This window comes from Pocillopora damicornis, chromosome 14, assembly GCF_964200805.1.
Source record: "Pocillopora damicornis chromosome 14, jaPocDami1.2, whole genome shotgun sequence".
Lineage (NCBI taxonomy): Eukaryota > Metazoa > Cnidaria > Anthozoa > Scleractinia > Pocilloporidae > Pocillopora > Pocillopora damicornis.
Genome location: NC_142683.1, coordinates 15,277,640 through 15,349,728, shown reverse-complemented (window position 1 = coordinate 15,349,728; position 72,089 = coordinate 15,277,640). Strand labels below are relative to the sequence as shown.

The window sequence follows — 72,089 nt, the reverse complement described above, 5'->3', positions numbered from 1 at the left end:
TTGGGATGTTGGGCAATAACCCCCGAAAAAATCGAGCACGGGCTTAATGGAAGAAAACAAATCGTGCAATTGGCAAAAGACCCCCCCCCCCCCACCCCGCATCAAAAATCTAATGGTCCGTCAATAAGGTACTTTTTACATTATTCCAAAATGGGTTTCATTCCGGAATGAAATGAATTTCATGCCACGTTGACATGCAAGATAATCATAAATAAACTAGGTAAGACTGTTAAGTTAGATTTTTTTTCAAATTGTAGCGATTTATGCCTCCATATGCCAATAAAAGGTGGCGACAAATAGACACACCATGTATATTTCATAGTCGCTAACAAATAAATTTTGCCGGACTTTGAGTTCGTCTCACGATAGAACAACACAATTACACAAGAAAATTTTTATAGTAACCTTATAACCATCCTTTTTTTATTTTAAAAGCTAGAAGCTCAGTAGATTCTGTCTTATTGGTCATTGTTAAAACTGTCTTTGTTTTGATGCTACTTTTCGACATAGAAAAAGTATGTCGGACAAAAATATTCACCAAAAAATAAGTATTTTTGTGCCAGCCTCAATAATGTCAGGGGATTAAGTTTAGATGATAAAACAAAGGATTGTGTCAACAGAAATACCGGAGGTCAAGTAAATTCGTTACATGAGGTCACACAACTCGGGTAAGTGAAAATTTGCATATTTGAGCGGTCGAACGAAAAAAAGTCATTTCTCAAAAACTAAAATATATTTTCACAAAAAACCTACACCACAATTATCGGGACATATTGGGCTACAAAATATAAAAGTAGGAGAGAAAACGAATTTGGGCGACTTGCCGCTGTTTGTCTGATGCATGTTGACATTAGCTCTTAATTGGCTTCTGGTTTTGTGTCTATGTATCCCTCCCATTCTCAGAAGGGAAATAATATTTATTTTGCTACTGGGTAATATGTTGAACTGATGTTTACAACCATTTTCAATCACTTTTTTTTCAGGCCAGGATGACCTAAAAGAACAACTTTTTAAGAATCATCAGTCTTCTTACAGTTGCTATGGCTACAGGAAGAAGTTCAATTAAAGTTCCATGTGAAAACGAAGACTTACCCGACAGAGAAAATGCACCAGATTTTGACGAGGACACTTTACGAGGTGAGCTAGGTTCAACTTCGGCTTCAGTTATTGTTAGAGCAATTTCTATTCGATCAGTTTCAAGAATGCCAGCAGATGTGGAAAAGGATACATACACTGTATGACCACTTTAAAGGATATTTGGCCAGTCATGACTCTCTTCTATGATTACAATATGCTGTTCATTGAGGAGATCTATGACACAGAAACTTTTGCTATTTTCTTTTCTAACAGTTCAAAGCAATAACACAAAGTTATAATAAGTTAAGACTTTATTTGATCATCATATAACATCCATTGTAAGTTTGCACCATAGGTACCATCATCATCATCACCATCATCTTTCTATTTTAATGAATGATAATCACTTTGAAACCTTCAACATTCCCTCCTTTCTCCTCGAGCAACTCACAGGCATTTGATCTTCATCCAAGCCAAAGAGGGCGGGGAGGGGGGGAGGGGGTTTAACCCTGCCTGACTGGCGTTAGGGAATTTGAATAAAAACTGTCACATCTAATTTCCAGTAGAGTACAAGTGTTAATTATCATTTAATATGGAGGTGTTTAAGGCAGATAGTGCACTTTCACTAACAAATGTCTCAGAAGAAATAAGGCTTCAAGGTCTAGGTTTTAAAGCTTGGTCAATTAGTTTTTAAAGCTTGATCAATTAGTTGAAAGTGAAATTGCTAATTATTTCGCCTTTTACATAAGATTGTGTGGGGCATTTGAACATTTTATTAATTTTGCCCAGGGAATAGGAATTTTAGGAAACCTATCTCCAAGATCTCTCATCTCCAGGGGTTTGCCTCAAGTTGAGTGATGCTTGTAATTCTCATCATTATTCTTACCCATGTTGTCACCTACATTGTTAGCATCATCATAATTATTGAAAATCTGCAGATTTGAAATCTCCAGATCTTGGCAGCTCTGACTATACACGAATAGTTATTAACTACGACCATAGACTTTGACACTCATTTTTAAATTTTTTTTGGAATTATTTTATTTTTTCTTTGCAGCCACAGCTGATGTTTATAGGAATGAGGGTAATGAGGCCTTCAAGAAAGGAGATTTCATCAATGCTATTCATTTTTACACCAAAGGAATTAAAATGAGCTGCAATGACAAAGAACTGAAGGCCAAACTGCACAACAACAGGGCAATCGCACATTCTAAACTTAATAAGATGATGAGAGCTTTAATATGCATTTTTTTACTATTTTGAAGCTATTGAGTTGTCAGTAGTAGTTTTCTGAAAAAGGTGATAATTTTGAATGCATGCCCGGAAAAATTTACATCTTATCTTGGCCTCTCAAATATACAAAGAAGTAACTTCTTACCCCAGATATCAATGAGCATCAGAAGTTTTTCCCAAAATTATAGTAATGGTAGTTGGTTTGCAACATGTATGGTTAATCAGAGATATTTATTTCAATAACAGGAAATGACCAGGATTCACTAAGGGATGCAGAAGCAGCCATTGAGTTAAATCCAACTTTCCTTAAGGCAATTGTGAGAGGTTAGATATGGTAGCTGTACTATAATAATAATAATAAAAAAAGAACTCAACACTCTAAGGTTAAATGAGGTTAAATGGAGTTCAATCTTGTCTCAATGGACTTTAATTAAGAGGTCGAGACCACCCTGATGTACGTTTGAATCTTGCTCTTGACTGCTACGCCATTACTTCCATTAATCATGATGAGAATATTATTTTGAACGGGATGAAGAACTCAATGCGGAATGCAAAGCAAAATTTCAGCATGAATATTTTAGTTCCTTAAGTTCAATGAGTCACAGGTGTCAGATATGTTAAGAGAGTGTCCACGAGAGCACCGGGCAGTCGTGCTACATGCCATCTCACCGATTTCAATGAAACTTTGCCAGTTTAAAGGGTCTACCCCAAAACTCAAAAAGACAAACTGGTTTCTGTTTTGGTTTTTTTTCCGGGGGGAGATAGACCACCCCCCCGGTTTTTCTTGGTTTTCACCAAGGAAATCGCTTCAAATAGGTATAATGTATGAAGCTCTCACCGCGATGGTATTCAGCTGATTACTTTGAGGATTTGCACACATATTTTTTATATCCTTTGTTAATGTCTGCTGGGAGTATCAGTCAGTTTGATTGATGACTTGTCAATCAACAGAGGCAAATATACGACAGTGTTTTTAGACTTTTCGATTTATCCAAATATTTGACAACTTTGAGGTCAAATATTTCCCATTGCCAGAAAGCTACAACACTAATCTTAATTACCCTTTATAACCCATCATTTCATCTCTGAAAATCATCAAAAAACTATTTGGGTACTACCGTATTTTTGTTTTGGATGCCTTTTAAAATCTGCGACTGTGACAAGTTTCTCTTAACTACACCTGTCACGCAATTCTTGCTCTAGGCGGTTACTTGACAAAATAAACCTACATTTTTTAGCTCTTTATACAAGATGATTGATCAAGAAAGGTTAAAAATGTTAAAAACTTTCGAGATTTTTTGTAGGAATGGAAAATTTGATAATTTGACGAGTAACCTTCCTGCAAATTTCCCTTGATGAAATCCCAAGACATAGCCAGTTGTTTTCGTGAGCAAAGACAATAAATATGAAAGAAAAGTGAGATGCAAATGCCTTTTTTTTTTTTAGCTTAATAGCAGCTGTACCCTCTCCTGCAGTCTTCGTCTAAATTTTGAAAGGTCCCTCCTTATCTTCTGCCTTGTTCGATCAATTTCGAATTCTGAAGCTAGATCATCGGCATCGGCCTCTCCGTCCTCATTCATATTTACAGAGGGGTACCTCATCAATAAACCTCTTTTTGTTACGGCAGATAACCTGCTGAAGTATCGAGCGATTTGCTGCTGTATCAACCGGTGAGCATCACTGCACGAACTGAGAAAGTAAAAATTGTATTTATCTCCCACGCGTTTCGTCTTACAATAGTAGACTTCATCAAGGATTTTTTCAAGTAGGGTAAATAAGCTTGCTCATATACAAATAGTAAATAAGTTGTCTCTTTGCTATTGAAGCCAGTGGATAGAATTCGCCAGGTGCGCCTACGGTGTTATACATGCGTGACATTTTCCAGACCTTACATGTACGAGTACGTGATCCGTTTGAGGGTCACAGACTTAGGGTAAATATTTCACTCCTCAACATCACGCAATGTCTCTAGTTTATAGAGGTCTTAGAACGTTTCATTATATGGAGTTGCCTTCTGCGGGTAGAAGGCTACAAGCGAATTTCTCAGGCGTAATTGCCTTTGATTTCTTAATTGATGTTGTCGCAAACCTAGTTTTTGGGAGTCACGAGACAAAAAAACTTATCAGGACCTAGTTTCGTGTTCTAATGGAAATAAATAGCAAATAAAAACACATTTTCTTGAGAAATAAAGTCACCAATGACGGGGGTTCTCTGAAACAAATAGTGATAGAAAAGGGTTTCAGTTCTGGTCAATATTGACTTTTCCCGGCCTACTTCCAAGTCTGAGGGAACGCACTGAGGGAATAAAAAAACATAAATGTGTGGTAATGCAAGCAAGAGAATAAAAATCCAAATGAAGAAAAAGGAGAAAACATAGGAACCCGTGTTGCAGCGTGCAGATATCTTTCGCGCCAGACCTACACACCTAAGCTCGACACCACCCAGAGAAACTCGAAAGAATCCTGTATATGAACTAGCTCGCACGTGCACACAGGAAAGGCCATGACAATCAGCGAAAATAATAGCAAATGCAAATGATATTTGCAGTCAAAAAACAGAAAAATAAGATAACAGAAGGATTAAGAACTTTTTAGAAGTATCTTCTTGAAAAAAAAAAGATGAACAATTTTTACTTCTCATGAAAAGCCACGCAGTAACCCTACAAATACTATTTCTATACGTGGAATTTCTTGATGGTGGAAAGTGGAAAAAACATTTTCCAGTCTTATTTTCTGGAAACATGGCGTAGTTAATGAATTTATGGGGCTATTGATATTTCCTATGAAATAAGGGGGGCAGAGTTTCCCGTCATGCGCGGTATGGAAAAGCCGAAGTTGTTACGCTCGGGAACTTGTACGTCAACAAGCAGGCGACATGTGACTTTAAAATCTCCTCTCCTGTTACAGTTTCCTTATTGTAAATTGTGCGATAATGATAATAGACGATCAAAGTATAGGCTAATGAATGTTTTGTTCTGTACCCTATGTCCTGATTTTAGCAAATCTTGAAAGTAATAAACGACTGAAGAAAGAAACGCAACGATTTTCCCATTGATTTTTCGTGAACATGCATCTCTCTAAACGTGAAGTTTTCCATTCCTACAAAAAATCTCGAAAGTTTTTAACATTTTTAACATTTCTTGATCAATCATCTTGTATAAAGAACTAAAAAATATAGGTTTATTTTGTCAAGTGACCGCCTAGAGCAAGAAGTGCGTGACAGGTGTAGTTGAGAGAAACTTGTCACAGTCGCAGATTTTAGAAGGTATCCAAGACAAAAATACGGTAGTGCCCAAAGATTTTTTTGATGATTTTCAGAGATGAAATGATGGGTTATAAAGGGTAATTAAGATTAGTCTTGTAGCTTTCTGGCAATGGGAGATATTTGACCTCAAAGTTGTAAAATATTTAGATGAATCGAAAAGTCTAAAAATACAGTCGTATATTTGCCTCTGTTGATTGACAAACCGTCAATCAAACTGACTGATGTTCGTGGCGGCCATTAACTAAGGATGTAAAAATATGTGTGCAAATCCTCAAAGTAATCAGTTAAATACCATCGCAGTGAGAGCTTCATATATTTTACCTATTTGAAGCGATTTCAGTAGTGAAACCCAAGAAAAACCAGGGGGTGGTCTATCTCCCCACGGAAAAAACCAAAACAGAAACCAGTCTGTTTTTTTTTAGTTTTGGGGTAGAGCCTTTAAACTGACAAAGTTTCGTTGAGATCGGTGAGATGGCATGTAGCACGACCGCCCGGTGCTCTCGTGGACACGCTCTTAAGTCACTATCTAGCTGTTTTAGAAAAAACGATCAGGACTTATCTAACTCTTAGTGTTTTTGTGGGAGTTGTTGATCCCAATTTAAGTGTTCTTAGAAGTTTCAGTTGTCTGTAGAGCTAAATAAATCTAACTGAAACCTAATAGGGCCTGTTTATTCTTTACCGTTTAGTTTCTTTGTTTTGTTTTGTTTTGTCTTTTTTTTTTCTTCTGGTCTGTAATGATTTCAATGGTTTCAGGTTCTTTTCTCAGAATTGAGCTACAGTAATAGTATGCTTCTTTGTGTTGTTGCCTACAGGAGGCGCTGCTTGTGTTGAACTGAAGAGATTTGAAGAAGCAATCACTTGGTGTGATAAGGGACTAGCTGTATCTTTTGAAAGAATCGTTCATTTTTAACCGTGGGTATAAAAAAAAAAAAGTTTCCATAATTTGATGTTTCAAGGGAGAAAATACAAAGAAGGGTGTTAATTATGATGGGAACTTGTCAGCCCATATACTTTAAGTTTGTGTGATTAATAATATAGGAGACGTTATAACCTCATGACTTATTAATGAAATTACTCCTTTTAGCCAATTTGACTTAGTTCTACTATCCATGCCAATAACTGTTACATTAGTTTAAATCACCCTTCAATTTCCAGACCAAATTTGTCTAGAAACGATAATAACAAAGTAGTTTGCATTTAAAAAGCAGCAATGTTTTTATCATAACAAGGTCACCCTTTATCATCCCTCTTGTTCAGAGGCTTGGGAACCAAGCACGTAAATGTTAAAATGGACTATTACATATCAATATGATCAGAAACATAATCTTTTTTGTTTTTTCCACATTTTTTACCCTTAACATAAAAAAGATTGACAAAAACCATAGGATCTTGTTGTCATTAAGACTTCAGTCTGTCAGTGAAGTGGGAGATAAGTCCATGGAGGAAAAAGATCCTATTAGTCATGACCACGGTAGTGCAAGTTCAGGTGATGTCAAGAAAGTCATAGATCTCTATAATCGGGGAGAAGAAGCCATAGAGTACCTCAACCTATATCTTAAAAAAGCTAAAGAAGTAGGAGACAAGCATGGGGAGGGTAACGCTTATGGCAGTCTTGGCAATGCTTATCACCGTCTGGGTGATTTCAAAAAAGCCATAGAGTACCACAACCTACATCTTAAAATAGCTAAAGATATAGGAGACAAGCATGAGGAGGGTGGTGCTTATGGCAATCTTGGCAATGCTTATGACAGTCTGGGTGATTTCAAAAAAGCCATAGAGTACCACAACCTACATCTTAAAATAGCTAAAGATATAGGAGACAAGCATGGGGAGGGTGGTGCTTATGGCAATCTTGGCAATGCTTATCGCCGTCTGGGTGATTTCAAAAAAGCCATAGAGTACCACAACCTACATCTTAAAATAGCTAAAGAAGTAGGAGACAAGCATGGGGAGGGTGCTGCTTATGGCAATCTTGGCAATGCTTATATTAGTCTGGGTGATTTCAAAAAAGCCAAAGAGTACCACAACCTGCATCTTAAAATAGCTAAAGAAGTAGGAGACAAGCATGGGGAGGGTGCTGCTTATGGCAATCTTGGCAATGCTTGTATTAGTCTGGGTGATTTCAAAAAAGCCATAGAGTACCACAACCTGCATCTTAAAATAGCTAAAGAAGTAGGAGACAAGCATGGGGAGGGTAACGCTTATGGCAATCTTGGCAATGCTTGTATTAGTCTGGGTGATTTCAAAAAAGCCATAGAGTACCACAACCTACATCTTAAAATAGCTAAAGAAGTAGGAGACAAGCATGGGGAGGGTAACGCTTATGGCAATCTTGGCAATGCTTATATTAGTCTGGGTGATTTCAAAAAAGCCATAGAGTACTACAACCTACATCTTAAAATAGCTAAAGAAGTAGGAGACAAGCATGGGGAAGGTGGTGCTTATGGCAATCTTGGCAATGCTTATCACAGTCTGGGTGATTTCAAAAAAGCCATAGAGTACCACAACCTACATCTTAAAATAGCTAAAGAAGTAGGAGACAAGCATGGGGAGGGTAACGCTTATGGCAGTCTTGGCAATGCTTATCTCCGTTTGGGTGATTTCAAAAAAGCCATAGAGTACTACAACCTAAATTTTAAAATAGCTAAAGAAGTAGGAGACAAGCATGGGGAGGGTGCTGCTTATGGCAATCTTGGCAATGCTTATATTAGTCTGGGTGATTTCAAAAAAGCCATAGAGTACCACAACCTAGCTCTTAAAATAGCTAAAGAAGTAGGAGACAAATGCTTGGAGGCAATTGCCTACTATTCACTAGGATCCGTTTTTGAGTTGCAAGGTGGACTGCCAAAAGCCGTTGAACATTATCAAGCTAGCATACACTTATTCGATTCCTTGAGAGTACTTCTAAAATCTAAAGATGTGTGGAAAGTTAATTTTCGAAATCAGCATCAAATGGCGTATACGAGTTTGTGGAGAGTTCTCGTAGAACAAGGTAATGTAGATGAAGCCTTATTTGTTGCTGAGAAAGGGCGAGCTCAAGCTCTGACCGACCTCATGGAATCCAGTTTTTGTGGTGGAACTAGTCACCATAAGGGAGAAGATGAAGATTTCACAGTTTTAAAAAACGTTCCATCAAACACTGTCTTTCAGGCAGTGGACAAAGCTAACGTCAATCTTTGGGTTCTTTCCGAAGGAAAACAAGTTCGGTTAAGACAAAGTAAACTCAAAGGTTTTGTTTCAGAGAATAGTGGATCTAGCCAGTCCTTTGAATCGTTCATGCTCGGTGTCTATACACAACTTGGTGTTCGTTCTAATGTGAGATGCGAGAATCGATCTTTAGATGCTTTGAGGGAGGGCCGTTCAAAAGTGGATGAGAAAACCAAAGAAGCCAACCCTCAACCTCACATCCAACAAGACGGATGCTTGAGCACTTTGTATGATATCGTTATGAAGCCGGTGGCTGAATTGATTGAAGGGGATGAGCTACTCATTATTCCTGATGGACCTCTGTGGATCGCTCCTTACGCTGCATTGAAGGATGGTAATTCTAAATACCTGTGTGAATCGTTCACAATCCGAGTCGCTCCATCGTTAGCAAGTCTTAGACTCATTGCCGATTGCCCAGATGATTATCACAAAAGCAGTGGTGCGTTACTTGTAGGAGATCCGTGGGTATCCGAGGTTACTAACAGCGAGGGAAAGAAAATCTTGGAGCAGCTTGAGTATGCTGAAAAAGAAGTAGAAATGATCGGAAAAATTCTGAATATCACACCAATCACTGGCAGACAGGCCACCAAACGTGAGGTGTTGAAAAGACTCAGTTCCGTTTCTTTAGTTCACTTTGCGGCACACGGATGTCCGGAAACTGGCGAAATTGCTCTTACACCTGACCTAGACCGAATATCTACGGTGCCTACGGAGAAGGAGGATTACATTTTAACGATTCGAGATGTGTTGAATGTTCAACTTCGCGCCAAACTTGTTGTGCTCAGTTGCTGCCACAGTGGTCGGGGCGAGATCAAGGCTGAAGGTGTGGTTGGCATTGCGCGCGCTTTTATGGGGGCTGGTGCTCGGTCTGTTGTGGTGTCCCTGTGGGCGATTGATGACGAAGCTACTCTCCAGTTCATGAAATGCTTTTATCAACACCTTGCAGAAGGTAAACCAACAAGCAAGTCACTGAATCTGGCCATGAAAAGCCTCAGAGAATCAGATGAGTTCCACGAAATCAAATACTGGGCGCCCTTTATGCTGATTGGAGATGACCTCACGTTTGACCTGATGGCAAAGGAAAGAGAAAATTTGAATAGAAAATCAAATAAATGAGAAAATCTTTTTTTTCATCTCAAAAGAATGAAGTTGGAACCTGGAAGGTTTAAATGTTTCTCTATGTTAAACAATTTTTGGCTATTTTTCTTTACTTTTTATTTTTTTGTTTAATGGAACTTGAGATGTGTAACTTTACTATGGTGAAGAAATAAACCAGTCTATTTCATTATCTTTTGATCAGTGGAATTGTCATTTTTTGTTACCTTAACAAATTTAAATGCTTGCGAAGAGAACGAAATGCAACAAGGCCTCTGTTATGAACGAGGTTTCCATTTCCACCAACATGTCACTCAGCTCTGTTCCTGTATTACAATCAGTTGTATGGAAAATAATTTAAAGGTTATTTCTTTTACCCAACCAGGGGCTTTTCCATCGGATTTTAATTACCTTTATGATCTAAGCTTTTGATAAGCAAAGAAACAATTCGTCATATGCAAAAGTTGGCGAATTTTAATTTCCATAACTTTGATTGAATATGTATGTGAATTAAATACGTGAATTGATCTTAGACAGTTTTCTACATATTAAATTACTTTGTTACAATTTACCTTCATATTTACAAAAAAATTGATTACCATTTTCAACTCAATCCATTTTAATGCAATCTAGTTCTGTCAGTGCCAAGATTGCCATTCTAAGCTTAATTTGAAGAAGTAAACATCAGAGATGATGTTATTAAATTTACTAACCATATGTTAGAGACATTACACCTACTTTTAGGGGTGTAGCCAGCCTCTAGTCCCGTAGGTCCGGCCAACAATTGTTTTCTGCCCGCTTGACTGTTACTAAAAGATAATATGACTCTTGCAAATGTTGAAAAAAAAACTTAAATTTGTGAGGGAAGAGGCTTACATTTAGTCAAAAAGCTGGCTACAACCCTGTTGTCAATCAAACGAGTCTGGCCAATTTTTGTCCGTTTTACCAAACACTTCTCCGTTCGTTTTAAAGAACGACGACAGAGAGGCTGAAAATTGTCCATGTAATCTAAACTAGGAAAGAGGGACGCAGAGTTCACTATAATTAAAGTTTCCATAGATATGACTTTTAATGTATGTGACATGGAATTTGTTGTTTCTAGTAGGAAAATATTTACGCCTATAAATGAGAGAAGCAGTTAACGTAAGCCATTTAGTCCTCAATGGGAATTATTTTGGTAAAAAGGCTCATTAATTAATGTAAACCTAGTGCGTAGTTGAAAAGGTTCAGGGCTTCAGGATAAAACTTCTAATTGTTGAAAATCACCTCTTCAAAATTTTTCATCGCTTTAAATGTACCTCAGCATGATTTGAAGATGTCTGATAATATCTTTGTTAGGTTTAAGAATTTATAGTTTGGTATTTAGAGCACACTTTGTAATTAGAACCCGTTATGTGGTCAAAAGTTTTAAGATATACTGTATCAATGCTGTTTTAGAAGAAAGCTTTGTAAAATCAATCTTAGTTTTGCAGATTATTGTAACTACCATTGGTAAATGCTGGTATAAAATGTAATAGTTAACCTCACACTTGGTTCAATGTAACTAGGATTTTAAAGACATGCTGGGACAGTTTTCACTAAACATGGTTTGTATAATGTCAGTGTATTTCGTGCGAAGTGTTTTGAAGCTATTTTATTTTAAGTTGAAGATAATTGTTCATTTATCTTAGTTTGTATTAATTAACTCACGAACTCCCAAGTTCTGAAGAAAAATTCTCCCAACTGATAAGAATGTAGAATTTAGATATATGAAAATTCACATATTTGCACTGCATTGTAAATAGGACCTGAGAAAATGATAAGAATGTGTTTCTCTTTGCTGCCGCTTGTTCCGAGAATCCGATGTAACATGTTTCTAGTAAAAGATTATCCTCCAGTTTGGATTTTCCCTCATTGTTATTGACTCCATGTTTGTCGGTGTATTAATACCGTGAGGAAAATTTAAATTATGAGCAGTCTTGGGAGTAAATGGGTTCATTTTAGCGTCTCCGTTTAGCGCGTATTTTACTTAATGCCTTGAACGATTTAATGCAGTTTCTATTGTGCTTATTTTTTTACTTCTTTGTGTAAGAGAAATATAGAGTGTGTAAAATATAAAAACTGCGTTGATTTACAGTGTTTGTCTCCATATTCTTAGGATGCACCTAAGATGTAGAGAAAGCAGATCCTATGGGGACTTCAATGCTTGTTTTGACCCGCGCGCCAGGTTGATAATGTGTGCAGCTAACAGTGTACTAACATTCCATGTTTCAAACTCCCGCCCACTTAACAAAAGCGCATCATCTCTTCGATTGTGTCTCTTTCACTGTCTATCGTTCTCCGTATTGCCACACGGTTTTGAACGCCGACGGACGTGTTCGTACTGTTACATGTGTGCGCCTTTTTTTATCTTTTTCCTCACACAAGTTTTTACACCTTTTCACATTTGCGCATCCCTTTTTAACTCGTGAATTGCGCGCATGCGCAAGAGCGAGTTATAGATACGATGTGGGGAATGCCATTCGCTCGCTCGCTCGCTCGCTCGCTCGATTGGTCGATTCCTGTAAACTTTTTTTAGATTTTAGGCTTTTGAGTGCATTTGATAGTTTTTGGCGAGCAATAAACAGACGAAATGGCGACCTTTGTTGCTAAGAATAGTGGTGGGGTGAAAAAGAAGCCAATGATAATCTTAAAAGAGTTTTTTTTTTTCGTTTTAGTTTCAACAAGCGGCGCCAGCGACTAGCAGGCATGCAAGGATTCACACTGAAATAACAGAACAACCTTCGTTTTTCATAAAATTGTAATTTACAATCCTTGAACTTGAAAACAATCCGAAGATTCATTGAAAATATCACTTACTGCGAAGCGCTCGGAGTTTACAGATGTTCAAAAGCTTTTTCTGTTATGGCGTGAGATTGAGGACAAAATTGATCATTACGTTTCGTCGCGTGTGTTTTTCCTGTGTGAAGCAACAGAAGTGCCGGCGACTGACGAAATAACAAGTTAACACGAAAATCAGATAACACCTAAACAAACAATTTTAGCTACCGATTTTCAGTGAATTTTTAAAGAACAATATTCTTTTCAGTTTCAAGACAATTTGAAGATTCAACATACATACAACGTACTAAAATGAGAAAGTTACACACCACAAAATAGATAAATAGGCCTGAAATGAAATTCTATCTTGTTATTGATTATACGTTGCCTAGCACGTGACTTAAATCTACCCAGGCGGAGATCCAAAATGACGGTGGCAGACTTGGGTCAGTTATATCACTCAAAACTCGTTCCCGATTGTCTCATTTGATAAAGAGGGAATCGTTAATGTTTTCATTAAGACAGTATTGCCTTGATTTTCTAATATTTACAACGAAAGACAGTAAATTTCACTTTTCACCCACATTTACTTCCAACCTTTTCTTTTGAACCAGAAACAAAAATGATAGACGTTTAAAACACATGACATCATCCACCTTGTCAAAAGTACTAGCATGATCATTTCAATTGTAATGCCTTCTTATCCCAACGTTACTTTGTTTCTTTGCTACATTAGCAAACACTGAACTACTGCTCGTACTCTAGATATGACAATCAACCACAAAATTCCCTAAACCAGATAACATTAGACATAGTCTAAAAAATCATGTGTCAATTCACGAGTTTGCTCACAGAGCACTTTGATTTTTCTCCTTTTTCTGGTTCCTTCCTTTTTCTTTTTTTTTTTTCATCGCAATTTTCCTTTATTCCCATCTTTACGCGCACCTCTTTTATCGCCCTCAACTTTATTCTTCTACACTTCATAAGACGCGACTATCTCCTTGTCTGTTTCAGTTTTCACTCGTCTCAATCTTCGCGCAACGTCTGGCTTCTTACAACTCATATACCTCGTTACTCTCCCAGAGTAGTTGTGATCATGCGTATTATGTCCACTTTGGGACGGTGTCCTCTTAAAGTCATCTCTAGTAAAATCTCAGTTTTCCTTTCGATTGATTCCTAGTCCACAGGGTGCCAGTGCTTGCTCTCCACAGTCCTCTCGTCATAATAGCAGTTACAAAGCGGAAGAGCTCCCTCCAAGTCTCGGCGACATAATCGGTGCGTTTAGTCGGAAACGAGTCCCTCAATGTCCAAATTAAGGCTTCTTCTATCATCTGATTGGGAATGGGTCAAACTCTCGCCCAGGGTCCACCTACAATGCGTATCCAAGATGGCGGCAGGCCAATCCACAGCTGGACTCTACTGAGTCGGTAGCCGCCATCTCAGATGTAGACGCAGAGAAGACCCTGAGGAAGAGTTTTGACAAAAGAATAACTGAGAAAGGATAAGTTACAATAGTGCTTAGAGAGATAGCCGATGACAACTTGAGAGATTCATCATGAGCAAACACGTTCCTTCGATTATTAAACTCCTTGTCTACTCGAATACGCACTCCTATATGCCCCTCTTCCCCGTCCCTATACATCCTTGTGCTGCAAGTTTTATCATCATATAGCACAATACAACATTATACCCCTGAGTAGCACTGTAAATCCGTAAAATGCAGTAACTAGACAACGCTTCACAACAATATGTACCCCTAGATAGCTCTATGCTTCCCTCTACTGAATTTTAAATCACCTTACAGCGCTATATAAACAATTGCTCCAATTTGGCGCCAAAATAAGTGCGGATATTTGCGCGTGGTCGTTTTCTCGAATTTTCTGTTCCAAGATGCGGAAACTGTGGGTTTCGAGGTCAGATGACATCCAAGAACAAATATCCGTACATATTTTCGCGCAAAAGAGACGCTATTGTGTTTTTTATCCTTCAAATATTTTGCAACGCACGTGGAAAATGTTAATGAACAGCTTACTGAATTGAACACTCGATGAAAACTTCTGCGTCGTTTAAAGAAAACACAGCATTTTCCGGCGCAGTCATGACTCGTCTGACGTGAAGATACAGAGATCGAGAGTTGATTACGGCCTCAACTTTCAAACTCGTAAAGGTGGGAAATATGTCTTGAATTCTTGGGTTGGACTCAAAAAGTCTGAAACAAAATCATTCATGATCATCGTTATCTAAATAATTGAAATTCGATTCACGTTTACTTTGGATAATAAATTATACTCCCATTTTGCCAGTTAATGTAAAGAAATCAAGACACTGAGCAATACCCACAACAAGACACAGCTACAGTGTTGTGAATCTCCATCCTCATCTTCAATAGAACTATGCTATCACGAAGGTAGTGCGCTTGCGTTTGTATTTTAAAGTCACTTTAGCACAAGATAATGACCCGATTGGCGAGAATACAGGCTAAACACCCAACAGCGCTGGTGCTTTTTGTGTTTTGGCGTTTGCTCGCTAAAAAGCCCGAGAAAACGTTTTCACTGTCTATTAAATTATTGATTGTTTTTATTTCTCGGGTTCTTCTTTAAAACCGGAACTCGGTTCTTAGCGACTTGTTCAAGTACTGCTCTTATTTAAGAGTGCTTATTTAACTCAGATCGAGATGCCACTATATTTTTCGACTATATCAACTCTAGGTACCCTAACATCAAGTTCACTATGGAAAAGCAGTTTAATCACAAATTACCCTTTTTAGATGTCCTGATTGACAACCATGACCCCAGTTCCTCTCCAACTAGGGTTTACCGCAAGAAAACTTTCACTGGGTTACTAACTAATTATTTCAGCTTCACCTCGTACTCTTACAAAGTGGGTCTCATTAAGACACTCGTTGATAGGGCTTACAAGATTAATAGCACCTGGTTAGGGTTTCACGAAGACATTAACAAGCTTACTGATATTCTAAAAAAGAATCTTTTCCCTGCTCATTTAATTAATCGAGAAGATTATAAACCGTTTCATCACTGGGACTCAAAACAATCATCATCCCCGGGGTTCCCCTCCTACCACTTCACCTACGTTCTACTTTAAGCTACCCTACATAGGCCACTTTTCTACTATCACTCAAAAAAAGATCCGCCATTTTATGAAGCGCTATTGCAATGACTTGGATATCAAACTCGTTTTGTCTTCCTTCAAAATCGGTAACTTGTTTGGTGTGAAAGACCCTGTCCCTGACGGGCTCCGTTCACGAGTGGTCTATAAGTATGTGCTGGTGTAATGCCTGTTACGTCGGTGAAACCTGCCGGAATTTTTCCACACGTGTTAGAGAGCACTTAGTCAGTGACAGGGCCTCTCACATTTTCAGGCATTTGAAAGATTCTCCGCACTATCGCGCTCTATGTTCAGCAGATAACTTCCATGTTTTAGATCACGCCTCCACCGGTTTTCAGCTTAAGATAAAAGAGGCTATTCGTATTCAAAGAGAACAACCATCTTTGAATCAACAATTACACCATGTAAATCTAAAACTATCTTTTTAATTCTCACACTTGCATGCTTTACCTCTCTTCTTGTTGTCACTATTCATCTTAATTAGCATTGTTCTACTTACTATATAATTCAACTTTCAACGCTTTGTACAGTAATTAACTGAAGATGACAGAAGTTTCTGTCGAAACATGTTTTACAAACTCAAAACTTTTGTCGCTTTCTTTAAAATTCTTGACTTGCCTGCTAATATCAAGACCCTTTAAAACACTTACCGTTTAAACACTTTCTTTCCTATGACGCTCTTAATACGCTCAATGAGCTGTCAAAATTCTCTTAAAATGCATTTTTGTTCGTGTGACAGCGGAATGTCTCTGATTCTTGAAGTCGATGTTGCCGCAGCAACTGAGACTTCTATTTCGATTCTGTTATTTCGCGAGGCAAAACAACCCATGGCATTTACCATGACAGGACGGAAAACGCGTGCACTGTAAGTACCTCCCGTTGTCCCATATAAAGCCTTAGAAAAGTTTTCTAAGGCTTTGTATGGGACAACGGGAAGTACTTACAGTGCACGTATTTTCCGTCCTGTCATGGTTTGACTGTAAACCTAAAATGAAGATGTGTAGACACTGGCTGAATAGATTAATGAATCCAGCTGCTTTCCCTTAAGAAAGCTGTCATACGCTGTGATGATGGGCGGTGTATAAAAACTCTGACGTTATCTGTGCAAAACGTTTGTCTTTATATCGACCAACATCTTGACTTGTTGTTCACACTAACTGAAAAGGGAAAAATTCCGAATTTCTGCTTGAAAGAACTGCCGTTTGGTCGAGAAAGAGCAGATATGCCCTGTCTCCACCAAAAGCCTTGATATTAAACTTAGTGATTCGTGCATGAGTGAAAATTGGAAAATTGTTTAACATTTTGACCGACAAGAACAGACTGGCAACAACTCAACACTTCAGCTATAAATTTGCATATGATAATTGTGTCTTTGTACTACCAGTTAAGCTTCTGAGTTGTTCCCCTGACATGTCTCGAGCCGAAAACTGTTGCCGAACAGTCTCCCACGGCGATTGGGCCTCTAGGCATCTAACCTTTCTCTATAGTGTTGGTACATGACATTTGATGATGATGTTTTATGAAATGTTGTTACTATTATTAATTTGCAGATATCGTTGGACTAACTATCAGCGATATTGATGGGGAACCGCTAATTTTCAAGCACAATTTAAGTTCTATAAGTATAGACAATGTGCAGTTATACGCCATATTTGTGTAATTAAAAGAATTCATTTCGCGAACTTTCCTTCGTTCTTCAAACCACTAATTTTCTAATATTTATGCGGTACTTTCATAATTTATTCATTACAATTTCGTCCAAATGTAAAACGTAGATTAAAGCTGGCTCGATCTGTCCTCATGGGACATCCGGTGAAAACGTGTGAATCATTACATTGGTGCAGAGGAATTATTTTTCTGTAGTTATTCCGACATCCCTCAACGCACAAATTCAGGCGAATTTACTCATTCTATAAGTCGCGAAGTCGGAAATTAAGAGCGTCCCACCTACCAGAAAAAATTGATCCGTGGAACATTTGCGCTAAAATGTCCGAAAAATTAATAATACCTGTACAAGACAAAGGGATTTTTGATAATATCTTTGCTTCGACTAGTCAAATGATGATATGAGCCCTTGATGTGACATAATTATAAATGACGTCATAAACTTGGGCTCCAGGCCTCTGCAGTGATCATGATGCTGACGAATAATACAATGAACTTATGTCTGTAACGTGAAAATTTTACATTTTGGGATTTTAAATTACGCTTTGGCATTAGTTCATGTCTTGTGTGAGCAAATTTTTTTGGTTTGAGTCGATGAAATTATCTGCTGAGAACTTCTATTTGCGATTTCTTGTTCAACCCGACAGAAAACAAACGAAGGAAGGAAACGGTAGAGAACAATTCTCAAGCTAAATCTTCACGCCACTCAATGATGTTTTACAATGTAAAAGAGAAGAAGAGCTCAAAAGAAACTTAGGAAAGAAAGCAGGCCAGGGACACGCTCCAGAGGTTCAAAAATGGTGAGGATCTGAGCGGTAATTATAAACGACAACATAAAACATTAAATCTAAACTACCATAACTTACAACTTAGTTCTTTTTTATTTATTCAGCACAACGCTTAAAAGGAGAATTGAGAGGTATGTATCTTTGCATCATAAAGAGACTGGCTTTCTATTCTCGAAACCCCCACGGATTACTGCTGCTGGAGTCAGTGCAAGGTCAGTCCAACTAACCTGAGGTCGGTATATACTCATTGCACACCTCATGAGAAAATGATGGGACAGGGAGGGAAAATCAGGGCGTTGGCTAAATATATCAATTTAAATTCAGTTATTTTTAGATTGAAGCGGGAAGCATTGTGGTTTCTTAATTTAGTTTCTTTATTGCCAAAGTCTAAGATTAAAAGAGCCAATCTTCTCGCTGTTTGCCAATACATCAATTGTATTCACTGGCGACTGCGGCTCACTGAGAGAGGCTGAATGTTTTTCGACACGAATGCGATGCGTGACATGTGCAAGTAAAAAAAAAACATGACAACCGTTCAAGACTGAAAACTATGAATAATACTGTCCCATTATTTTCCGTTGACGTCTCTAATGCACGCAAATCTAATAAAAGGACTGTTAAAGGGCTGTGAAAGAGATTGGACAAGTTGTTGGTAAGATAAGATCGTAGCTATTCTGAGTCACTATGACTTGAGGTGGCAAAAGTCATCTGTTTGTGCTTGTGTCATTACTTTAATAGAAGAGATTCTTCCATAGTTGAGAGGTTGAAAATATATCGATGAAAAGCAAAACAATAGTTTTCTGAATGCGAAATCCTTCGTACGCTTTAATCTTTAGTTCAGTATGTCCTATATTTGTACGGGTACTTCAAGGAATGGCGTCAAAATCCACGGTGGTCTCTCTCCTTCATGCTGGCCCTGCTACTCCCCCTCAGTGGCCTGCAGGCGGAAGTGACCCGTATAGTTGAGACGAATGTCATTGATAAACAGCTGCAAACAGGATAAGTGGAGATGCCCACTCTTGTAGGTGCGGTAAAGAACAGCTGCAGTGGTGTCGTTGATGTTTCACTCGAGGAAGGTGAATAGTAACAAAAACCATGTCCAGGGAAGGTGAAGAAATTGGTAAACACAAGATTGCTAAGGTGTTTCGCGATCGTGGTAGCCAGACGAGGTTGCGTTCACAATCTATCTCTGGGGAAGCAGAGTTTGAATTCACATTTCCAATTCCAAGTGAGTTGAAAACGCGCGCAAATGTTTTAAGCTAATTTTACAAAGTTATTGTTCATTAAACTGAGCTACGCTGACAGTCTGACAGACTCCTTCATAGGAGAAAGCAATTTAAAACTTTAGCATGGAGGCTACGCATACTCTCTTTTAGGAACTAGGAAAGGAGCGCCAAGGAAGACTTTTTAGTTGATTGATGTAGGTCTTCACTAAACATTTTTTGTGACTCATGTCATATTAATTAATGTTCACCTCTCCTTTTCAGACTTGCGTTATCCACGCATATACACCCCTTTAAGGATTCTTTACAAAACGAGTTAATCTAGTAGAGTATCTCTATCTAAACCGAAGAGCTAATGATAATTCTATCACTTCAAGAGACTTTAACCCTTTAACTCCCAAGATCTGATTGTTAATTCTCCTCTCTCGCTGCTGCACATTTCCTTTCAAATTGGTTACGAGAATTTGGTGTTAGATCATAATAATAACTTCTACCTGATAAGTTTGGATATTCTCATTACCTGTTTGCAAAATACTGTATAATTATAATAGGGAGAAGTTACATGTTAATCACTTCTGGAAGTTAAAGGGTTTAAAGTTATTTAATTAAGGCAAACACAAGGTAACTGTTAGATAATCCTTAAGTAGTACATGTAATGTTATTCATATGTTATGCATGTAATGTTTTACTATCTTCGATTGCTGAAAGGTGAATAAGCGCATTGAAATCAAAATTGATTTCCTTCAGGCTCTGCTCACTGAACTACAAGTCTGCTGTCAGGTGACTAACGTGGACGCTATTTTAGTCCATTAAATTTCGCATTTTTCAATATATGCGTCAGCAACTGAAATTAGATTCATGAAACAGGGACGCATTTTGGAACAAAAATCATGGCAATAACTGGTGTCGGTCGCAAAGGTACAACGGACGATTACTGGTCATTCTGATTTTTCGGTCATTGCTAACGTAATTTAATTTTAATTGCGGTCATTAAAGCATCATCCTAGGCAGACCCTTGCAAGAGTTTCACCAAAACTGCAGAAACGTGAAGATATTGGCTTAAACGCACAACATTGGAGTTATATCAAGGTGAGAAAATAAATTTTGATTTCAATCCAGCCTTTTTAATTTTCTCAAACACACTTGCAAGTGCAATGACAACTGAATGTTCTTAATAAAGACGAAAGACGGCTGCTCATCCCGTTTGGCGCAATTTTCGATGGAGCGTCGAAAATAATCCGAGATTTACTTCGCCACGCTCTGTGATTGGTACAGAAAACTCTCGCTCCTTTCGCAACCAATCAGATGCAACGGAACCCAATCGTGACTTGTACCCTCGCGTGTTCCCGCGATTTTTGCAGTCTACTTTTTTCTTCTTTGAATTCATATTGGTTCTTTGAGATAACTTCCTCTTCTCTGATTGGCTGAAGAAATTACTTCGGCTTTGATTTCATGACACTCAATTACTTTTGGTAATTCTATTTCTTTCTCTCTATGCGATCGACAGAGAAAATGGCTTTGACGAATTGTAAATAGCCTGTTCCTCGTCTGGCCAGTAATGCACATGGCATAGTATTCGTGTTTTCGTGTTTCAAGCGAAATTGTTAGTTAATTCTTTTGTTTCCAATTAACATATAAACGGGTTTAAACCCTGATGATCCAATTCCATTTTATTTTTAATACTGAGACTGCGTGCTCTCTTTGTTACGTACTTGTTCAAACGCATCTAATTCAGTGTTTAAAATAATAAGAGGTGAGGTTGATTCAAAGGATTGCTCCTAATCTAACCTGAACTGATTGACAAGGATCTTTACATTCAATATTTCACTTAATTATATCATAAATCAGTGAAAAATATCTATATTTTCGCCGCAAACAGAAATGAAAAGAAGTATATCGACAGTTTCGCTGTTTGCAGTGACTCAGACAACGACTAAACTGACAAGTTGTTCAATCAATTGATTTATGCATGCAGTATTTCATTTTCGTCAAACGCTTAAACGTTAATTCATATGATCAAATTCCGTTCAAACAAGGTACAGAAATCAACAAGGAAACTGCTTTGCATGGAACATTAACTCGAAAGACTGGAAAAGAAAGGGAATCTAGCCTCAAAAAGGGTCTAAATATCTTGAAGTTTTCCTCTTAAGAAATGACAATTCGAAAATACAGCTAACTAATGATTATCACGGGTTCTCTTAGCTGCGGAGTATCACTGTGTTATTTCCTTCCCAAGAAGCTGAGGCGTAATTAAGTTTGTCAAGAGATAATTCGCAGGAGAGCGAATGGAAGGTATGATGAAAAATTATATCAGTATCGGGGTAAACTGTATTGATCATACACGATTGTCTGGTGATCAAAGAAACCAATCACAAGTGCCACATACGTAAAAGATGGTTTAGCTTACGGCGAAGGCACTTGAAGAGCGTGTTACTGTATTTACCATAACAGTTGTAATCTTTTAAGTTCTCAAGAATAAGAATGAGGGTAAAAAAAACTACCGTATATTCGGTTAAAAGTGATGGAGTCTTTCCACCGCTTAGGGGTGCAGCTGATATCAATGGGAAACTCTTTGTAACATTTTTCTTATATTTGTTTCATTATAAGGTCAACTTAATTTTATCTTATCCTAGTCAGGTGGTGTTGACATTGCCATGACAACTTGTATTGAGATACGCCGGCCACTGTTACAGGAATCAGCCGATTGCTACTGGCATTTTTTTTTTCCAGGACAAAGACAAAGAAATCCGTATCATGTAAAACTCTCAGCACTGGCTTTCAGTTTGTTGTTGCTATGGCAGCTAGTTGGAGCATTTTTGTACATGGTTCGTGATGTTGCTTGCTTCCGGGACAAATCCACTGCATATCAGTGCAAAACAGATGCGGCTTTCCCTTTTTCAGAGGATGTCACGATGGTGTGGCTGGCTTCGCTATGTATTTTCACCACTATCTCTATAGCTGCCCTTCAGAATGTTCCGCAGTTCCCCGGTTACAAGGCAATCTTACATCAGCTCAAATACGTTCCTTCATTTTGGACTTTAATAATCCTTTTGACCGTCGCCTTGTTTCGATATGTTAAGCTACTAATTTCTATCAAATCTTTGTCATCTTGGGTCGTAATTGTTTGCTTAATAGTAAGTTACATTCTCAGAACTTTCGTTGTGGGATTTTTAAATTACACCAGGTTGAACTCCTTAAAGCAGAAATATCCCATTTACATTTTTGTTATATCTAAACTAACAGTGTTCTTGTTTTTCATTGTTACCTTTATCAATCTCATGGCTACCCTTTTGGCCCTGAGTGTGGAAATCCGCGAGATGCATAAAACAGATCGAGCTAAGAACTCGCTCGATTTGAATTTGGATACCGTAAACGAACTGCTGGAGGTCTTTGGTACAACCACTTTTAGAATTAAGTTAATGAAATTCTTTTGGGAAAAGTTTTTCGTCGACGACAGGAACATTCTTTGTTTCCATATACCTTTGGAGTGAGAAAGACAGGAAAAATCGAAAGAGTTTCATTCTCGTCCTCAGAGTCACTCGTTTTCGCTTACCCAGATCACATGACCAGCTCACTGAAATGATTGCGCTCACTTGGAGCGTAAAAAGTTGTTGCCTTTTTTTTTTTTACAATTCCTGCTTCTTGTTGTTACACCTTACCTATTATGTAGATCAGTTTTTCAGCGATTCCATATCGTTTGAACTAAATGTTTTAAAACTTTCCTTCTAGTTAAATGTTCTAAATTTGTATAATTTATTACCTTGTTTTAATTGTTAATGTTGGAACAGTGCGACACATGAAAAACGCAGTGTGTATTTTGAACCACAAAGCCATAATTTCGTCATACTATACAGCAGAAGCTCTCTACTTCCGGTTTTCTGTGTCATCTACTTCAAGCTTGAGCCTCGGTTTTTTCCGTGAAAAAACAACTCCTAATATTAGACAGCAACGCTGTCGGCAAGTTTGTAGTTTGGGTAGTTGTCTTGAGAATTCGCGTCCGATAACGCTTCTGTTTAATTTTATTTGGACCTTACTAATCTTAATGAGTTCCTTTGAGACATTCCCAGAACGGATTGAGGTGGCAAGGTTGTAAAAAAAGTTTATAGAACAGTCAAAAGTCGCGTCCGTTTACCCGACAGGGTGACTTCACCAGGTTGTGTAGGATCTTTATACATCGGCTAAATGCCTTTATTTTGAGCTTAAATTAACTCTTTTGATGGATTTTCAGTTTCTTTGATTTCTGGTGTTGTGAAAGTCTGCTACAACTACGGATGATTGCTAAGTTTGATTTGAATACTTCGTTACAGAGAACTGCCGTTCCGCGTTAGTTTAAAACTTACCTTAAAATGCTGAGGAATTGACAAAAATATGTTAGAAAAGTAACAGTATTTACGTAAAAAACACAATAAAATAATAGAAACCAGGATTCAATAAAGGATGCAGAAGTAGCTATTCAGTCAAATCTAACTTTCCTCGAGGCAATTATGAGAAGTTAGGTATGTTAGCTGTGCTACAATAAAAAAGGGAATTTATCACTCCAAGGTAGATGATGTTAAATCTTGTCTCGATTGACTTTAATTCAGAGGTTGAGACCACCCTAATGTACATTTGAATGCAGCACTTGACTGCTGTGCCATGACTTTCCATTATGATCAGAATATTATTTTGAGTTGGATGAAGAACTCAATGCTGAATGCAAGGCAACATTTCCTCATTCGTCAAGTGAATTCAACTTCAAGTGCCATTATACATGGTATAATAATTTAACTTAAGAGACGGCATGAGTAAATCTTATTCTTGGTGAACTTCAAACCTTAGTTTGAGTCACTTCCTAGGAATCAGTTATCAACTGATTGAGTAAATAAAATATGTTGACTCAAACTTAAGGGAAACTAGTATTGGGATCAAATAAAATTTTTAACTTTGTATATTTCATTTTTCCGTTTTCGCGTTGAGTAGGATAAAAATGGGGTTTCTGGCGCATTTTTATATCCACCTTGATTTTAAGGCAACTCAGGAATTTAACCTTGGAATCAACCTTGATTTAAAGACCAGTTCTAACACATTTTGGAGACAACCTTGATTTCAAAGACAATTTAAATTATTCACCTGTGAATAATCTTCACACCCTCTTCAGAATTTCTCACTCGTGAGTTCTGAAGAGGATGTGAACAATATCAACTTGAACGATCCTCTTGTCACGCCATTGGGGTGTTAATTGTTCGTTTGAAGATTTTCAAATATTAACGTTGTATCTTCCCGCAAAGAAGTCTTGGCGTGCCTTCATTTGTTCTTCTGTCAAAATTGTCTTTGTAAATGAGAAGTTATCTCGTAAATAGGTCAAGAAGACTCCATGATCTTTCAGAATCTTATGATTAAATAGAATCCTCCATTTGTTCTGATAGACATCAATAAACTTATTCTCCTTTACATCTCCTGATTTCTTCATATCTTCCGCATTGCATCTGATCTTCGAGAGATCATCAGACTGAATACCTTCTCTGAACATGCTCGTCCTCTCATTCTCAGTCAAGAAGAGGTCCTCAAAGAGCTTGAATAGATCATAACCATCAGTGTCCTGCGCGATTTCTCCTGCGAATTTCACAGTCAACCTGTCAACAAGAGCTCTTGCGACATTGTTCACGGTAGACATTGTTTGCGTGACCACTAACTGCCGAGTCAAAGATGAGTGAAAGAGATCCTGATACAAGGACAACTCCTTCACTAAGAATTTAGTTAGAATTTGCTTTTTTGAATGAGTGCGTGACTCTATATCGGCAGAGAGCGAGACCGCGTGAGAACTCGCAGGAATGGAGGCGCTTCGTGACAAAAGTCACGCACTTCCGGTTTTAAGCTTGCACAGAGTTATGGACTAGGGGACTCCCCCTTTCGTTTTTACAACGCGCAATTAGGATTCTTCGTTCTATAACGAAGCTGTCGACTCTCTCTTGGTACTTTCTCAGTCTTAGTGACTTTTTTTAAAACACTTCCATGATGGATTGAGGAAGCAAGGTCGTAAAGCAGTCAAACGTGCCTTCCATTTCCTCGACAGAGGTAAGAACGCATGGTTGTATCAGATTTTTGAATGTAAGGTAAATACTGTTATTTCGAATTTCTCAGTCAACATTTTCTCCCTCAAATGCTCTTAATCTGTCCTAATTTTCTCTGATCTCCGGCAGTGAAAGACGTTCGTGCAGTTAACTAACGAGGATTGCTAATTTTTACTTGATTCTGGGGTGTATCAATTGTATTACCGCTTCGTGTTATTTAAGAGCTAATTAAGCTGAGCTTGTTTGAACAAGTTACAGCTGTCGACTTCACAAAAATTCGCAGGCAATACCCGGCATTTACCTTGGATAAAATAAGTAATTCGGGAGAATTAATAGGAATATTCAAGTCATGGATTTGATTTTGTGCAGGCGCTGATGATCGGAACACTTTCAGTCTCATCTACATGTCATGCACACAATCATGATCGTGTTTTGCACTCGCTTTCGTGTCAGGCTAACATAAGTATTAATTTGATGTGCTCCCGTATTTACGATGCATTTGATCAAATGACATTTGATAGACTGCTTAGATTCTCCCTTTTAACTGTTCTGTTATACTGATTTCCATGTTAAATATTGAGAAACGATGACTTTTCTGCAAATGTCACCTAGTGATTTATTGGAAGCGTCCTTTCAACTAACTGTCTTAGATTTTTGGGATTCCAATTCATCAACTGGTAATGATAGATTGGTATCTGAGTAAAGTTTACCTTTAAATGGGTAGCAGAAATTAGCCAGGTAAGCCTGATGAAATGCCAGGGGGAAAGGGGATGGACTGGCATCCCGTCCAAGGCCGGTTATGACTCTCTTCTATGATTGTAATATGCTGTTCATTTAGAGGATCTATGACACAGAAACCTTTGATATTTTCTTTTCTAAAAGTTCAAAGCAATAACACAAAGTTATAGTAAGTAAATACTTTATTTGATCATGGTACAGCATCCATTTTGTAAGTTTGCATCATAGTTACCATCATCATCATCATCTTCATCTTCCCATTATAATTCAACAATCAATTGAAAGCTTCAACCTCCCCTCCCCCCTTCCTTTTCCCCTGGGCAACCCACAAGCATTTGATCAATTTTCATCCAAGCCAAACAAGGGGGGGGGGGGGGGGGATTGAACCTTGCCTGACTACATTTGGAAATTTGAATCAGAAGTGTCAAGACTTTATAATAGAATACAAGTGTTATATCGATCTCTAACTGTGGAGGTGTTTAAGGTAAACAATGCACTTTTACTAACAAATGGCTTAGAAGGAAAAAGTCTATATTAAGGTTTGGGTTTTATGCTTAATCATCATCATCATTATAATCATCACCATTGTTACCCACATTATAAGCATTATCATAACTATCATCTTTTTTATCATTTTTCTTATCATTTAGGTAATAACATACTGTTTGTCTATATTAAGTAATATTGCTTCTGGTTGTTTAATGCTTGCAACATTTGGATCTTATTGACTCATTAACCATCTAAATGTATTGAAAGCAGAAGACTCTTCTACACCTGTAATTATGCCAACTCTCCCTGATTATCAGGGAGTCTCACAGTCACTGAAGCAGACTCTGAGGGTCTCCCACATGGGTTATCAAACTTTCAAGATAAAAGAAGATTTGGTTCAGCTCCACACAGAAACATCACATTCGAACTCCAGATTTCCCACATCTAATGTTATCTGCCCTTTTATTAATATTAGGGTTCTTATCTTAATTTTCTTGATTGCACTTAGACTGTTTCAAAGTAGGGATTACACTTTCTTCTAAACAACAACCACAACAGTAACTGAAATGGTGAAACAGAGAATTAACTCTGAAGTGTAAATTAAAGTGCTAGTTAAGCCCATGAATAACCCATTGGGCGTTAGCCCTAATAAAGGGAAACAGGGAACCACACGAGGCAAAGAAAAAATCTTTTGACGTCGGTGGGAATCGAACCCACGACCTCCGGATTAGATCTACCGTTACTCTGCCGACTGAGCTACGAGGTCGCACAGAGAAAGTCGGGGACGATTTAGGATGGTGAATCGCGGCGAAGAGAAAGTAAGGGTACATATGAATGTTGTGCCGCGTAGCACTGGGAACACAAATGGTGAAACAGAGAATTAACTCTGAAGTGTAAATTAAAGTGCTATTTAAGCCCATGAATAACCCATTGGGCGTTAGCCCTAATAAAGGGAAACAGGGAACCACACGAGGCAAAGAAAAAATCTTTTGACCTCGGTGGGAATCGAACCCACGACCTCCGGATTAGATCTACCGTTACTCTGCCGACTGCCGACTGCCGACTGGGTTCGATTCCCACCGAGGTCAAAAGATTTTTTCTTTGCCTCGTGTGGTTCCCTGTTTCCCTTTATTAGGGCTAACGCCCAATGGGTTATTCATGGGCTTAAATAGCACTTTAATTTACACTTCAGAGTTAATTCTCTGTTTCACCATTTGTGTTCCCAGTGCTACGCGGCACAACATTCACAATAGTAACTGAGTCTGATTGGTTGAGCTTTCAACCAAAAAATCTCTCATTAATTTACTGAGAGTCTTTTTCCTGTGAAGGGGGAGGGGGGGGGGGGGCTGCACACATTATCTAAGCTTTTCAGGGGATAGGTTCAGTCAGACAGATGCAAAAGTGGCATCTGGCACTAAAGGAAAAATCTGCAGATTTTGAATCTCCAGATCTTGACAGTTCTGCTTATATTCACTAATAATTATTAACTATAACCACAGACTTTTTAAAATTTTTTCTTTGCAGCCACAGCTGATGTTTATAGGAATAAAGGAAATGAGGCCTTCAAGAAAGGAAAGTTCATCAATGCTATTCATTTTTACACCAAAGGAATTAAAATGAACTGCAATAAGACAGAACTGAAGGCCAAACTACACAACAACAGGGCTATTGCACATTTTAAACTTGGTAAGATGATAAGAGGTTTAATATGCATTTTTTTCTCTTTTGAAGCTATTAGGCTGTTAATAGTAGTTTTCTGAAAAAGGTGATAATTTTGAATGTAGACCTTGTCTTGGCCTCTTAAACATACAAAGAAGTAACCTCTTACCCCAGATATCAATGAGCATCACAAGTTTTTCCTGAAATTGTTGTAATGGTGGTTGGTTAAAATGCTACGTGTATGGCTGATCAGAGATATTTATTTCAATAACAGGAGATCACCAGTATATTCACTAGGGGATGCAGAAGCAGCCATTGAGTTAACTCCAACTTAACTCGAGGCAATTCTGAGAGGTTAGATATGATAGCTGTGCTATAATAGTAATAATAATAATATTATAATAATAATAATAATAAAAGAACTCAACACTCTAGGGTCAAATGAATTTCAATCTTGTCTCAATTGACTTTAATTAAGAAGTTGAGACCAACTTGATGTACATTTGAATCCAGCTCTTAACTGCTACACCATTACTTTCCATTAATTATGATGAGAATATTATTTTTAGCTGGATGAATTAAGAGCTCAAAGCGGAATGCAAAGCAAAATTTCAGCATGAGTATTTTAGTTCCCTAAGCTCGATGAGCAAGGTCAAGTGGTGTCAGATATGTTTAGTCACTATCTAGCTGTTTTAAAAAAGTAAGGATCAGGACTTACCTTCACTCAAACCTGTAAGAAAACTTTCCTCATTCGTCACGTATATCAGGAAGCCACTGGGCTTATGGGGTAGAGCCACCTTACTTACAACAGTATTTAAAAAATAATAAGCGCAGTGAATGTGCAGCTTTGCCAATACAGTGTTTATTTAATTTAAAACTCTTGCATTTTTGTCTTAAAGCTAAAAAGATTTGACAAACTAGTGAATGAAAAAGCTCTGTGATCACTGCACAAGGATCAATGGTGGTAAATCTTGTCTTCATCTTGGAGACACAAACAAAATAAAACACGATGGATATTGGAGGCTAATGACACTGAAACGCCTTATTTTGCAGGTCTTCTTGAACTTCGTCCGCCATTTTGGATTTCCCTGGTGCACATTTGATTTGAAAACACTGCTGGTTTTATTTGATGGCAACTGCAGAAGGTGTTTCACATGTTCTTGTGTGTACATACAGGGACTAACACAGGGAAATACTTGGGGTCGGTGGGAACTAATTCCACCAATAGTTTTACACCAGAAGCATGGTTCATGGTTGCTGCAAGTTCTGGGAAAAGTCAGGGATATAAAGATTTCCTCAATGTCAGAGAATATACATCTTTGAAAGAAGTCTGGCAAAATTTGAAGTAATTATCTTGCATTTTAATTGGACCCTTTATGATTATGTTACGTTGACAGAAATTAAGAGATAGTATATGCCCTACTTCTCATGAAAGTTCTTATCTGTAACTCTGGCTGTAAGCATGTTTAACAGTCTGCTTTGGTGATAATCACCTCTTTTTTTACAAATAATAAGTAAATATATATTTCAGTTTACAAAAATGAGAAAAAATATGCCCAGCTTGTTATAATGATTAGCTACATGTAACAGTCTGCATGATTCAGTCATTGGTTGCTGTCATATCCATTACTAAATAAAATGATGAATACTACAGAGAGAGCTGTTGTTATGCTTCTCTTCATAAGGAGATCCTCAAGGATCTCTGCAAAAAAAAGCAGGCAATGTTCTTTGCAGCCAGTTTTTGATGTAACACTAGGAGACACAATTGATCTTGATGGCGGTAACATTATGCACTCCTCCATGTTAAAAGGACTAAAACTTAGTCATGACTTATTCTCTTGAAGATACTATTAAATTTGAAAATCCTTAAAAAAGCCCCTACAATTTGAAAATCCTCAAAGATCCCCTACCATGCATCTTCAGTGCTCTTGCTTTCAGTGCTTCCTAATGATCACAACAGAGACATAGCTGGAAGAAATTGGGTAAAACTGACATGATCTTGTTACTGTAGGCCAAACAAGGACAATGAGAAACCTCTAATCTCTAAAGTACTTTTGTATGTCAATCACTGTGCAACAGCTTGACAACTGATCTGCCATAGGTGGCATGCAACATTGGTATGCAGAATGAAAAGACAATAAGAAAACCCCCCCCCCCCCCATCCTTGACATGGTGTATTGAAGTATAGCAAAATCTGACAGAACTTGAATCTCTGTTTACAAAATATGAACAAAGAAAAGACAATATGAAACAATTTCCCCCCCCTAACCCCAACATGGTATCTGCAGAAACTAGCATGCTTTAGGTATTCCGGACAGAATTGTGTTCAGAATACCTAAAACAAAACAAAAAGGAAATCAACTGAAAAACACTCATAATTTAACACATTAAATGCTAATAATATAACAAATTTTTATAAGCTTTTCAAGGAGTTTTGAATCTAAAATTGTTTTCACTTCTTCTTCACTTTAACTTTCAATTACACTTGTCATAATTTGTACCCACTAATTAAATGTCATGGAATGTAATGCAATCCAGTACATCACAACATCAAAGTTATTACCTTCATTGCTATGCCATTCCAATATTTGAAAATGCTAAACAAAGGCATTTATATTCTTTTCTAGCATATACTTCGTACAGCTTTTAATGAAGTACTTACAGTGGAACACAACAAGTCCACCAACATCATTTACCATAGGAATCTTTTGCTTCACACATTGTTCCTAAAAAAAGATGAACACTGTCAGCAAATGACAGGCATTATTATTAATAGTAAAACAGAATAACTTCCCATTTTTGACAGATGTTTTTCAATGAAAATTTCTTTTTAATCTTGCTGTTACTTGAAAACACCAACTTCCATTGTCTAATACCAAAAATATTTTCACATTCATAAAATCTTAGCATACACTCTATGGAAATTTGAGCCTGTCAGCCATTCACATGCATAACATGAACTTATTACAACGTGTTCAATCTCATTTAACCCTTCTATAGGCAGTTCACAGTCATGCTTTATCTGTCGGTTCTAATAGACTCCTTCTTTTGCTCTTACAAAGGACTACAACACTTGAAGCATCAGCTTTAGAAATTCTTTACAGTGGCCAATTTACGTTAACAACTCAGTTAATGAAACCAGATAATCTCTTTCTAACAGTCTCTGCTTTTTTTCTGTGATTGAAATTTTTAATGTCAGTGGCTTTAGTTTTATGAACTCAAACCAAGTGCAGTAAATCACTTTTATTAAATCCACTTGGTCTTAATTTTACAAGAATGTAAAAAAATCAATCAGTATCATATTTTTCAGTTATAAAATAAACTATCTGTTTCTTATACTAACAGGATGAATGGTTTGGCAAGCTTGAAAACAGCTTTCAGGGTGAATTTGGCCTTTAAAATGATGCAAAAGTTCAATCCTTCAAAGAACCTGCAGAAAAAAAGCAATGAAAGAGACATTACAGTTTAATTTATATCATTTATTTACTAAAATCTGTCAGATAAAACCATATTCTGTACTCTATCAGCAAAATAATTGTAATACATCCACTGATGTGCAATAGTTATCAGCATCATAAGATGCTTTTTACCAGTACCAGTATAATTCACCAAATTTATCATTTGACTTCTGACTTTGTTGATTTGGTTGCTAATATTTGAAGTAGGTATGTTTCCATCAGTACAAACTTCTCTTACCTATTCTTTAATAGTTTGTAAAATTTCTTTGCCAATTGAATCAAACAAAGGTTTGCACCATCATCCTCTCCATGAATAACAACTGTGAATTTGTTGGTGACAAGAGTTTTCTTGATGTACTCTTCTACATTCTGAATTCAGAGATCAAACAAAGATGATTAACCCACATTATACATGTAGTAATAATGATTGGTAATACAAGATGTAAAATCTTGGATTACAGGAAACAAAAAATTTACCTCAATTTCAATGCATTTTGCACAACAAGGAATAACTGAATTGTATATAACCATCATGTGAGTATCTACACTGCACTTTCAACTGGATCCCAAATATCCTGAGCAGAGCGTGCATCTAATTACCACCTTAGAAAGTTTTCTTTTGGATAACATAGTCATTAACATAGTTTAGTCATTAACATAGAATTAAAAAAATACTCTCACTTGGGAGCAGAGATTGTCAGTAAGCATCTTTGATTTTGACCTTCGGAACAGTTTTGATACCAAAAGTACCTTCCCACCGTTCAAAAGGAAAACATCATTGCCTGATACATCACAGTGATCTGAATAAAGAAATATTGAAAACTCCTTTCAGAAAAGATTATCATACCACTTTTAAGACTTATTTTCTTAAACTACATGAACCAAACACTCAAGCCCTTGGGATTTCAATCACTCACCACTTTTTGTGAAGAAAGAGCTGACATCATATTCATCACAAGTAAGATGAGATTGCTCCAAAGCAATGCAATGTACTTCAACCTGTGAGTCTGCATGGTTTGAAAAATTTTGGTTAAATAGTGACATTTCCTTTTAATTCAATTGTAGTTAATTCATCAGAAGAAATAATGTTACCAAAAGGACGTAAAGACAGCAGAGTGGCAATAATTCTTAATAAAGAAACCACAACTTTTAGTTTGCAAGACATGTTTCGACATTCTTATGTCATCTTCAGTTGTAAATGCGATTTAAAATCGCATTTACAACTGAAGATGACATAAGAATGTCGAAACATGTCTTGCAAACTAAAAGTTGTGGTTTCTTTATTAAGAATCAGAAGAAATCCTTAAATTAATTATCCATTAATTATCTCAATTAACCCAGACAATCACACAACTTTTCACACACCTTGCAGTTGAAATCTCATGTAATACAAAATGGTTAACATAAAAAAAACCTTTCACCTTTAGGTATTTTATCTATCATTCATAGGAAAATACTCATCAGATACAAGAGCTTACTGTCAGTAAAACCCTGAGCATGATAGAATGTTATTGCGGCCTTAAATTTTTCACCACAAAGATAGTTACATTACAATTTACCTTTCTCAATGTCCTCTGTTGTTGGCCTAACTGCTGAAGACTTTCGTGGCCATTTGAACCATCAGGATTTCTAATCAAGAATAAAATCATTCAATCATTAATCAATGATCAGCCCATGTTGATTGAACTTCTTAACCACTGTCTTGATTTTTAAACAGGTTAACTGTCTACATTACTTATTCTATAGTAAACATTTTCCTTCTCATAAGCCTGGGATGACTGTTAATGAGCCCAATGATAATTTAGGTTATCCCAAGGAAAATCAACAGCCACCACTTGCCAAAGGACACTCCTACATCATCATTTGGCAAATGAAGGTAAAAATAAAATCAATAAATTTTAATGAATGAATATACAAAATTAAATAAATCAAAGGTTCTTTTATACCAAATGCAAGTTGAACTTTCTACTTCCAATCTTCTTTCCACTGGGCTCAGGTGATGATGGGGACTGGGGAGGTTGATCAACAGGGGGGTCAGAGCTTTCCTGAACAAGCACTATATGAAGAGGTCAAATGGTTGACAATTTGAATGTTTATTTTTACGCTTATTAGATATGTAAACATTCACAGAAAATTCCTTGATTATTCCCCATGATAAAACATCAACTATATTTCACTCATGGCGAGGTTTATACTGAGTCTACAAATGCATAATAATTGCAAATGACTCTTTCTTCAGCTTAACCCTATTTAACATGTTCCTTCTTCCTGTAATATTCACACATCATCTGGCAAACAGGTAGTGAGAATTCTCAAACTTATCTGGTAGAACTTTTTACCTTGATCTAATCAAATACTCATAACTAATTTACAAGGAAATGTGTAGCAGCTAATAGGGAGAATTAACATTCAGATATTTAAGTTAAAGAGTTAAAACACTGGCAAATTTTACAAAAGTTAATTATCCTAAGTAATAACAGATTGAGAGAATATTCCAACTGGAATATACAAAAGGCTAACCGCAGCCCTTGGCTGAACTACTTGCAATAGAACATACTCATTAAACAGCAGTAATTACCTTCTTGACTGGGGGCATCAATTGCTGGGGAGGCCTTGTATTTCTCAGCTGGAATTGGAGTCCCTCCTCCAGGCTCAAAGACTGCATTAAGACAAAAAGCTAACTATCCTAAGTAAGAACAGATTGGGATAATAGTCCATTGAGGATACAAAAGGCTAATGGAAACCATGGCTGAACTTATTACAATAGAAAAAAACAGCAGTAATTACCTTCTTGACTGGGGACATGGACTGGAGTTCCTCCCTCAGGCTCACAGACTGCAGTAAGACTCTAACTTGGTGTCACTTCACTATAGGATGATGTCAAGATTCCAAACACATTTAAAGATGATGCACTTCTATTACCAAAATCTCTCTCTGACTGTTTACCCTGCTTGATACCCTTACAACAACGTCCCGCAGGCTTGATGTGGCTGCTTCTATTACGCTTCCAATGTAAAGGTCAAGCTGCTGTTCACTGATTTTTATTGACTCTCTAGAACTGGGAGTAGCATTCTGAAAGTAATACATCATTATAATTATTTCTTAGCAGAAAAACTGTGAAAGAGAAAAGTATAAATAAACTTCCCATTTGCTGTTATAATATTACTGACAATGATTAATTTAAAAAGGTATTTAAAAGTTATGATTGATTCTTTTGATACAAATTGTTCCTGAAGCACAGCATGCACTACACTTATTTGAAACCCCATTTGAAGCCAGCCAGTGTAGACATAATTCTATATTTAAACTCAAGAACCTGGTACTTAATAGGCTCCTAGCTTTAAGGCAGCTAATGCATCAAGTTTAAAATGAAAAAAGTTACATGTTTTTTACGTATTTAAAAGGAGAAAAGACACTTTAGAAAAGTAAAGTAGAAACTATTACCCTGGTCTTGATTCCTTTAGAGGTTCAAGTAGTTCATGTATGATATACACACTAAATCTTAATTCTTTAGAGTTCTGTCACAATATACAGACTGGTAAACCAAAAGCTGGTAAATCCTTATAGGTTCATCCATAGTAGACTCAAAGAGATTTGATAAACAGGGTTTGAAGATAAGGAGAATCTAGTGCACTTTAGACAAGGTTAGTTAGTTTCCAATTGGGAAATGTTGAAAATAAGCTAAAAAGTGCGCCATTTGTTAAAGAAGGTAGATTGTCGCATTTCTACGATAAAGAGACCCTCACCATATAAATTGAGTGTCCAGCAATCGACAAAGAAACGGCCGCCATACCAAAGTGAGCGTTTGAAGAAAACGAACGAGCAGCTGAAGATTGCTTTCCTCTCTATCGATCAGTTAGAGTTCTCCTTCACGTTTTTGGACAGAGATACTCTGTCTAATACTCTCCAATACCCTCCTTTCACAACGTCTGCCAGACGATCGATTGTGACTCGTTAGAAAAGTTCGCCATGTTTTAGCCTTAAATTTATTCCCTGCCCCTCCCCCGTAAAGACAGTGTTTTGACTCGTAACCAGGGTCCACGCCGTGCCCTGACACTTTTCTTTAGAAGATTCCTTTTAAGCAAAGTGTGGCGATCATCCCCAAAAATTGAAAAAGTTATTTCAAACAAAAAGAATAACGAATAAGATTAGCAATTCAGTATAAACAAAACCTCGCTAGTAAATAAGTCTTTCTCCAACCTGTAAGCGCGCTCAAAAATACCGTACTATTGCACGAATAGGAAAAAAACCCTTCTTTTTCAGAAATTCCATCTTGTAATGTTTTCCATAGTACTATGTTGGCTTGAAAATATTCCGTTTTGGGCCTACCCGCTGTCTGTACTTACCTGGTATCCTTTCCACCTGCTACAGTCTGAGATTTTTGATAACTCTGCTCATGAATGAAGCGCGCGCATTTATTCTCATTTCACGCGTGAAAAGATCCACTTGCCGCGACAAAATCTTTCCGAATTCTCATTTTTCTTAACCACACGACACGCTGAAAGATCGAAACCTGATCATATTTCTTCTTACCATGCGCCAATTTGGACTACCAACAAGTCCACCCGGAGCGGTGCTATTCCGTCGATCTCTAAGACTGTTGTTGTTGTTGTTGTCATGGTTGTGTTGTCGCTTTATTCGTAAAATAGACGAATTTTGATTATCTAAGACCTGCGCATCTTGATGTAGCAGACGTTTATGTTTATTAGTTGGCGGTAGCTGCCAATAAGTAAGAATAGGATTTCCTTGCGCTTGCTTTGGTATCCGCTCTTTGGAGTTGTTTTGGTTCCCAACTCCGTTTTTTTTTCCATGCTCCGCGTTCATTTCAAACGGTGTCACTTTTCACTTGAGTTTTGGGGATATGAGTCCAATCGAAAAACAGTAGTGAAAACATTTGCGTGATGCAAAAGTAACATTACAAACACCGTGCAAAATGTTGATTGCATATATTATATATTATTATATATTATTTCTGCTTTAATATTACTTTTAACTAACCCTTTCCCATTATTCAGTTATTTATTATTGGCGTCAAATTTCCTTGCCTTTACATCTGGTCCTTCACTTCCTACGCTTTGTCTCTTCGCTTTCTCCTCCAACACATATGAATTCTTCTTTTTCTTCTCATTTAAATACAACTCAACTTTATGTATGCAGGAGCCCAAAGGCCTGGCACACGACAATTTCCGAATTTGTTCGACGAAATATCGCTAGGAGCTCATTTTAACCACCCCAAGTACAAAAATATTAACAATGAATAGTACTCACGTTGAGAGAATTCATCTCTTTGTTTGCTTCCATCACTTAATTTTCCTCCGAATGACTTATGAAGCGCCTGACTCCAACCAACGGAAAGTTATAACGATGGGTTGTAATTTTCGCGCGTTATGATGACGTAACAGACGAGATAATAAACCAATCAACAGATTAGCAAGTAAACGTAACTTCTACCTCGTTTTCAGGCGCCTTTGTACTGGTTTAGGAAAGCGCGGGAAACTGACCGAGTGCGCAGACTGCTGTATAGGAGGATATTGATAGATTTTAATAAACGTTCGCCCATTGACTGTCTAAGGCTCTAATTTACTCAAAGCGATTGCAAAAGCAACGGACAAATCCAAGAAACGAGACTGAGAAAGATCGGGGGCTTATCAGGAAAAATAAAGTAGTGCGTCGTTCCGCAGCTAAACCAGTGTAGGGCTGTCGGTTGCTTTGGCCACCACGATGCGCTGACCACTGACCGCGAAAATTTAGCACAGACTTCTCGCAAATAAAGGATTCTGGATAGAAGAATGAGAAAGATCGGGAGCTTTTCAGGAAATGACGAAAAGAGCGCGTCCTCCCGCAAGAAAACCAAGTCTACAAGCAAGCTGTTTTGTCGTTAATGCTTAGTTTGCTTGCGAATATGTGAAAATGAGAGAAACATATGAGTGCTAAGTTCTGCTTCGTACGAAGCATGAAACCACTTGGCTATAAATTAACAAACATTCCTCGCCAAAAGTAAGATTCGCTCATCCGACCTGTAAATGATACAAAAGAGATGATATTAAACCTTTGACCACAAGCAGTGACCATTAAGTAATTTTTGGCCACAAGTTCATTACACAGTTTGACGGACAGGCAATCAAAAGACAATAAGTGACTAAACTGGATTGAAACTTTGATATCACAACAAATTTTCGATATCAAAAAGCATGGAAATATATATAGGGCACCAGTTATGAACATCCATTTTCAGATGCTGGGAGTGAGTATGTAGCTTCCAAAAACTGGAAAGGCTTCTAGAAAGTATTTCACTTTGGATATCATGGTCCATTTTACCTGATCCGTAAAACATTCAACGAGGTGGCTCTTCTTGTCCATTGACACAAATTGCCAATAAACAATGCAGGTAAACGTAGAGTTTAAAAATCTCAATTGTCCGGAGGCAAAATAATCGGCTATAGACAAAGTGCAGCCAAGGAGTTGAGCTCGAGCAATCGAGAACAAATCCAGTAAGTTGCAGGGTAAAGGACTTTAACCTGGAACCTAGTGCCTTAATCACTCGGGCACACAAGATCAACGCTGTTATTTCTGAGTCGTGACGTTTGTTTTCCTAAACCAATTCACACGCAACACACGCCCTCTAGTATCAGGCTTCAAGAGTTTTGTGTTTCATTTCACGTCATTTTTCACCTCAAGCGAACGCCAGATATTTTGTATTGTACTGTTTTGTTTTTCTTCCCACCTACCCTCCCACCCTCGGTGATTTTACGTGATGTCATAGGGTGGCAGAGAGGTTTACACATCATTGGCTGTTGTTTACTTTTCGTTCGTATTCTTAATAAATTTCTCTCTGTGCCGAAAAGCGAATTGTGTTTTATTTGTGTCAGGGAGCGTAGTTGGAGAATAAGTTTCTTTTGGGAAAGGCTTTTCAACGACGATAGGAACATCCTTTGCAACCGCATTACTTTGGAAGGAAGAAAAATCACAGGGTGCCCACTCTCGTCCTAGGAGCTACTCGTTTTCTCTCATTTCGAACATGAGGAATGCTTGTGGATTGTGTTTCTAAGACTTACCTCATAAGTTAAGCGTTTAGAGTAACAAGGAAACATGTAAAAATACTGAGAAAAAATGTCAAAATAATAAAAGTAATTACATAAAGTATAGCTAATTAAATCGTATGAAAGTGAGAGAATAATGTTATGTGAAGCGCTCAAGAAGTATGTCAGTAATGTTAAAGTATGTGTATACGAAGTATGCTGAGTTTTTGGGAGATTTCTACTCCAAGCGCAGTCTATTAAGTATATTTTGGTTGCTTTTGGCCTCGCACCAGCGGCAGGCATTGTAATTAACAACGTATGAATAAATGGGTTTAGTTTCTAAGGAAACTGTGGTGCTGCGTCGGTGAGGGGTACAACAAGATAATTTGGTTTTATAATCCAACTGCACAAGGTAGAGTTCAAATAACGCGAATATATATACCACATGTATACAGTTGGTTACTTTGTTCTGTAAAAAAATCTGTTTGACCGGTAGGCTGCGCACGCTGCGCTTCTCTATCCACTTTGCTTTTCCCGCCTTATGAGAAATGAGCAGAAAGACTTGGCAGAAAAAAAAGCAGTTGGATCATAAATAACCTAGTAGACTATTCATTGGTGTGTAGTATTGCCTAGTATTTTCACTCCTTGTTTGAATTCGACGAGCCTGTAGGGGAAGTCAAAATACGGCACAGCTCCTAAAAATACTCAGGTATGTCACCGCCAGATGAAGAAAATCCAAAAAAATCACCTTGAATCTTATTTCGCAAGATGATCATCTCACAGCTGGAGCTTGGGCTGCCTATGGTTTGAGTTCAAATAAGTTAAGTTTTTTTTTCTCTCAAGGTGAAGTAACGCGATATTTTCGTCCGTCTGAAAGTCATGCTCTTTTTCTGTTACATGCCTAACAACTTACATCCCATCACGAACCATTAAAACAGCGTCCGAAGTCCGTTAGAACATACCCAGTCATTGCACTACATGAACATTAGTCAATTTTTTACGTGCTTGAATTGTATTCCACCAACCAAATTCACATTTACGCGCGCCCGTGTATTACTCACTATTCATGACTCATTTCCTCGGGAAAGTTCACAATGTATCATCAACTTTTGGTTTTCCTGAGAATGTCACGCAATGGTAAAAACATCAGTATGGTCGTAAAACAAAAAGTGAGTCATTTGCATCCTGTCGCGGTCGAGTAAACATCTTTGGTGGCAGCGAGAAATTTTTAACGCTTGCCATCCCCAGCTCGAAGCGTTGCTTCTAAGTTATCACGAGCTAAATTTCAGAGGAGTAAAATCAAATATTCCTACGTCGTGAGATCACTAGGAAAAGAGTACCCTCTCGACACCGTTCGTGTTATAAGTCACCTTCTGAAGAACTCATCAAAATATCTTCGGTCTTGCAAAATTTTACAAATTTAACAGGTTCATAAGGACGAATTCAACGCTGCATCGCTGACGAAACGTCGTTTTAAGGTAAGCTCTGAAATAATTAATTAGACCAAGTGGATTTTTGTCTCACCCACTCGCAGTGTTCCATCAGTAACATTGCCAGTTTGTATTAACAAAGAAAAACTTATTACATTGTAAAATATAGACAATCCAGTATGAGGCGTGGGGTGCTGGTTTCATATAGGTCTTTCAGCAAAGTGAGCCGGCAACAACATACCAGACCATATGATCGCAGACAAGAGCAAGTTATGAAAATGTTATCGATCTAAAGTGCTGTGTCCCTGCTTAGTCTATTTTCTTAGAAGTATATTTAGTGAGAACTGAGAAAACTGAGTGTTACGAGATAATCTGAAGCCTTTTTCCTTTTTATTTTGATTATAAACTACCGTCTACGTGTTACATCCTTTTCGCATTATAGAAATTGAAAGAGGAAGCAGTTGTCACAAACACATGTTTCGAGGGGAGATGTAAAACGCTCCTTGCTTATTAAATGACACAAAACTTGGCAGGTATTTTCAGTCAGAGAAATTTAAGGCGACAAATCAAAATACGAATTCTCTAACACATCATTTGACTTCTTTTGAAAAATGTAGGTTAAATTAAGAACACAGCGTAACTGAATATTTATCAGCACACCTGTAGAAAATGAAAAAAAGCTGAAATCCAGCTCGCACATAGATTTTGGAATAATCGATCGTCTTCTTTGCCCTTTTTTTGTCCTACATAAATTAACGAGTGAACCACATGCTCCTCGTTCTTTTTCGTCATAACTCGAGTCGGAAATTTAACGAAAATTTGAAATGAGATTGCCTAATTGCATTTGCTTGTTCCACATAAAATCATGAGTGCACTACGTGCTACCCGTTCGTGATTTTCATTGAAGGCATTCTGGGTGGCGAATATTTATCTGTTAGTTTAGTTTGAAATGGCAGAAGGAAATAGTCCAATATGAAAGAAAGAAAACATTAGTATTAATCCGAGTCATTACGTTAGTGCCATACCTCCTGACTGTGGTGTACTCAAAGTTCTACGGAGCATGCCCGAAGGTGTTAGGTTTCAAAAACAACATGGCGCGATCGGTAAGAAGTAAAGATCGTGTAGATTATTATTGCTTCTAAAGACAACAGGAAATATAAACCCGGGGTAAAATTGTATCAAGTGGAAAGACTTATCAGCAAGCGGAAATCGTCGAACAAAGTTTCGCATATTATCATGATAATTGTGCAGAATTGCAAACAATGGACAGCTGATTTTATGACAAGCGTATTTGCGTGTACACTATAATAAATCACATTTGAATTACCTACCATAAAATACCTTGCCAAATTTCCAAAGTGGCTACCAAAACAACGAAAACAAATTGCCGATGCGGCGAGCCTTTTCTATATTTTTCGCCTTGTTGTGACATCCCTGGTGAAAATCTTTGAAGGATCTTTAAAGTTCCTACAAGATCTTTATGAGAACCTTTAAAGATCTTCAAAATTCTTCTTAAGATCTTCAAGGATCTTTCATTTTCTTGCTAAGATCTTCAAGGATCTTTCATTTTCTTGCTAAGATCTTCAAGGATCTTTCATATTCTTGCCAGGATCTTCAAGGATCTTCAAAGTTCTTGCTAATTTTGCCAAATTAGACTTCGCTCCATTACGTGTCATTTCCTTGTAAACAATTTGCATTTAATCACGCATTCTAACCGCAATATCCAACCCCACTGGTAAAAATTTACACTAAATGCTACTGATAGTGAACTTTTAACGGAATTATCCCGCGTTTTAACTTTTTCTACGAATAAACTCGGCTTTTAACTACCTTGGACTTAATCCAATCGCGTTTTTATTCCTTGTAAACAACCTGCATTTTATAAGGTATTTCACACAAAGTGGGCAAAGTCCAGATAGGCAACAACCAATCAAGGAGCCCTCTCTCAAATATTATCCTTTTCTCTCGTGAAATGTATCTTCATTTGGTCGAGATCGCAATATATCCTTGGTTAGAGTCTATTGGAGATACAACAGAGTTTCAGTTTGCTTTTCGCAGTAAAATTACATGGAATTATATTTTTCAGGCATCTAATTGTAGACGAATAATTTTGATTTTCTCTCTGTTAGAGGAACGGCAGTAAGCGTGGTCTCTTTCGCAACTATTATTTGGTCTCATCACACTACGTGCTCTCTCTCCGTCGGGGAATAGATGGCGTTGTGTGACGAGACCAAACAACTGCTGCGAAGGAGAAAACAGTAAGCGTGGCACCAATCCATTTTATTTTTGCTTGGAAGTATTTAGACAGTAGAGAAAAAAGACCACAAGATACTTGTGTCAGTTCAGCTAAGTTACCTTTTTTCTCTCTCTCTCTGAAGGTGAAGTAATGCAATATTTTCGATCTTCTATAAAGTTATGCTCTTTTTCTGTTACAAAAATGAAAACATTAGGTACACAAAGTGTCCCATCTCATCCCACCTGGTCAAAAAAAATAATAACTCTTGCATGCTACGCATGCCTATGTTTTTACTTGGAAGTCAGAAAATTCACAATACACTAGATTAGTGTGAGTGACATTGGTGCATGACCATTACCTTGCTTTCTTGAGCTGTACTGGGAAATATTGGCACTATGACATTTCTATACTGCCGTAACCTTGGGCCAATATTCCCTAGTAAAGACTCGAGCTCGAATGGTTAGTAAGAAGTTAGTATGGGCTTTCGAAAAAATGATCTACCCTGTACATGCATCTCAGGCTATTTTGAATTCCAGAACAATTGATATCCTTGTTGCTCTACATTTCTTGAAATTTTTTGTACGTGAAGGCAGCCAGCAAGGATTTTATGATATTTGAAAAACAACCAGTCATGATTATCAGTATAATTAAAGGTAGCATCAAAGACAAATCAATTCTATATATTTCATTGTTCTTCCTGTCATAAGTGTCCAGTTAAACTAACTGCCAGCTGCACAAATATGGATGTCGGTTCAACTGGAGGAAATTGAATAAAAAACTTACATATTTGTAAGTTTTGACCAGTAATCCCTATTTAAAAATCAGATAAGAGAATTTTACTTTGGTTTTGTAAAAGTTGTTTCTTATGAGAAAGGATTCACCATAAACTCTCTCCTCTTGTGGAGACATAGTGGCCTTATGATTAGTGAGGTGGAGTCAGGGTCAAGAGATCTACGTTTGTAACCTGGCCAGGTTATGTGTTTTGTTTTTGTGCAAAATAATTTACTCTCACAATACCCCTCTCCACCCAGGAGTATAAATGGGTACCAGAAATTAGTCAGGGGAACCTGATGAAATGGCAGGAGGGAAGAGGGAGGGGGGGGGGTAACCATGGGGTGGACTGTCATCATGTCCGGGGAGGAGTAGTAGTACCTAGTTGTTTCATGTGAGGAATCCAGGATTATAAGCTCAGGGCCTGAGAAAAGTTGTAGGACCTGATAGCATCTTAGGGACGGACCATTAGATTTTTGATGCGGATGGGGGCGGGTGGGGGGGGGGGGGGTGTTGGGGTGTTGGGCAATAACCCCCGAAAAAATCGAGCGAGGGCTCAATGGAAGAAAACAAATCGTGCAATTAGCAAACCCCCCCCCCCCCTCCCGCATCAACAATCTAATGGTCCGTCCCTAAGGTACCTTTTACATTATTCCAAAATTGGTTTCATCCCGGAATGAAATGAATTTCATACCGCGTTTACATGCAAGAAAGTTTAGATTATAAAAACAAGTAGTAAAAACAAGTATTTACGTCCCTTTTCTATGCTTTCATCGCTCCTAAAGAGGATCCATACAGATATGAGTGTCGTACCGCGTTTACTTTATACAGGTACAAAAGGTCGTCCAAAATAAGTGTTTCGTTCTGGAATGAAAACCTCAATAAACTCATTCAGAAATGACTCGTTTCGAATAATTTTACTCTGGTATCATGTGGCAACCGGGATGAACTCTTTCTTGAACAAAACTCATTTCGATATCGTGTAAAAGGCCCCTAAGAGTTTTTATTCCCAGAGCATCATGCTTTGCTTTTCCGCCAGAACACTACAAATTTCAATAGCGTTGAAGCAAAAGCCCGCTTTGAACTGCTACGCTGCCACTGAAACAACGATTAGCGACCACAAAAGTAACATATTGTAATATTGTCAATTCAACATAAACAAAAATCTTCATACAGGGTAAATATTCATTTGTGTTGGTATCAATTATTGCGTGACTAGCTTCTCACATAACTGGGATAGGGGAAAACACAACGTAAATACCCAAGCGTAATATAATGACCGAAACAGCTTATTGGTCTTATGAAATCATAAATAAACTAGGTAAGAGTGTTATGTTAGATTTTTTTTACAAATTGTAGTGATTTATGCCTCGATATGTCAATAAAAGGTGGCGACAAGTAGGCACACCATGTATAGTTCATTGTCGCTAGCAAGTAAATTTTGTCGGACTTTGAGTTCGTCTCACGATGTAACAACACAATTACACAAGAAAGTTTTTACAGTAACCTTATAACCATCCCTTTGTTTTAAAAGCTAGAAGCTCAGTAGATTCTGTCATTTCGGTCACTGTCTTTTTTTTGATGCTACTTTTCGACATAGAAAAAGTATGTCGGACAAAAATATTCACCAAAAAATAAATATTTTTTTGCCAACCTCAATAATGTCAGGGGCTTAAGTTAAGATGATAAAACAAGGGATTATGCCGACAGAAATACCGGAGGTCAAGTAAATTCGTTACATGAGGTCACACAATTCGGGTAATATTCAGAGTGAAAATTTGCATATATATTTGAGCGGTCGAACGAAAAAAATCATTTCTCAAAAATTAAAATATATTTTCACAAAAAAACTGCACCAAAATTATTAGGACATATTAGGCTACAAAATATGAAAGTAGGAGAGAAAACGAATTTGGGCGACTTGCCGCTGTTTGTCTGATGCATGTTGACATTAGCTCTTAACTGGCTTCTGGTTTTGTGTCTATGTATCCCTCCCATTCTCTGAAGCGAAAAATATTTATTTTGCTACTGGGTAATATGTTGAGCTGATGTTTACAACCATTTTCAATCACCTTTTTTTCAGGCCAGGATGACTTAAAAGAACAACTTTTTAAGAAGCATCAGTCTTCTTACGGTTACTATGGCTACAAGAAGAAGTTCAATTAAAGTTCCATGTGAAAATGAAGACTTACCTGACAAAAAAAATTCACCAAATTTTGACGAGGACACTTTACGAGGTGAGCTAGGTTCAACTTCGGCTTCAGTAATTGTTAGAACAATTTCTAATGGATCAGTTTCAAGGATGCCAGCAGATGTGGAAAAGGATATATACAGAGTATGACCGCTTTAAAGGATATTTGGCCAGTCATGACTCTCTTCTATGATTACAATATGCTGTTCATTGAGAAGATCTATGACACAGAAACCTTTGTTATTTTCTTTTCTAACAGTTCAAACCAATAACACAAAGTTATAATAAGTTAAGACTTTATTTGATCATCATATAACATCCATTGTGTAAGTTTGCATCATAGGTACCACCATCATCATCATCATCATCTTTCTATTTCAATGAAACATAATCACTTTGAAACCTTCAACATTCCCTGCTTTCTCCTCGAGCAACCCACAGGCATTTGATCTTCATCCAAGCCAAAGAGGGTGGGGAGGGAGGGGGGGGTTAACCCTGCCTGACTGGCGTTAGAGAATTTGAATAAAAACTGTCACATCTAATTTCCAGTAGAGTACAAGTGTTAATTATCATTGAATATGGAGGTGTTTAAGGCAGATAGTGCACTTTCACTAACAAATGTCTCAGAAGAAATAAGGCTTCAAGGTCTAGGTTTTAAAGCTTGGTCAATTAGTTTTTAAAGCTTGATCAACTAGTGGAAAGTACTAGTGGAAAGTGAAATTGCTAATTATTTCGCCTTTTACATAAGATTGTGTGGGGCATTTTAACATTTTATTAATTTTGCTCAGGGAATAGGAATTTTAGGAAACCTATCTCCAAAATCTCTCATCTCCAGGGGTTTGCCTCAAGTTTAGTGATGCTTATAATTCTCATCATTATTCTTACCCATGTTGTCACCTACATCATTAGCATCATCATAACTATTGAAAATCTGCAGATTTGAAATCTCCAGATCTTGGCAGCTCTGACTATACACGAATAATTATTAACTACGACCACAGACTTTGACACCCATTTTTTAATTTTTTTTCGAATTATTCTATTTTTTCTTTGCAGCCACAGCTGATGTTTATAGGAATGAGGGTAATGAGGCCTTCAAGAAAGGAGATTTCATCAATGCTATTCATTTTTACACCAAAGGAATTAAAATCAACTGCAATGACAAAGAACTGAAGGCCAAACTTCACAACAACAGGGCAATTGCACATTCTAAACTTGGTAAGATGATGAGAGCTTTAATATGCATTGTTTTTCTATTTTGAAGCTATTGAGTTGTCAGTATTAGTTTTCTGAAAAAGGTGATCATTTTGAATGCATGCCTGGAAAAATTTACATCTTATCTTGGCCTCTCAAATATACAAAGAAGTAACCTCTTACCCCAGATATCAATGAGCATCACAAGTTTTTCCCAAAATGATAGTAATGGTAGTTGGTTTGCAACATGTATGGCTAATCAGAGATATTTATTTCAATAACAGGAAATGACCAGGATTCACTAAGGGATGCAGAAGCAGCCATTGAGTTAAATCCAACTTTCCTTAAGGCAATTGTGAGAGGTTAGATATGTTAGCTGTGCTATAATAATAGTAATAAAAAAAGAACTCAACTCAAAGTTAAATGAGGTTAAATGGAGTTCAATCTTGTCTCAATTGACTTTAATTAAGAGGTCGAGACCACCCTGATGTACATTTGAATCCAGCTCTTGACTGCTACGCCATTACTTCCATTAATCATGATGAGAATATTATTTTGAACGGGATGAAGAACTCAATGCGGAATGCAAAGCAAAATTTCAACATGAATATTTTAGTTCCTTAAGTTCAATGAGTCACAGGTGTCAGGTCTTACTACGATGGTATTTAACCAATTACTTTGAAGATTTGCACACATATTTTTACATCTTTAGTCAATGTCTGCTGCAAACATCAGTCAGTTTGATTGACGGCTTCTCAATCAACGGAGGCAAATATATGACTGTGTTTTTAGACTTTTCGATTCATCCAAATATTTGACAACTTTGAGGTCAAATATCTCCCGTTGACAGAAAGCTACAACACTAATCTTAATTACCCTTTATAGCCCATCATTTCATGTCTGAAAATCATTAAAAAAATCTTTGGGGTACTACCGTATTTTTGTCTTGAATGCCTTTTAAAATCTGCGACTGTGACAAGTTTCTCTCAACTACACCTGTCACGCACTTTTTGCTCTCGGCGGTCACTTGACCAAATAAACCTACATTTTTTAGCTCTTTATACAAGATGGTTGTTAAAGAAAGGTAAAAAATGTGAAAAACTTTCGAGATTTTTTGTAGGAATGGAAAATTTCACGTTTAGAGGGATGCATGTAGACGAAAAATCAATGGCAAAATCGTAGCGTTTCTTTCTTCAGTCGTTTATTACTTTGAAGATTTGCTAAAATCAGCAGATATGGCTTTTGTACGGCAAAAAAAATTAATTAGTCTATAATTTGATTGTTTAGCATCATCATTGCTGATTTTAGGAGATTTTAAAGTCACATGCTGCGTGTTGGTTGATATTACTACGTGTTCCAGTGTACTACAACTTCGGCTTTTACAGACGAGAAATTCTGCGCTCTCGCTCGAGAGCAAATATCAATAGTTCTATCGGACTAAAAACCGTGCTTCTATCCCGAAAATAAAATTCAAATAGTGTTGTCGTTGTCACTTACCGCCATCGAACATTTACATGCAGAACTCTGCTGTGCTAACATACGGTTGTGTGACCCGAAGACTCTCCGTAGGAATTATTCAAGCGCGTTGTTCGTGCTATCTGCTAAATAACAATTTCAGAATAATCTCCAGATCTCTATGATTATTTGCCTGCTTCGATTGTAAAATATCTGCATATTTTTTTCAAGCATTCTATTACTACATATAAATCCACATCTCTCTAGATCGAGTGTTGCCGAGTTTAATTGCGTGACTTGTAAAATTTTAAAATAAGAATGAGTCAGCAGTAATTTGACGAGTAGGCTTCCTGCAAATCTCCCTTGATGAAATCCCAAGACATAGCCAGTTGTTTTCGTGAGCAAAGACAATAAATATGAAAGAAAAGTGAGATGCAAATGTATTTTTTTCTTTTTTTAGCTTAATAGCAGCTGTACCCTCGCCTGCAGTCTTTGTCTAAATTTTGCAAGGTCCCTCCTTATCTTCTGCCTTGTTCGGTCAGTTTCGAATTCTGAGGCCAGATCATTGGCATCGGCCTCTCCGTCTTCATTCATATTTACAGAGGGGGAACTCATCAATAAACCAATTTTTGTTACGGCAGATAACCGGCTGAAGTATCGAGCGATTTGCTGCTGTATCAACCGGTCAGTCTTAGACAACATTTCTGACTGGTGTCGTCTCTTAAACTCTCTCGATATTTGGGAAATCACATTAGAGGCGGTTGCCTTACTAGTTTCCTCCCTTGTCCAGCACACGTCTAGGAGATAATTCTCTGCTTTCTGAGAAAAGGTGGCTGTTTTTTGTGTTTTCCAAAGAGCTCATCCAAAGTCCACTTGGCTAGTTAAGGATTGTTCGTCAGAATTTTTACCTGAGGTCCGACCTTGAACGTAGCCATACCCTATAGAATGGCAAGCCGGTCTTAGTCCATTTCCTTTGGATCTTATCCTAGGCGGAATTTTTTTGTCGGCTTCACTGTGTTTGTCTTTGTCAAGGTACATTTGGATGGCAGCCAATGACTGAAACGTCCTGATACATTCTTCTTTTAGCAAGAATATCTCGCTTTCTTGTTCCGTCTATGACGGATTGGGTATAGTTCTCGCGATGACCCACGTTCAGAAATCTGTGCACGTTGCTGATAACCACCCGCTTCTAGGATTAGTTTGCTGAAGGTTTCTAATGAGACCCAGAGGTGCTTCAAACCGTGCCAGTTGGTCTGCGCTATAAACTTGTCGCAGTTCTTAAGTCAGAGGGAGGATCGCCCACCTCTATTTATGTGAGCTCCTCTACAGTACCTGTGTATCCCTAGCAATCATATGATATAAAGTTCATCTCAGTCACAAATCACCAGTTAGGAAAACTGATGTTCAGATAAGCGCTCTTCTTGCCCTTTTTCCTTATTCATGGCCGACTTTAAGATAGCAGTTACAGTAAGTGTTCTATTTAGGTTTTCAGTCACCTTGCCGCCACCAGAAAGACTCGCCACTAGCTTTGATTTCTTCTGCCATCTGCGGATTCATCTCTCTCTCACTTTACGTCTCCGATTTTTATGAGGAGGATACTGGCATTTACGAACCCGAAGGTTTGAATCTCACACCAAGTTGTGCACGATATTTGAGGTACATTGTGAAATCGCGGCCTTCGTAATCTCCAAATAAGCCAATACGCGCTAGAATAAGCTCCATCTCGGACGAAACGCATGTTTGGGATACACCGACGTCTCTCAAATGTTTTTTAAGCTGTATACCCACGAATTTAGAGGTATGAGCTGTTGCCGTCCCTGTCCAGCGCGAGAAAAATAACATTTGGTTCTACAGTTAGTTGCAAAGGAACAAGACAACTACACCATCTTGACTTTATCAATTCGAGTGTTAGATTGAATCGAGGGCTTTTTAGGCACTCGATTTCTTATATGGCATCACTATGAAGACGTAATAGAACTGATACACCTACACTACATAGGATTAAAATATCTGTTGCGCTGTTGCGAGAAGGAGGAAAATATTACTGGAAGTGTAAACTCTTTTTAAAAAGAGTTTCAGAGACGTTTCAGAGATGTCTATCTTTGATCGGCTGTCACAAAAAATGACCCCCACTTAAATTTACTAGGAAAAATGAACTTACCAACTCCTTGTTGAAAAAATTGGAATTCATTTGACCGATACGCCGGTTGTTTCAATTTTGTTTTTTCCTCGGGCTGCTATAAAACAGTTCATAAATTGACTACTGAATAAAATGTTTTGAAATACCGTTCGGAATTTGCCTTTTTTTTCTGCGTGCACATCAAAGGTAGACAAAGTTTTTAAACATTTGACTAGAATTTTATGGAGTTCACCTCGATAATTTTCGTCGGCCAGAGTCAAGACGCGCCAAGGTAAGGGACATTGCCCTCCAGTAAAATAATTTTCCAAAGAATAAACGTGGCAAGCGTGAGGAAACGCTCATTTTTTTTATCATCGTGATCAAAGCCCAATGATGTACCTAAATTGGTAGTTACGGTATCAAACCATCTATTATGACAGGGTGAGCTTAATTTTTCTGTCGAGGTCGACATGACTTCACATTAAAAGCGTTTTTGACGGAACAAACTAGTGAGCATCATTGCACGAACTGAGAAAGTAGAAACTTGTATTTATCTCCTACACGTTTCATCTGACAATAGTAGACTTCGTCAAGGATTTTTTCAAGTAGGGTAAATAAGCTTGCTCATATACAAATAGTAAATAAGTTGTCTCTTTGCTATTGAAGCCAATGGATAGATTTCGCCAGGTGCGCCTACGGTGTTATAAATGCGTGACATTTTCCGGACGTTACATGTACGAGTACGTGATCCGTTTGAGGGTCACAGATTTAGGGTAAATATTTCACCCCTCAACATCACGCAATGTCTCTAGTTTATAGAGGTCTTAGAACGTTTCATTATATGGAGTTGCCTTCTGCGGGTAGAAGGCTACAAGCGAATTTCTCAGGCGTAATTGCCTTTGATTTCTCAATTGATGTTGTCGCAAACCTAGTTTTTGGGACTCATGAGACAAAAAAAACTTATCAGGACCTAGTTTCATGTTCTAATGGAAATAAATAGCAAATAAAAACACATTTTCTTGAGAAATAAAGTCACCAATGACGGGGGTTCTCTGAAACAAATAGTGATAGAAAAGGATTTCAGTTCTGGTCAATATTGACTTTTCACGGCCTACTTCCAAATCTGAGGGAACGCACTGAGGGAATAAAAAAACATAAATGTGTGATAATGCAAGCAAGAGAATGAAAATCCAAATGAAGAAAAAGGAGAAAGCATAGGAACCCGTGTTGCAGCGTGCAGATATATTTCGAGCCAGACCTACACACCTAAGCCCGACACCACCCAGAGAAACTCGAAAGAGTCCTGTATATGAACTAGCTTGCACGTGCACGCAGGAAAGGCCATGACAATCAGCGAAAATAATAGCAAATGCAAATGATATTTGCAGTCAAAAAACAGAAAAATAAGATAACAGAAGGATTAAGAACTTTCTAGAAGTATCTTCTTGAAAAAAAAAAGATGAACAATTTTTATTTCTCATGAAAAGTCACGCAGTAACCCTACAAATACTATTTCTATACGTGGAATTTCTTGATGGTGGAAAGTGGAAAAAACATTTTCCAGTCTTATTTTCTGGAAACATGGCGTAGTTAATGAGTTTATGGGGCTATTGATATTTCCTATCAAATAAGGGGGGCAGAGTTTCCCGTCATGCGCGGTATGGAAAAGCCGAAGTTGTTACACTCGGGAACTTGTACGTCAACAAGCAGGCGACATGTGACTTTAAAATCTCCTCTCCTGCTACAGTTTCCTTATTGTAAACTGTGCGATGATGATAATAGACGATCAAAGTATAGACTAATGAATGTTTTGTTCTGTACAAGAGCCCTATGTCCTGATTTTAGCAAATCTTGAAAGTAATAAACGACTGCAGAAAGAAACGCAACGATTTTCCCATTGATTTTTCGTCAACATGCATCTCTCTAAACGTGAAACTTTCCATTCCTACAAAAAATCTCGAACGTTTTTAACATTTTTAACCTTTCTTGATCAATCATCTTGTATAAAGAACTAAAAAATGTAGGTTTATTTTGTCAAGTGACCGCGTAGAGCAAGAAGTGCGTGACAGGTGTAGTTGAGAGAAACTTGTCACAATCGCAGATTTTAAAAGGTATCCAAGACAAAAATGCGGTAGTGTCCAAAGAATTTTTTGATGATTTTCAGAGATGAAATGATGGGTTATAAAGGGTAATTAAGATTAGTGTTGTAGCTTTCAGCCAACGGGAGATATTTAACCTCAAAGTTGTAAAATATTTAGATGAATCGAAAAGTCTAAAAACACAGTCGTATATTTGCCTCTGTTGATTGACAAGCCATCAATCAAACTGACTGATGCACGCGGCGGCCATTAACTAAGGATGTAAAAATATGTGTGGAAATCCTCAAAGTAATCAGTTAATTACCATCGCAGTGAGAGCTTCATATATTTTACCTATTTGAAGCGATTTCATTAGTGAAAACCAAGAAAAACCAGGGTGCGGTCTATCTCCCCACGGAAAAAACCAAAACAGAAACCAGTCTGTTTTTTTTTTTAGTTTTGGGGTAGAGCCTTTAAACTGACAAAGTTTCATTGAAATCGGTGTGATGGCATGTAGCACGACCGCCCGGTGCTCTCGTGGACACGCTCTTAAGTCACTATCTAGCTGTTTTAGAAAAAAGGATCAGGACTTACCTAACTCTTAGTGTTTTTGTGGGAGTTGTTGATCCCAATTTAAGTGTTCTTAGAAGTTTCAGTTGTCTGTAAAGCTAAATAAATCTAACTGAAACCTAATAGGGCCTGTTTATTCTTTTCTGTTTAGTTTCTCTGTTTTGTTTTGTTTTGTCTTTTTTTTTCTTCTGGTCTGTAATGATTCCAATGGTTTCAGGTTCTTTTCTCAGAATTGAGCTACAGTAATAGTATGCTTCTTTGTGTTGTTGCCTACAGGAGCCGGTGCTTGTGTTGAATTGAAGAGATTGGAAGAAGCAATCAGTTGGTGTGATAAGGGACTAGTTGTATCCTTTGAAGGAATCGTTCATTTTTTACCGTGGTTATAAAAAAAAAGTTTCCATAATTTGATGTTTCAAGGGAGAAAATACAAAGAAGGGTATTAATTATGATGGGAACTTGTCAGCTCAAATACTTTAAGTGTGTGTGATTAAAAATATAGGAGACGTTATTACCTCATGACTTATTAATGAAATTACTCCTTTTAGCCAATTTGACTTAGTTCTACTATCCATGCCAATAACTGGTACATTAGTTTAAATAACCCTTTAATTTCCAGACCAAATTTGTCTAGAAACGATAATAACAAAGTAGTTTGCATTTAAAAAGCAGCAATGTTTTTATCATAACAAGGTCACCCTTTATCATCCCTCTTGTTTAGAGGCTTAGGAACCAAGCACACAAATGTTAAAATGGACTATTACTTATCAATATGATCAGAAACATAATCTTTTTTGTTTTTTCCACATTTTTTACCCTTAACATAAAAAAGATTGACAAAAACAATAGGATCTTGTTGTCATTAAGACTTCAGTCTGGCAGTGAAGTGGGAGATAAGTCCATGGAGGAAAAAGATCCTATTAGTCATGACCATGGTAGTGCAAGTTCAGGTGATGTCAAGAAAGTCATAGATCTCTATAATCGGGGAGAAAAAGCCATAGAGTACCTCAACCTATATCTTAAAAAAGCTAAAGAAGTAGGAGACAAGCATGGGGAGGGTAACGCTTATGGCAGTCTTGGCAATGCTTATCACCGTCTGGGTGATTTCAAAAAAGCCATAGAGTACCACAACCTACATCTTAAAATAGCTAAAGAAGTAGGAGACAAGCATGGGGAGGGTAACGCTTATGGCAGTCTTGGCAATGCTTATCACCGTCTGGGTGATTTCAAAAAAGCCATAGAGTACCACAACCTACATCTTAAAATAGCTAAAGAAGTAGGAGACAAGCATGGGGAGGGTAACGCTTATGGCAGTCTTGGCAATGCTTATGACAGTCTGGGTGATTTCAAAAAAGCCATAGAGTACCACAACCTACATCTTAAAATAGCTAAAGAAGTAGGAGACAAGCATGGGGAGGGTAACGCTTATGGCAGTCTTGGCAATGCTTATGACAGTCTGGGTGATTTCAAAAAAGCCATAGAGTACCACAACCTACATCTTAAAATAGCTAAAGAAGTAGGAGACAAGCATGGGGAGGGTAACGCTTATGGCAATCTTGGCAATGCCTATAGTCGTCTGGGTGATTTAAAAAAAGCCATAGAGTACTACAACCTACATCTTAAAATAGCTAAAGAAGTAGGAGACAAGCATGGGGAGGGTAACACTTATGGCAATCTTGGCATTGCTTATCGCCGTCTGAGTGATTTCAAAAAAGCCATAGAGTACCACAACCTACATCTTAAAATAGCTAAACAAGTAGGAGACAAGCATGGGGAGGGTAACGCTTATGGCAGTCTTGGCAATGCTTATCACCGTCTGGGTGATTTCAAAAAAGCCACAGAGTACCACAACCTAAATCTTAAAATAGCTAAAGAAGTAGGAGACAAGCATGGGGAAGGTAACGCTTATGGCAATCTTGGCAATGCTTATCACCGTCTGGGTGATTTGAAAAAAGCTATAGAGTACCATAACCTACATCTTAAAATAGCTAAAGAAGTAGGAGACAAGCATGGGGAGGGTAACGCTTATGGCAATCTTGGCAATACTTATAGCCGTCTGGGTGATTTGAAAAAAGCCATAGAGTACCACAACCTACATCTTAAAATAGCTAAAGAAGTAGGAGACAAGCATGAAGAGGGTAACGCTTATGGCAATCTTGGCATTGCTTATAAGAGTCTGGGTGATTTCAAAAAAGCCATAGAGTTTCACAACCTACATCTTAAAATAGCTAAAAAAGTAGGAGACAAGCATGGGGAGGGTAACGCTTATGGCAGTCTTGGCAATGCTTATGACAGTCTGGGTGATTTTAAAAAAGCCATAGAGTACCACAACCTAAATCTCAAAATAGCTAAAGAAGTAGGAGACAAATCCTTGGAGGCAATGGCCTACTGTTCATTAGGATGCGTTTTTGAGTTGCAAGGTGGACTGCCAAAAGCCGTTGAACATTACCAAGCTAGCATAAACTTATTGAATTCCTTGAGAGTACTTCTAAAATCTAAAGATGAGTGGAAAGTTAACTTTCGAAATCAGTATCAAATGGCGTATACGGGTTTGTGGAGAGTTCTCGTAGAACAAGGTAATATAGATGAAGCCTTATTTGTTGCTGACAAAGGACGAGCTCAAGCTCTGTCCGACCTTATGGAATCCAGTTTTTGTGGTGAAGCAAGTCAGCACAAGGCAGGTGATGAAGATTTAGCAGTCACTGCTAAGTCTACATCGATTTGGATGAAACGTTTTTCAAAAGTTTTAAAAAGCGTTCCATCAAACACCGTCTTTCAGGCAGTGGACAAAGCTGACGTCAATCTTTGGGTTGTGTCCGAAGGAAAACAAGTTCAGTTAAGACAAAGTAAACTCAAAGGTTTTGTTTCAGAGAATAGTGGAGTTAGCCAGTCCTTTGAGTCGTTCATGCTCGGTGTCTATACACAACTTGGTGTTCGTTCTAATGTGAGATGCGAGAATCGATCTTTAGATGCTTTGAGGGAGGGCCGTTCAAAAGTGGATGAGAAAACCAAAGAAGCCAACCCTCAACCTCACATCCGACAAGACGGATGCTTGAGCACTTTGTATGATATCGTTATGAAGCCAGTGGCTGACTTGATTGAAGGGGATGAGTTACTCATTATTCCCGATGGACCCTTGTGGATCGCTCCTTACGCTGCATTGAAGGATGGTAATTCTAAATACCTGTGTGAATCGTTCACAATCCGAGTCGCTCCATCGTTAGCAAGTCTTAGACTCATTGCCAATTGCCCAGATGATTATCACAAAAGCAGTGGTGCGTTACTTGTGGGAGATCCGTGGGTATCCGAGGTTACTAACAGCGAGGGAGAGAAAGTCCTCAAGCAGCTTGCGTGTGCTAAAGAAGAAGTAGATATGATCGGAAAAATTCTGAATATCGCGCCAATCACTGGCAGACAGGCCACCAAACGTGAGGTGTTGAAAAGACTCAGTTCCGTTTCGTTAGTTCACTTTGCGGCACACGGATGTCCGGAAACTGGCGAAATTGCTCTTACACCTGACCTAGACCGAATATCTACTGTGCCTACGGAGAAGGAGGATTACATTTTAACGATTCGAGATGTGTTGAATGTTCAACTTCGCGCCAAACTTGTTGTGCTCAGTTGCTGCCATAGTGGTCGGGGCGAGATCAAGGCTGAAGGTGTGGTTGGCATTGCGCGCGCTTTTATGGGAGCTGGTGCTCGGTCTGTTGTGGTGTCCCTGTGGGCGATTGATGATGAGGCTACTCTTCAGTTCATGAAATGCTTTTATCAACACCTTGCAGAAGGTAAACCTACAAGCAAGTCACTGAACCTGGCCATGAAAAGCCTCAGAGAATCAGATGAGTTCCATGAAATCAAATACTGGGCGCCCTTTTTGCTGATTGGAGATGACCTCACGTTTGACCTGATGGCAAAGGAAAGAGAAAATTTGAATAGAAAATCAAATAAATGAGAAAATGTTTTTTTTCATCTCAAAAGAATGAAGTAGGAACTTGGAAGGTTTAAATGTTTGTCTATTTTAAATAATTTTTGGCTACTTTTCTTTACTTTTTATTTTTTTTGTTAAACGGAACTTGAGATGTGCAACTTTACTGTGGTGAAGAAATAAACCAGTCTATTTCGTTATATTTTGATTAGTGGAATTTTCATTTTTTGTTACCTTAACAAATTTACATGCTTGCGAAGAGAACGAAATGCAACAAGGCCTCTGTTATGAACGAGGTTTCCATTTCCACCAGCATGTCACTCAGCTCTGTTCCTGTATTACAATCAGTTGTATGGAAAATAATTTAAAGATTATTTCTTTTACCCAACCAGGGGCTTTTCTACCGGATTTTAATTACCTTTATGCTCTAGGCTTTTGATAAGCAAAGAAACAATTCGTCATTTGCAAAAGTTTGCGAATTTTTATTTGTAAAACTTTGATTGAATATGTATGTGAATTGAATATGTGAATTGATCTTAGACCGTTTTCTACATCATAAATTACTTTGTTACAATTTACCTTCATCTTTACAAAAAATTGATTACCATTTTGAACTCAATCCATTTTAATGCAATCTAGTTCTGTCAGTGCCAAGATTGCCATTCTAAGCTTAATTTGAAGAAGTAAACATCAGAGATGATGTTATTAAATTTACTAACCATATGTTAGAGACATTAAACCGACTTTTAGGGGTGTAGCCAGCCTCTGGACCCGTAGGCCCGGCCTACAATTGTTTCTGCCCGCCTAACTTTTACTAAAAGATAATATGACTCTTGCAAATGTGGAAACAAAAATTGAAACTTGTGAGGGAAGAGGCTTACATTTAGTCAAAAAGCTGGCTACAACCCTGTTTTCTGTCAAACGAGTCTGGCCAATTTTTGTCCGTTTTACCAAAAACTTCTCCATTCGTTTTAAAGAACGACGACAGAGAGCTAAAAATTGTCCATGTAATCTAAACTAGGAAAGAGGGACGTAGAGTTCACTATAATTAAAGTTTCCATAGGTGTGACTTTTATTGTATGTGACATGGAATTTGTTGTTTCTAGTAGGACAATATTTAAGCTCATAAATGAGAGAAGCAGTTAACGTAAGCCATGTAGTCCTCAATGGGAATTATTTTGGTGAAAAGGCTCATTAATTAATGTAAACCTGGTGCGTAGTTGAAAACGTTCAGGGCTTCAGGATAAAACTTCTAATTGTTGAAAATCACCTCTTGAAATTTTTTCATCGCTTTAAATTTAACTCAGCATGATTTGAGGATGACTGATAATATGCGTGGTTGAATATAATGTAACTAGGATTTTAAAGACATAAGACAGTTTCAACTAAACATGGTTTGTATAATGTCAGCGTATTTCGTGTGAAGTGTTTTGATGCTATTTTAAGTTGAAGATAATTGTTCATTTACCTTAGTTTATATTAATTAACTCATGAACTCCCAAGTTCTGAAGAAAAATTCTCCCAACTGATAAGAATGTGTTTCTCTTTGCTGCCGCTTGTTCCGAGAATTCGATGTAACATTATGTTTCTAGGAAAAGATTATCCTCCAGTTTGGATTTTCTCGAATTGTTATTGACTCCATATTTGTCGGTGTATTAATACCGTGAGGAGAATTTAAATTATGATCAGTCTTGGGAGTAAATGGGTTCATTTTAGTGTCTCCGTTTAGCGTGTATTTTACTTAATGCTTTGAACGTTTTAATGCATTATTACTGTGCTTTTTTTACTTCTTTGTGTAAGAGATATATACAGTGTATAAAATACAAAAACTGCGTTGATTTACATTGTCTGTCTCCATATTCTTAGGATGCACGTAAGATGTAGAGAAAGCAGATCCCATGGGGACTTCAATGCTTGTTTTGACCCGCGCGCCAAGTTGATAATGTGTGCAGCTAACATTGTACTAACATTCCATGTTTCAAGCCCCCGCCCACTTAACAAAAGCGTGTCATCTCTTCGATTGTGTCTCTTTCACTGTCTATTGTTCTCCGTATTGCTACACTGTTTTGAACGCCGACGGACGTGTTCATATTGTTACATGTCTGCGCCTTTTTTTATCTTTTTCCCCACACAAGTTTTTACACCTTTTCACATTTGCGCATCCCTTTATTTTTCTCCTTCCTCTGGCTCCTTCCATTTCTTTTTCGTCGCAATTTTCCTTTATTCCCATCTTTACGCGCACCTCTTTTATCGCCCTCAACTTTGTTCTTCTGCGCGCTTCATAGGACGCGACTATCTCCTTGTCTGTTTCAGTTTTCACTCGTTTGAATCTTCGCGCAACGTCAGGCTTCTTACAACTCATATACCTCGTTACTCCCCCATAGTAGTTGTTATCATGCGTATTATGTCCACTTTGGGACCTTGTCCTCTTAAAGTCATCTCTAGTGAAATCTCAGTTTTCCTTTCGATTGATTCCTAGTCCACAGGGTGCCAGTGCTTGCTCTCCTCAGTCCTGTCATCATAATAGCAGTTAAAAAGCGGAAGAGCTCCCTCCAAGTCTCGGCGACATAATCGGTGCATTTTGTTGGAAACGAGTCCCTCAATGTCCAAATTAAGGCCTCTTCTATCATCTGATTGGGAATGGGTCAAACTCTCACCCAGGGTCCACCTACAATGCGAATCCAAGATGGCGGCAGGTCAATCCACAGCCGGACTCTACTGAGTCGGTAGCCGCCATCTCGGATGTAGACGCAGAGAAGACCCTGAAGAAGAGTTTTGACAAAACAATAATTGGGAAAAGATAAGTTACAATAGTGCTTAGAGAGATAGCCGATGACAACTTGAGAGATTCATCATGAGCAAACACGTTCCGTTGATTATTAAACTCCATGTCTCCTCGAATACGCACTCCTATATGCCCCTCTTTCCCGTCCCTATACATCCCTGTACTGCAAATTTTATCATCGTACAGCACAATACAACATTATACCCCAGAGTAGCACTGTAAATCCGTAAAATGCAGTAACTATACAACGCTTCACAACAATATGATAGCACTATGCTTCCCTCTACTGAATTTAAATTAAACAATTGCTCCAATTTGGCGCCAAAATAAGTGCGAATATTTCCCGCGGTCGTTTTCTCGAGTTTTCTGTTCCAAGATGCGGAAACTGTGAGCTTCGAGTACAGATAATATCCAAGGACAAATATATTTGTACATATTTTCGCGCAAAATAGACGCTATTGTGTTTTTTATCCTTCAAATATTTTGCGACGCACGTGAAAAATGTTAATGAACAGCTTACTGAATTGAACTAAGAAATGGTTAAATTTCTAAAAAGACTGTGGTGCTGCGTCGGTGGGGGAGTATAACATGATGATTTAGTATTATCAAGTGAGTTGATAACGTAAATTGGCCACTGCAAAGAGTTTAAAAACTGACGTTTCGAGCGTTAGCCCTTCTTCAGAGCGATTGCAAAGGGCAAACGCTCGAAACGTGAGCTTTTAAACTCTTTGCGGTGGGTAATTTACGTTATCGATTCAATTGATAATACCTAATCACCCTGAATTGCATTCATTTTGAGATGAAGACTTATCGTGGTGGACGCAAGGTGTGCAAATTGGGGAATATCTTTTAGGTGACATACTCGGATATCACCAAGTTTTAGCCGGGGGACATTTAGTCACTTACTGCGTTTAGACCAATCGCGCGCTAGCAAAATTATTTGATGGATCATAAGCAATATTGTAACATAGCTAGTAAATTTGTCTCATCAAATTCAATCGCACGAGCGTGCTTCATATTCCTATTGTGCACGCTCATGACGTCAGCAAACAAATCTCTCGGGAAAACAATTTTCCATCGGGTTGAAAATGTTAAAATACAATTGGTTCATACGTCAGCTGTGGGTTCATCGAGATATGAAGCACTTGGGAAGTTTGGAAAGCAACTCTTACGCATCTTTCGTGCTCTCCAAACTTCCTGCGTCCTTCATATCTCGATGAACGTATGAACCAATTATTAAATATGTACCCCTAGTTAGCACTGCACTTCCTGCTACTGTAATTTACATCACAATACAGCGCTATACAACAATACGTACCCCTAAGTAGCCTTGATCGGCATAATAGAATACAGACGTCGAAATGCTCCAGCCTCACGGGCCATTCTTTATGTCTTTCTCCCAAGTTTATTAAATACTCGATGAAAACCTCTGCGTCGTTTAAAGAAAACACAGCATTTTCCAGCGCAGTCATGACTCGTCTGACGTGAAGATACAGAGATCGAGAGTTGATTACGGCTTCAAGTTTCAAACTCGTAAAGGCGGGAAATATGTCTTGAATTCTTGGGTTGGACTCAAAAAGTCTGAAACAGAATCATTCATGATCATCGTTATCAATTCTGAATAATTGAAATTCGATTCACGTTCACTTTAGGTAATAAATTTTACCCCGTTTTGCCAGTTATACAAAGACATCAAGACACTTAGCAATAGCCACAACAAGACACAACTACAGCGTTGTGAATCTCCATCCTCATCTTCAATAGAACTATGCTATCACGAAGGTAGTGCGCGTGCGTTTGCATTTGAAAGTCACTTTAGCACAAAATAATGACCCGATTGGCAAGAATACAGGCTAAACACGCAACGGCGCTGGTGCTTTTGCGTTTGCGTTTTGGCGTTTGCTCTCTAAAAAGCCCAAGAAAACGTTTTCACTGTCTATTAAATTGTTGATTGTTTTCAATTTTTAGGTTCCACTTTAAAACTGGAGCTCGGTTTTTAGCGACTCAATCAAGTACTGCTCTAGTTAAGACGTAAGTTAACTCTTTATACAACAGGAAATAGACAAAATAAACAGGTGGCACCTTTTAAAGGACATTAAACACGTTATGATAAGTCTGCAAATTCTTTGGGCAACAATACTCGTTAATAATTTATTAACATCGGCCGCAGTTGCAAGAGTTTACGCGTTATATTTGAGTGTTTTATATTTTGTTGTTTTTTTGAAATTCTATCTTGTTCTTGATTATACGTTGAATGACGGTGGAAGTCTTGGCTTAGTTATTACTGGGATACCTGTGGTAGCCCAGTCATAAAATGCCTTTGCTTTTTGTCGTCTTTTTTTTTTTTTTCCTCCGCCACAAAATGGAAAAATTGCGCAGTAGTACCCAGAGGTCATTGGGCCCTCAACACCATGACAACTAACTGTGATCCAGTGAGGGTGAAGGTGTTCACATGCTTATCACGTGTTGTCTTGATGATGACTGACGTTGTCATGCACGGACAGGTCCGGGTCACATGAACACAGGATTTTTTTGCTTTTAAAACTCTTTTGTCGGTCGTTTTGTATTTTAACGTGTTTGCAATTGGATTACGATTACCTGAAGCATTATGGCGCCAACGCTCGAAATACTTACAGACGCATACACAAGTCGTATTGTTCGCGGCCAATCCACGCTAAAAGATGTTATTGAGCGGTAATTTTGGAACAGATTGAGTCGCGAACGCTTAAAAGCCATGAAAGCCTTGAATGCCTTGTATGCCTTGTATACCTTGTAAGCCTTGTATGCCAAGTATGCCAATGTCTTAGTTGAAAAACGTACACTTATTGTAAAAAGCAAAATCTGAAATCTGAAACCAAACTGCATATACTCTATGCAATCTATTGAACAACACTACGACCGTGAGACTGAAGAACAAAACTCTAATGGATGCAAACTGCTTGTGAAGAAAGACGCCGTGTTGGATCCACTTGATACCAGGGAACGTAGCTACGATAACAGTGCGAATGGTATTAATTTCACGATTAGAAAGGTGAATCTTATGTTTGTTTTCATTGTAGTTGTATGGATATTCTTTTTTAATAAATACATGATCCAAAATCCTGTGTTTTTTGTGTATAATGTTATACACGACTTTCATAATGGCCGCGGCGCGCGAGACTGGTAACTACTTAAACATGAAACCGAGGTCAGAAAGGCCACGCTTGAGGACAGCACTGTAAACAAAAGGCTAATTAAGGTTGAGTAGGTGATCTGTTTTTAATCGATTCGGTCGAATTATTTACAAGAAGTGGAAATGGCGACTCATTGCTGTGTTCCAGAATGTACGAAGAAATGCTACTGGAAAGGCGATGAGACAAAAGTGTCTTATTTTTAATTTCCGACCGAGAACTCGTTGAGAAGAAATGCCTCCACGCGATAAGAAGAGACGAAGGAAAGTCTTCAAGCTAACTGAAAATAGAAAGATATGCTCCCAGCATTTTAGGAAAGGTTATATTAGAAAAAAGGTCAAAAATGAATTGAGAGATGGAGTTGTCCCTTCTGTGTTTTCATGGATTCGAACATCGCCACGCAAAGGAAAGGACCCGGCGGAAAGAAACTTCGAACTGACAGCTTCGAAAAGTGCATCACAAAATTGTCTGCCCCAGCTGTTGTTTGTTGAAGAATTATCAAATGAATCGTCAAACGAATTATCAAAAGAAATGGTCCCAGATCTACCAGATTGTAGCTTAAAAGTCGAAGACGAAACACAAACTGGCTTTACCGACCAGGAGGCCTACTTGAGAGAAATTGACAACAATAACAAGAAGATTCATAAACTCGAACAGGAAATTGAGGAACTTAAGCGCCAACTGCAAGATACCCAGCGGCAACATGACGCTTTTACTAAAAGATTGTTTAACTTTGAAAACTTTAAGTCAAAAGATTCCAATGCTGCTTTTTATACTGGCTTTAAAAGCTGGGACACTTTAATGGCTGTCTTTGAGTATCTTTATCATTTCCTACTGGCGGTCAAAAACTGACAACAACACTGAGTCTGATTACAGTGAGGGCAGACTACTAACGAAAAAGGGGAGAGCTAGATCTTTAAGGCCCCTTGATGAATTTTTTATAGTCATGTGTAGACTAAGGCAAGGATTCCCAGAAGACCATCTAGCTCAATTATTTAATGAATCAGCATCCGCAATAAGTAGAATATTTATCACATGGGTCAATTTTATGTTCTTTAAGTTTGGACAAATGAACATTTGGCCCAGCAGAAAAGTAATCAATAAAATGCTCAAATCTTTTAAGGGAAGGTACAAATCTACTAGAGTCATAATTGACTGTACTGAGATTAGATGTCAAATGCCAAGCAGCTTGCAGTTAAATTGAGAACTTTTCAGTGCTTACAAAAATCACACAACTTTGAAAGGTTTGGTTGGTATTTCTCCCAGTGGAGCAGTGACATTCAGAAGTCAACTGCATACAGCTTCTATTTCCAATCGGGAAATTGTCAGATGGAGTGGATTCTTAAATCTACCATTTGATGACAAAGACTCCATTATGGCAGATAAGGGATTGATAGTTTAGGATTTGTTGGCTCTGGGAGTCAGTTTAAATTTGCCACCCTTTCTTGGAGCATCTTCTCAGATGGCTGTAGAAGATGTGGTAAAAACACAGGAAATTGCAAGATACATGTTGAACCTGCCTTTAACAAGATTAAGAATTTTCACATCTGGGACAGAGTTGTTCCACTACATCAAATGGGAATTGTAAACCAGATGTGGGCAGCGCGTGCATACTGTTGTAATGCACAACCTAACATAATATCAATGTGAATGTCACATTCATGTGAAGCATGAATGAATTACTTAACCCATAAATTGCCTACAAATCTCTTCTCTCCCTAGATTGTAAGGGGTTACAAATTGGGCATTAAGATAAAGACAACATTTTCCCCTCTGTTCTGACTATTTATCGGAAGGTTTACAACAAAATCGAGTGACTTCTTTTCTGTCTGTAAAGACCATGTTGTCTATGTTATGTTTAAATTATCTTTGGTGCAAAATGTTTGAACCAGTTTGGTTTTAATTTTCCTTTGTAGTCTAGCGTACTTTGAAACAAAGAAGATTAAAAATCAAACAGGTTGGGAAATTTTCAACCCACAACAAATTACAACTACAAAACAGTAAGAATTTATTCATGTAAGGTATTAATTCCCAGTCAACAAGTACATTCACGACAATTAGGAATATTTGAATGTAGAAGCATGTAGCTGTTCACAAGACTTCACAATCACTGTTTTTATTTTTCAGACAATTTCAATTGAAAAGCTTTGCATAAGCAAACTTAATAGAATGTTCAAAGTAGTAAGAAAGCAGTTTCTGCACTTGTTCGGTTCAGAAACCAGGGTCGTATGTAGCCATGCACTCATGTCCCCGCATCTCCACAACATTTAAGCAAAAATTTAATCTCTGAGATTTTTAACTCCTCAGGTTTTCTTTCAAGAAGAGAAGCGCCGGGTATATCGTTTTCCGTAAGAAATGTCGGATTTGAAATATTCGAAGTACTCGCCATAACAAACGAAGAGGGACGCGACGCGACGCGATAGTTTCATGCAACTCGATCCAGGGCTCTCGCGATGTCCGCCATTATGAAAGTCGTCTATTATGTTAAGTATTGTTTACGCAATTGTCTTGTCACAGGCAGACCAAGCTCACGCCCCGAGAAAAACCCAATATTAATTCATGAATGCGTCACACGTTGTGTGACTCGGTGTTAAGTTACGAGAGGAAACGTTGAAAATTTGAACACGTTATAAGGAATAGTATAGTGAACGAAATATGGTCGATTTACAACGATAAATATTTCGAAATATGAACATATTTCTCGTAAAATCAATAAAACTTACTCATGCCCTGTGCATCCGTGATAGTTTCCGGCGATTTCTGCCGTTTTAAGCTTGCTTTACCATCACTGTTATTCACGTCATCTACTTTTATTACGTTGGTAAAATCTGTACAGACATCACACCAACCAACTCGCGCGCAAACTAAGAAGGCTATATTGAAGGCTTGAAATTATTTTACGATCGATTTTCATCAAGAAATGGGCCAGGAATTTTCCACAATAGTGCAAATAATCGTGAAGGATGATCGCGGAAAAGCGATTGCATGACGCTCGGTAAGCTGTAAGATGACGTAAAAACTCTTCAGATTCTCAGTCTGCATTTTGTACCCACTCTGTAGTCTGCAGTCTATATTTTGTATCCGGTCTGCAGTCTGCTGTCTGCATTTTGTTCTAACCACAGGCGGCCCAAGCTCCAGCTGTGAGATGATCATCTTGCGCAATAACAGTCATGACAGAATTATAAGAGTTTGTATGGGCATATTTACGACCGCTCTAAGGAATAAAAAATACGTCAAATTCTCAAAAAAAAAGACCTCACCTTACTTCCACAGTGTGTCGCTTGTTATCTGACCGCTTACTTTGATGAAAAGAGCCCATTTAAGCGAGTTGTTTATTTCGAGGTTTTCAACGTACATAAGAAAAGCCCAAGGCTGAACACTCCATTTCCGAACGCCTGATCCGAGAAGCGAAAAATCCAAGCTCAAAATGATCGGGCGCCCACAAATCCAACGCAGAATCCAAGCACATATACTGTAGTTTCATTAGAATTCACTAAAAACTCAATCTTCCCCGTGCAACCGACACTAAGTCGCAGTTTGCTTCAAAAATTTCCAGTTTAGAGGTTTCTAACAGCCCGCGGCCACATCAACCTTGACACACGACCGTTGAAAACCAGCTCGGTAACCCTACCTCCTTTTTGAACTGAGCCTCGCCGGGGACCATACCGTCAGTTATCGTCTATAAATTGTTTTAGAACCACGGGTCCCCTCAGTAGAAATCGATCAAGAGGCTATTGTTTCGATCGGCCAATCGGCCAATGATTATTTTCGGAGTCAGAGGAAAACCTTGGAAGGATTTGTTCCAGTATTCAATTTAGCTCTATCTGGACATACTTAGTTTAATGTTGCTAACAAGACAACTGTTATTTCGTTTCGTCCGCACGGATATCCAGCAACAATATTTACCACGATTTCCATTTCAGATACGAGTTCGAATTGATTACGTCCCTGCTGCAACCGTGGAATAGACTATTTTTTACCGAGGACATTTTTTCTTTTTGAAATTGAAAGGAAATTATCGAGATTTACGAGATCAGCTGTGCGGTTTGCAACTATGCCTGTAAATTATTTTGAATTTGTAAACATTTCCGGAGGCGAATTCGATTGGCCGATCGAAACAATAGCCTCTTGATCGATTTCTACTGAGGGGACCCGTGGTTCTAAAACAATTTATTGACGATAACTGACGGTATGGTCCCCGGCAAAGCTCAGTTTGAAAAGGAGGTAGGGTTACCGAGCTGGTTTTCAACGGTCGTGTGTCAAGGTTGATGTGGCCGCGGGCTGTTAGAAACCTCTAAACTGGAAATTTTTGAAGCAAACTGCGACTTAGTGTCGGTTGCACGGGGAAGATTGAGTTTTTAGTGAATTGGAATGAAACTACAGTATATGTGCTTGGATTCTGCGTTGGATTTGTGGGCGCCCGGTCATTTTGAGCTTGGATTTTTCGCTTCTCGGAACAGGCGTTCGGAAATGGAGTGTTCAGCCTTGGGCTTTTCTTATGAACGTTGAAAACCTCGAAATCGACAACTCGCTAAAATGCGTTCTTTTCATCAAAGTAAGCGGTCATATAACAAGCGATACGCTGTGAAAGTAAGGTGAGGTATTTTTTTAGAGAATTTGACGTATTATTTTATACCTTAGAGCGGTCGTAAATATTCCCATACAAACTCTTATAATTCCGCCATGACTGTTATTGCGCAAGATGATCATCTCACAACTGGAGCTTGGGCCGCCTGTGTTCTAACAGGTATCCGTGGCACCAATACAGTTTATTTTTGGTTACATTTATTCGCACAACACACATAATCTACCACAAAATACCTGTGTGTGAGGTAATTCGACATTTTCGTTCTTTTCCGTGTTGATACTCTTCTTTCCTTTTGTAAGAATGAAGACCACTTACAATGTTTCAAGTAATCCACACACCCTACAAAAAATAACTCTTGCATGCATAGAATGCCTATGTTTTGAAATAGGTGTATGCTCTTGGCCAGACTTGAGCTCACTATTTCAGTATACTGGTCCGACACCTGTAGTATCACTACACTTGATCCCAAAGATCCAGTACCATCCAGGTATCCCAGTTACCTTGCTCACAGGGTCTAGTTTAGGATATCATCTATCGAAATTGAGGTTTCGATCGTCATGCGACTAAAAATAGAGGTAAAATCTATTGGTAACGAACGAGGAAAGAAGAATAAAAAAACATGGAAGTCATGAAGAATAATCTCGCCAAAGATCTTCCTATATACCAAGGAATTGTACCACTGGATTCGACATGTATTAGTAAGTTACTTTCAGGTGTAACATGACATCCAGTTAGGATAAGCATACTGTTTCCCCTATTTCTCCATTTTAAACGATTCCAATCTTAATAGTGGTATTATATTTTTCATAAAAAAGCTAGTGTCAACTCGAGACTCTACATTCATTTTTTTTTGGGAAATAAAACACAACAAACCAGAGATGGCGAGTATTTAAAACACTTACCGTTTAAATACTTTCTTCCCTATGACGCTCTTAATGGGCTCAATGAGCTCCAAAAATTCTCTTAGAATGCATTTTTGTTCGTGTGATAGCGGAATGTCTCTGATTCTTGAAGTCGATGTTGCCGCAGCAACTGAGACTACTATTTCGATTCTGTTATTTCGCGAGGCAAAACAACCCATGGCATTTACAGTTTGACTGTTAAACCTAAAATGAAGATATGTAGACACTAGCTGAATAGATTAGTGAATCCAGCTGCTTTCCCTTAAGAAAGCTGTCATACGTTGTGATGATGGGTGATGTATAAAAACTCTGACGTTATCTTTGTTAAACGTATATCTTTATATCGACCAACATCTTGGCATTTGATGATGAGGTATTATGAAATGTTGTTACTATTATTAATTTGCAGATGTCGTTGGACTAACTATCAGCGATATTGATGGGAAACCGCTAATTTTCAAGCACAATTAAAGTTCTATAAGTATAGACAGTATGCAGTTATACGCCCTACTTGTGTAATTAAAAGAATTCATTTCGCGAACTTCAAACCACTCATTTTATAATATTGTTGCGGTACTTTCATTATTTATTCATTACAATTTCGTGCAAATGTAAAACGTAGATTAAAGCTGGCTCGATCTGTCTTCAAGGGGCATCCGGTGAAAACGTGTGAATCATTATATTGGTGCGGAAGAATTATATTTCTTTAGTTATTCCGACATCCCTCAACGCACGAATTCAGGCGAATTTATTCATTCTTTAAGTCGTGAAGTCGGAAATTAAGAGCGTCGCATCGACTAGAAAATATTGATCCGTGGAACATTTACGCTAAAATGTCTGAAAAATTAATAATACCTCTACAAGACAGAGGGATTTTTCACCATATCTTTCGAAAAGTCAAACGACGATATGAGCCCTTCCAGACAAGTAAAAGTGATTCCTCATTCTTAACTAAGTGATTTGTGACAGTTAAATTACTGGGTGTAATTTTGAAGTGATCCTTAAGTGACATACTCCAATACATGACGAGATATAACCTCTCTCAGTTAGATTAACTTTGTATTCTTCCTTGATGTGACATAATTATAAATGACGTCAGAAACTTGGGCTTCAGGCCTCTACAGTGATCATGATACTGACGAATAGTGCAATGAATGAATGTCGTCAAAATTTTGCATTTTGGGATTTAAAATTACGCACTGGCATTAGTTCATGTCTTGTGTGAGCAAATTTTTTTTTGGTTTGGGTCAATAAAATTATCTGCTGGGAGCTTCTATTTACGATTTCTTGCTCAACCCGACAGAGAACAAACGAAAGGAAGAAAACCATGGAGAACAATTCTCAAAATAAATTTTCACGCCACTCAATTATTTCTTACAATGTAAAAGAAGAGGAAGAGCTCAAAACAAACCTGAGTTAGAAAAGAAAGCAGGCCAGGGACACGGAGGAGGCTCAAAACAAACCTGAGTTAGGAAAGAAAGCAGGCCAGGGACACGCTTCAGAGGTTAAAAAATGTGAGAATCTGAGCGGTAATTATAAACGACAACATAAAACATTAAATCTAAACTACTATAACTGGCAACTTAGTTCTTTTTTATTTATTCAGCACAACGCTTAGGGGGAGAATTGAGATGTATGCATTTTTGCACCATAAAGAAAGTGGCTTTCTATTCTCGAAACCCCCACGGACTACCGCCGCTGGAGTCAGTGCAAGGTCAGTCCACCTAACTTGAGGTCGATATATGCTTATTGCACACCTCATCAGAAAATAATGAGACAGAGAGGGAAAATCAGGGCGTTGGTTAGATATATCGATTTCAATTAAGTTATATTTATATTGAAGAGGAAAGCATTGTGCTTTCCTAATTTAGTTTCTTTATTGCCAAAGTCTAAGATTAAAAGAGCCAATCTCCTCGCTGTTTGCCAATACATCAATTGTATTCACCGACGACTACGGCTCACTGAAAGAGGACGGATATATTTCAAAACAAATGTGTTTGGAAAAGATAGAGTGTAGCAAATATAAGCTCATATTAGTGACCGCAGAGGAGATTTGTCGAAGTCATTTTCATTTTCAAGGAACTAGGAAAGGAGCGCCAAAGAGGACTCTTTAGGTGAATGACGTACGTCTTCATTAAACTTTGTCTGTGGCTCACGTCAAATTAATTTATGTTCGCCTCTCCTTTTCAGATTTTCGTCATCAACGCATACATACCACCGTCAAAGGATTCTTTACAAAACATTTCAATCTAATCCGAAGAGCTAATAATAGCTCTATAAGTCGAAAAGACTATGAAAGGTATTTAATTAAGGCAACCACAAAGTAACTGTTAGATAATCCTTAAGTAATACATGTAATGTTACCTTTATACAGGTGATTGTGACGTTACCATCATGACAGCTTTTTTAGCTTGCCCCGAAATAGCCACAGATACAGAAATCAGCCAAAATAATACTAATCTGGCCAAGACAACGAAATCTTTGTTATCCAGTGGTCTTCAGTTTGTTGTTGCTATTGTAACTAGTTAGTGAACTGCCGAACATGATTCGTGATGTTGCTTGTTTCAGGGCCCAATCCACCGCATATCAGTGCAAAAAAAATGCCGCTTTGCCTTTTTCAGAACAGCTAACAATAGTGTGGCTGGCTTCGCTGTGTATTTTCACCGTTAGGCAATTCTATATCAGCTCATGTTTGTTCCTTCATTCGTGACTTTGGTTCTTCTTCTCACCCTCGCCTTGTGTTGATACATCAACCTATTCTATTTTATCAAGTCTTCTTCATTTTGGGTCATAATTTTTTTTCTCGATAGTAAGTTGTATTCTCAAAAGTTACATCTATGGGCGGCCGTCACCGCAAAAAATACAAAAATATAATTGGTAGGTAATCAGTAACAGATATAGTCGCAATAACCGCCAAAAATACAAAAGGGAATGGGAAATGACAAGCTTGAAATGGACCAGCATAAGAATCTAAAGTGTACCTCAAAACTATAAAAACTATATAGTTTTTAGGCGCCCTTTAGTTGTAGTTTCGCCGTCTTAAAACAATGAATCGCTTTATCACGTTTCCTAGCTATGGTTCTTACTGTCTAGACGGTAAATGTGCTGTCGTGTAAAATGATGCATTTTATCTGTATTTTTGTTATTCCTTTTGTTTCAGATTCTTATTTTATATTGAGGTAGAAAAATGGGGAATTCTTACCATGACCAAGGTAACAATTCTCCATTTAAGGTACAGCAGTTTTCAGTTAAAGAAACTGAAAAGAACAAAAGAACAATTTAGAACTAGCTAATAGCAATTTGAACTCCCAACATGGTTAAGCCGCTACTATCAGAAATTTTACAACCTCAAGATTAAGTCTCTAATAGTTGCGGCTTAACTTAGTTTTAACAAACTATAAAAATTGGAGTTAAAAAAAAGCATATGGTTTGAAACGATAGGAAATTATATCATTGTGAAATATAAGCTTAAGCTTACTTTTATTTTCAGTAAATGACTACTAAGCTACTGAACGTTCAGCGGCTCGATGAGAACAGTTTCATCCGAAATATCATTTACTTATTGATATTGTGGCAAGATGATGAGGGTATAAATTTATTCGCTAGCAAGCTAAAATAGACAAATGTGAAAAAGGTTATTACCGGAGTGAGACTCTCTGAGTCTAGTAGACGAGGCTACAGAAATAATTTTGCGCCAAATTCGATCTGAATGACGTAGTTGTGACGTTGGACCCCACATAGACTGTTTCATTTCAAGCTTGACTTGTCTATTTCCCTTTTGTATTTTT

The 72,089-nt window shown here is 37.9% G+C and overlaps 4 protein-coding genes and 2 long non-coding RNA genes across 7 annotated transcripts; 4 read left to right on the top strand and 2 right to left on the bottom strand.

Moving 5' to 3' along the window:
• The first annotated feature begins 1,040 nt into the window (after positions 1-1,040).
• LOC149034664 (uncharacterized) lies at positions 1,041-9,906 on the top strand. The gene is made up of 5 exons (XM_089194471.1): positions 1,041-1,137; positions 2,135-2,294; positions 2,555-2,634; positions 6,387-6,454; positions 6,943-9,906. The coding sequence occupies exons 1-5, from the start codon at positions 1,041-1,043 to the stop codon at positions 9,895-9,897; spliced, it is 3,360 nt and encodes a 1,119-aa protein (XP_089050597.1). The 3' UTR covers positions 9,898-9,906.
• A 12,135-nt stretch (positions 9,907-22,041) lies between these two features.
• Positions 22,042-23,232, top strand: LOC149034663 (uncharacterized). The gene has a single exon (XM_089192961.1). The coding sequence runs from the start codon at positions 22,132-22,134 to the stop codon at positions 22,966-22,968; it is 837 nt and encodes a 278-aa protein (XP_089049087.1). The 5' UTR covers positions 22,042-22,131; the 3' UTR covers positions 22,969-23,232.
• A 2,138-nt stretch (positions 23,233-25,370) lies between these two features.
• On the top strand, positions 25,371-30,070 carry LOC149034662 (uncharacterized). Of its 2 annotated transcripts, none has more exons than XR_016183109.1 (4): positions 25,371-25,531; positions 28,279-28,440; positions 28,688-28,767; positions 29,467-30,070. It is a non-coding gene; the product is annotated as an uncharacterized LOC149034662 (long non-coding RNA). The 2 variants fall into 2 exon arrangements; XR_016183110.1 differs by lacking the exon at positions 25,371-25,531 and adding an exon at positions 25,590-26,265.
• On the bottom strand, positions 29,753-31,069 carry LOC149034661 (uncharacterized). Its single transcript, XR_016183111.1, has 2 exons — positions 30,324-31,069; positions 29,753-30,115 (listed from the first exon to the last, which is right to left on the bottom strand). It is a non-coding gene; the product is annotated as an uncharacterized LOC149034661 (long non-coding RNA).
• A 14,398-nt stretch (positions 31,070-45,467) lies between these two features.
• LOC149034660 (uncharacterized) lies at positions 45,468-56,893 on the top strand. The gene is made up of 5 exons (XM_089194467.1): positions 45,468-45,564; positions 46,575-46,736; positions 46,997-47,074; positions 53,211-53,278; positions 53,764-56,893. Exons 1-5 carry the CDS (start codon positions 45,468-45,470, stop codon positions 56,881-56,883), a joined length of 3,525 nt encoding a protein of 1,174 aa, XP_089050593.1. The 3' UTR covers positions 56,884-56,893.
• Positions 56,894-59,297: 2,404 nt separating this feature from the next.
• LOC149034659 (neuroglobin-like) lies at positions 59,298-68,480 on the bottom strand. Its single transcript, XM_089194898.1, has 3 exons — positions 68,302-68,480; positions 60,997-61,222; positions 59,298-59,486 (listed from the first exon to the last, which is right to left on the bottom strand). Exons 1-3 carry the CDS (start codon positions 68,478-68,480, stop codon positions 59,298-59,300), a joined length of 594 nt encoding a protein of 197 aa, XP_089051024.1.
• Positions 68,481-72,089: the final 3,609 nt, after the last annotated feature.

Bases quoted from the DNA above. Each gene is read 5' to 3' on its own strand.
- LOC149034664 (XM_089194471.1), top strand. From the start codon at position 1,041: ATGGCTACAGGAAGAAGTTCAATTAAAGTTCCATGTGAAAACGAAGAC. The intron at 2,295-2,554 runs TAATAAGATGAT...TATTTCAATAAC, and splicing joins GCAATCGCACATTCTAAACT to AGGAAATGACCAGGATTCAC. The intron at 6,455-6,942 runs GTATCTTTTGAA...AACATAAAAAAG, and splicing joins GGTGTGATAAGGGACTAGCT to ATTGACAAAAACCATAGGAT.
- LOC149034663 (XM_089192961.1), top strand. From the start codon at position 22,132: ATGACAACTTGTATTGAGATACGCCGGCCACTGTTACAGGAATCAGCC.
- LOC149034660 (XM_089194467.1), top strand. From the start codon at position 45,468: ATGGCTACAAGAAGAAGTTCAATTAAAGTTCCATGTGAAAATGAAGAC. The intron at 46,737-46,996 runs GTAAGATGATGA...TTTCAATAACAG, and splicing joins AATTGCACATTCTAAACTTG to GAAATGACCAGGATTCACTA. The intron at 47,075-53,210 runs GTTAGATATGTT...TGTTGCCTACAG, and splicing joins CCTTAAGGCAATTGTGAGAG to GAGCCGGTGCTTGTGTTGAA.
- LOC149034659 (XM_089194898.1), bottom strand. From the start codon at position 68,480: ATGGGTTGTTTTGCCTCGCGAAATAACAGAATCGAAATAGTAGTCTCA. The intron at 61,223-68,301 runs GTAAGTGTTTTA...ATTCTGTTTCAG, and splicing joins GGGAAGAAAGTATTTAAACG to ACTTTTTGAGTCCAACCCAA. The intron at 59,487-60,996 runs GTCTGTATTCTA...ATTCCCAATCAG, and splicing joins TGAGGCTGGAGCATTTCGAC to ATGATAGAAGAGGCCTTAAT.